The sequence below is a fragment of the Artemia sp. Qi Xiang Cuo genome, chromosome 18 (genome assembly GCF_049724085.1).
Source record: "Artemia sp. Qi Xiang Cuo chromosome 18, ASM4972408v1, whole genome shotgun sequence".
Lineage (NCBI taxonomy): Eukaryota > Metazoa > Arthropoda > Branchiopoda > Anostraca > Artemiidae > Artemia > Artemia sp. Qi Xiang Cuo.
In genome coordinates this window covers 51201416-51262363 of record NC_142811.1, presented here as the reverse complement: position 1 = coordinate 51262363, position 60948 = coordinate 51201416, and the positions used below count along the sequence as shown (strand labels likewise).

Below are 60948 nucleotides of genomic sequence, written 5' to 3'. Positions count from 1 at the left end.
TCCAAGGGGACATGCCCCCCCTCCCGGCACCCATGAAATTATTTTTTCAATAACTCCTTTTTAATAAAAAAAAATCTATTTTTAATTGTTGGCATGTACAACTTTACTGAAAACCAAGATATTACTACACTAAGTCAAACTAATTTAGCCATTATTTTGAAGTCACTTCCTATCTACTTAAATATACCAAAGTAGGTAAAATCTTACGTTTCTGTTGACGGGAAGTTGAGCAAGTTTCAACTCTGTTTCATGCATATTGTTTCACGTTGACGAAAATGGGTCTTGTAAACATTATTGGTAGGATTTCCGGGTTTTAATTTACAGGAAATGAATTATATTTTCGACATATGAAAGTTCAAGTCTATAGGGATTTAAAGTGAACATAAAAAGAAAATTTTCACTTGTGCAGCTGGCTCATTCCCCAAATCCTGAATATGTTCTTGCCTTCCGTATATTGGGATCGTGAATCCTTAGCGATATCCGAGGTTTCAGTCAGTTCTAAATTCTCAAGCTACAGTATATGAGCGGTAAGTGCTTTTACTTCTTTTTTAAGTTAGTTTTATATAAGGTCGATATAAGCTTCCTGGACTTCGCAATCTATAATTATTTATTTTCCTCATTTTGAATTTGTTTACTTTCTCATAAGTCTAAAATTACTTCAAAAAATTAAATAATATATACTACATAGAAATTCAAGAGACTAAAAAAACCATCATTGCTCTTTGACACGAAAAATATGTATTTTTACATAAAAAAAAAGATCGCTACGGGAGAACTGTCAATGAAAGAAAGGAAAACAATGTGTTTTTCTGATAAACATACCAAGTCACTGGATTCTAATAATAATCGACGTTCAAAATAAAGAATTTGAGTTTTTTGATCCACGGCAGTCTAAAGATATATCTTAGACCTATAAATTCAAAGCAAATTTGTATAAAACTATTACCAATATTTTTACGAACAATGATACAGTTATATACAATTTATCAAATCTCGAAAGTAGCAGAAAAAAGCGCTCAGAAGCAGTTGCATTTATTGTGGACAAGGGGGACAACTTCCTTAATAATGTATGTAGGATTCGCTTTTTCGCTGACATTTAGAAAGATACCAAGTAAAATTTGCAACCAAGTAAAATTTATAGTTTCTTTCAGGAAGTTATGATCACGTGATCGGACAGGAAAAAAACGTAAAGAAAAAACGAGGATATTTCCAGTCAGTAAAAGTATGAAAACACGAGAAAATTATTTCTTATTTTGTTTTAGTAGTTGTTTCTTCCGGATTTTTAAAAATTATTCAAGTGTTTTTAGGTCTGTTTTTTTTTCTAATTTTGCACCAAGGACGGTTTAGCCAAAGTATTTGCATGTATTAATTACAAAGTGTCTATAGTATTTACATTTTATTTTAATTTTCACTATTTGGAAATGTCTTCTTTTTTTCCTTTATGAGTGTTTTTTTCTCATCTTGCAAGGCTTGGCAAGTGTGGTCTCAGAAATTATTTATGATCCCGTCTTTTGCTCTTCACTCAAAACATTCTAATTCAAGTAGTACTTTCCTTATATATTTATTTATCATAGCACCCACAAAGAAAGAAAATCACCATACTAACGAAGATTGCTGAAAGGAACTGATGAATGTAGATTGAAAATTTGCTATAAACTGACATCGATCGAGTCTCAGTAATTTTTTTTATAAAGGCACAATACAAAAAATACATATATTAAACGCATTTTTATTTCCGTAAAAGGGAATGACGGGTTCAGGACTTCAAACCCTTCTGGCCACCTAAAAAAAATTCTTCAATTCAGACATTGGTTGCATAAATGAAGTAAAAAGATTGTTTATATTAAAAAATAAAAAATATGTCTCCCACTTGTAAATTTGCCTTTAAATTGCAGATAAGAACACCTTAGTCCCCATGTCTTCAAGAAAGTTCTTTTGTCACCCCTCCCGAATAAGATCCTGTTTTGTTGTCAATAGTTTTGTATATGATTCAGAAATACAAATGTAAATAATTTAGAAATCTAAATGCTATGTATGGAACTTTCGTTTTCATGGCAATTGCTAGCACATCGAAATTGGTAGATACTATCAATATTAATAGAAATCTATTTTACCTGTTAAATATAAAGTATATCAACTCTTCTGAACGAAATCAATGCTAGAAAATTTGAAAAATGTAATTATAAGAGAAGCTTAATATAAGAATTTTAAAGTCTTGGCCCTGCAACGCCAAAAGTCATGGATCCCTTAATCCTTCCGTTAGATAGCGTTGGTTCTGGCCCCTCCGAGTTTCAAAGCACAACTTAGTTATAAATTATTTTACATAATACACACGTAAATCTTCCTTTTGGCTCTTCTTTATATATGCCCAAATAACAAATGCTATGAAACCATTGATTTGCATTTTTATCACAGCCAATCCAGTCAGTTTTTTCCAAAATGTCGACTAAGCAGCAAATCCTACATAAATTATTAAGAGAGTTGTCAATAGATAAGACAAGGCAAAAAGAAAGCCAAGATAGTCTTTGGACGTAGCCAATACTATCGTTTTTTTTTGTCTTCGAGAAAAATAATTGCACTTGTGCTGTTGCCACATTATAAGTTTTCATTTTTGCTTCTAGCTCAAAGAAAGAATGAAAATGTAACTTTATTGATTTTTTGTGCTCGGAATTTTGTAAAGCACCCAAGGAATACGGGAGGAGAAGTTCTTTGTCCTCTTCAGACGAATGATATACGCCTTGGATGTCTCCTTCATATGTCTTAATTGTACTCTTATTCTTTTTTACTTCTTGAACTTTAGCGTCCCTTTTTTCACCTGAAAGTTGCATTTTCACTCTTTTTCCCTTGATATGATGAGGAAGGCCATGTTGAAACACGTTAAGTATTATAAATGATTGATTATTCAGCAGTATGCTTTGAAACTAAACCTATGTTATGAATCTGTCTATTATTTGACAACCCTCAATCTTGCAATTGGCAGTGGCTGTGATTTTCTTTCTCGGGGGTTGTTTACAATAATAAACTGGCACTCACGCTTAACGTTATTCCTCAAAATAGAGGTATATCCCTTTTTTCGAACTACAAAATTACCCTTTGCATCCCTTCTTGACTTCTTGAATTTTTCTGAAGGGATTTCTATTAAAAAATCCTCCAAACCGTTCACTGACTCTAATGCATCAGCCTAAAAAAAGGTTTATAAAATCATACTTCTCTTATGCTCTCCGGTTACCTATAAAAATAAGATACATTTTGTAATATAATACAATGCGTCGTCTTTTGATGTATTTATATTACTGGAGTGTCAAGGGTGACCCTACTCATCTTGAAAAAGTTCTCTAAAGTATGCTATGAATTCTACAATGTTTTCTTCCCTTATTCATAAATCTTCAACTAGTAATGACATGAACCTGCAGGGGTATTTGTGGTTTAAACCTATTTTTGGAATTTACGGAGCATGGAAAATGTCTAATTTGAAAGCAACAATAGCACTATAGATCCAAGACAGACTGTGAATATATATATATAAATATATATATATATATATATATATATATATATATATATATATATATATATATATATATATATATATATATATATATATATATATATATATATATATATATATATATATATATATATATATATATATATATATATATATATATATATATATATATATATATATATATATATATATTTACTAGGAGGCGGGGTATTCCCGAGAAAACTTTTCCCTGGAGGAGGGGATTTCCGGAATGCTTTTTGAAACGATTTTTTCAAATGAAAGTCTTTTCCAAAAGTGCACAAAGAAAAATATTTTACCTGGAACGTCCGCAATAAATATTTCAGGGGAAAATTTTAGCTAGAATGGAATTGTGCGGAAGGAATTTTCCTGGTGAGGGGGCGGGGATTTTTTGTGGGAATAACTTTCCTTGGAGGGATTTTCCGTTGGGAGAAGAAAATTTTCATGGAGAAGGAGCCGGATTTCCCGGCATTATTTAAAAACGATAAGAGATTAAATTTAAAAAAACGAGTTTTTTCAAATGAAAGTAAGAAACAACATCAAAGCTTAAAACGAAGAGATTAATCATATGAGGGGGGCTCTCCCCTTCTCAATACCTCTCTTTTTACGCTGAAGTTTGATTTTTGTCCCGTTTTTTTAAAAACGACTCCTGAAACACAAGTAACCTTTAATTAGAATTAATTGAAAAAGACTTTCCGAAAAATAAGTTTTACAAAGAAAAGTAAACGCCATTTTAAACTTAAGCTCAGCAGATACTGTAAACTTGTGGAAGTGGGTTTTTCTGGGATGAAACCAATAATTAAAATTCTAAGCATATGTCATAAGCTCTATTTCCTTGGTAACTAAATTAATTCTGAATATTTGCTGTAATTCCTGGAAGTTGACAGATTAAAATAGAGCAGTTCTGTCAAATGCCCGGATGCGTATCTGTATATTGTGCTGAATATAAGTTACCAATTTAGATTATTTGAGTCAATTCGAATTCTGTATCTGTCCTCGCCATATGTACATTCACTGTATTATATGTACAAATTAACATTTTATATTCTAAACATAAACTATGTGATGGTTAGAGACTCTAGACATCATCCACCGGTAGAACCCAGATAATAGGCCAACGCTACCATAAGACTCCAGAGAGAAGTCACACTTTACAGAGAAGTAGACAATTCACAGAGAAGTAAACACATAAAGTTTACAATACAAATACCTGTTAAAATTCAAACTCAAAACGACCAGAAATTACTATTAAAGAATAAATGAAACCCAAAACGAACAGAAATTAAATAAACAATCATAGCAAAAAACATACTACTAACAACTCACCGCAGCACCAAGCTGCCTGAGGCCAACACAGCTACGCACGCTCCTCCGCTTCCCCAATCTATTCAAAGCCTCCCTTTTTACACCCGCCCACGAAGTTCCCATTTTCTTTAAATCTTTCTTTGTGACGTCCTCCCACCCCAGACAGGGACGACCTGCTTTCCCTTTAGCCCTAGATGGTTGGCCGAAAAGAATAATCTTTGGCAATCTGTCATCCTTCATCTGCACAACGTGCCCTAACCACCTCAACCTTTCTTTCATTATAGTCCTAGAGAGCGGTATTGAATCACATTTTTCGTATAGCCTATTGTTTGAAACACGGTCAGTCAGCCGGGTACCCAGAAAAATCCTTAAACATTTTCTCTGGAAAACATCTAGCAAATCTTCATCCACTTTTCGGAGCGTCCATGCTTCAGAGCCATATTTGACCGCTGCCATCAGTGTAGCTTCTAATATTCTAATCTTGGTTTGCAGATTTATCTTCCTATTCTTCCAGACTTTTTTTTAACTGTGAAAAAAAAACCCTGAGCCTTGGCTATTCTATTTTTAACATCTCCACTGCTCCCACCATCTTTACTGATAGTACTACCAAGGTAAGTGAAGCTGTCCACCTGATCAATCTTTTCATTACCCAACATCACCTTTTCGTCTTCACTTATTCCTAGCCTTAGTGACTTAGTCTTCCTAACATTAATTTTCAAACCAATTCTAGCACCCTGAACTCGCAAAACCTCTAAAACTTCATTCATTTTGCTGACACTTTCATCTAAGTAATAATATAAATGAATAAATAGATCTTGAAGTGAGTAATGCTTAGATTGAATATGAAAATCAAGCTTAAAACGAAAAAAATATTTTGCCATTAGAATATAAATGAAACTTAAAACGAACAGAAATTAAATAAAGAATTAATGCAAACAAACATACAATAGATATTAATGTAAATGAATAAGCAAATCTTAAAGCGAGTGAAACTTAAATTGAATATGCAAATCAAGCTTGAAACGAACAAAACTCACTACAAACAAGAGTTTGGGTATCGCCTCCTTCTCTCACTGTAAAAGTCTAAAACCTACTGCGTCACTGGCGCTTACAAATATTTTCTTTTGTACTTAATATTGAAAATAAACATTAAAATTATAGTAAAATTTTGAACTGATGAGCTAATATTATTATCCATCAAAAATTCAGTTTAATTTATTAGTTCTTTCTAAAGTTGTTCAAGACGAATATAGTTTCACTACAAACAAGATTTTGCATACTTCCCCCTTTCTTAACTGTAAATAAAAGCCAAAAGCCTACCGCGTCATTGGCGCTTAACTGAAAACGAATTATATTAAAAATATTTTCTTTTCCAGTTCTTACAGCATTAAAGATGAAAATAAAATTACAGTGAAATAAATTCTTTAATGAATAAATTTTTTAACAATGAATATCATTATAAATGAAATTTTCAATTTGATGTTGTTTATACCTACTAAGACTGTTCAAAACGGGTGTAGTTTTCAGTAAAGCGACAATAACACAGTAGGTTTTTGACTTCATGGCTATATAAAATTTTTATTGGATGCATTTGGGGATAAAGGGGCTTTGGGGGGGGGCTAGGTTCCCACCAATCTCTTTTGACTCTTAAAAATTGAACTATAACTTTCAATATCCAATCAAATGAGCCCTATTAACTGTTTACGTTCATTCCTCCCCTAAGAACCACAGATTCACGTAGGGCATAACTTACAAAGCCTGCCCTTGGGCCCAAGGGGGCTATGTCGACCCTCGAGTTGTCGTTGTTTGGTTGTTAAAAAAAATAATCATCTCAAAGTTCGTATTGGATGGGTATAAGGAAAAAAGGGTGTGGAGGGGGGAGCTGGAGGAGGGGGTTACTCGGGGGAATCTTTCTGTGGAGGATGTTTCTTTGGGGTAATGGAAATTTCTATGAAGGGGGTGCCGGATTTCCAAGCATTATTAAAAAACGATCAGAAATTAAATTTACAAAAAATAAGTTTTTTTAACTGAAAGTAAGAAGCAACATTAGAACTTAAAACGAACAGAAATTATTACGTATATGAGGGGGTTTGCCCCCAAGTCAATACCTCGCTCTTTACAGCTACAGTTACGCTACAATTTACGCTACAGTTAACCTAACCTAACCTTGTTTTTAGTGCTTTCAAAAGAGCTATCTGTTCTAATTAAACGGCCTTTGTTATTCGGGGGTTTGTTAATTAAAAAAAATTTAAACTTTTAACGTAAAGAGCGTGGTATTGACTAGGGGAGAACCCCCTCATATACGTAATAACATATACGTAATAAAAAAAACAATAAAAAAAAACAAGCGATACGGCTCAATAGTAATCGAAACTTTTAAAAACAGAACTTAGATGTCAATAAATGTATCAAAAGAATGGGCTTATAATGCTGATTCTAAATATATGAATTTTATTAAGTTTAGTATTACTCATCAAAGGCTATGAACCTGAGAAAATTTACCTGATTTCTTAAATAGGGGGGAAACATCCCCTAAAAGTGAAAGAATTTTAATGAAAATCACACCGTCAGATTCAGCGTATCAGAAAACCCTACAACATAGGTTTCAAGCTCATATCTGCAAAAATCTGCAACTTTGTATTTTTTGCCAGAAGAAAAATATACAAATATGGAAGTTCGTTACGTAAGTTAATTTGTAAATTACGTCAGAACCAAATTTAGCGACAGCCATTTAGCAAAAGAAAAGTAATATTTTTATGCAAATTTTGTTTACTTATTCAATTACGGTGAGCCAAAATAAAAGCAGCATTAACTAAAAAACGATCAGAAATTAAATAAAAAAAAAGGTTTTTAAACTGAAAGTAAGGAGCGACATTAAAACTTAAAACGAACAGAAATTATTACGTATATGAAAGGGGCTGTCCCCTCCTCAACGCCTCGCTCTTTACGCTAAAGTTTGAATCTGTTTCACAACTTTATTTTTTTAAACAATATTAAAGGGAAAGGAACAATGAAAGGGACAGCCCCTTTCATATACGGAATAATTTCTGTTCGTTTTAAGTTTTAATGTCACTCCTTACTTTCAGTTTAAAAAACTTGTTTTTTTTATTTATTTCTTATCTAGAAATCAACTATCTAGAACAAAATGGCTATCTCAAACTTTTGATTGGATGTGTTTGGGAAAAAGTTAGGCGTGGAAGGGGTGTTAGTTACCTTCCAATCACTTTTGACCCTTAAAAAAGGGCACTAGAAGTCTCGATTTCCAATCGAATGCGCCTCCTTTGAAGTTTATACGCCGACCCCTTCCATATGAAGTGCCTCTGGGGAAAAAAATAATAATAATAAAACATTGGAGCCGTATGGCCTTTACTGCAGGCAACGCTATAGCGTTGCCTCTGATAATAAGCTTTCATTAGCTCTAATTAAGCTTTTTGGGTATGATTTTCGTGCCTTAAGTAGAGCGTTAGTTTTCAAACTTTAAGAAATTTTCCCAGTTTATTTGGATTGATTTTTTAGGTAAATCTTAAGCAATATGCAAATGTGCTTCACTTGTAGAAAAAAATAATCTTGTTTTCTTAACAAATTTTACAACAAGAGAAATTTTGTTGTTACAAAGGTCCATAGTCGGCTGATCAGCCAGCAGACAACATACTCAGTTGCAGCACACTTGCGGATGCAGGGTCTTTGCCGTGAAAAGCTATAAAATCTTAGGCATCTTTTTCATTCATTTTGGGTAGTTGTTCCTTCGTCCCCGCAAAGCAAATTCTCATCGTCATTTAACATCGTTGTTATGTCAGCCTGGAAAGTGCTAAAGTTAAACCAATGATCCAAGTGAAAATATATCCGAGGAAAATAAAAAAAAAAACAGAAAGTTATCATTTTCAATATTTGGATTTGCGTTTGCTGTGAAGAACTGCCGGGACATATATTTTGGTTCTTAGTCTTGCGGAAAATCTCAGTTTTTACTCCAGTGGCACTCTTCTGTGCGTTTTGAGCAAAAACTACTAAAAATCTGATTTTGGTTCTTTCGTGAACCTTCTAAGTACTTTGCCATTTAGAACAATACCTATGTTTCCTAACTTATTTGTTAAGCTTTATAAATTTGTATGTTTTTGAATAGTTAAAAAGGATTACTGTTGATTTGACAAAGATATAATAGATATATCTTGAAACAGCATAAAACGGCAACAACAGCTGACTTTCTCAGCTTGTTCTCATAGCAACATTGTGGTTGGTGTTTATTTATTTTTGGGCTTTTCTCATTCAATAGAAATCTTAACACATTGAGTTGTTTGAAGTTGTGTATTATGGAATTATAATTTTTGAACAATCTTTTAAAACTATTTTTTGCAGTGTTATTTCACTAAAATTTTAATGATTTCTAGTGTGAACAGGACAGGTACAAGCATGTACAGTTTAAATATATGGAGTTAAGATCATTTAATAATTTATACGAATAAACCAAAAAACAAGGCAGTTTTACCTTGAAGCTTCTTGAATACGAAAAAGCTTTACTGTTAAACCCGAAATAATTTTGAAGTTTCTCAATGACATTTTGGAAAACTATTTATTCTGCTTTACTAATTTTCTCATCAAAAAAATTTAACTCACCGTTTCTATTTCCTAATTTTGCTCTTACAGCATTATATACGGCTCGTGTTACTTCTTGGTAGAGCATTGACAAACCTAACACATTTTTATTTCTACAGGCTGGGTCCATACAAGGACATTCCTCTTTTTTTATTAAACATTTGTCGAAATACTCGTAAAGCTATTAAAAAAAAAACAAAATGGAAATGAAAAAACAACTCTGACATCCATCTGCAAATTAGCATCCCTTTTATAAAAATTAAATAAAAAACAAGCTTTTTCAGCTCAAAGTAAGGAGCAGCATTAAGACTTAAAACGAACAGAAATTATTGCGTATATCAGGGGATTTCCCCCTCCTCAATACCTCGCTCTTCACGCTAAAGTTTTCGGCCCTTTTAAAAAAGTTAGCTATTGTTCTAATTAAATGACCCTTGTCTTTCAGGAGTCGTTTTTAAAGAATTGGGACAAAATTGAAAATTTATCGTAAAGAGCAATTTGTTAAGGAGAAAAACACCTTCATATACGTAATAATTTTTGTTCTTTTTAAGTTTTAATGTTGCTCCTTACTTTGAGCTGAAAAACTATCGTTTTTTAAATAATGCCAGGAAATCTGGTCCCACGTTAATGGAGAAATCCCCTCCCCACGGAAATATGGAATCCTCCTTCCCAGGGGGAGAAACCCCCCTCTCCACAATGATAAGTAAGACTAAACTTAATGAAATTTATATGTTTGTAATCAGCAGGATAAGCAAATTCTTTTGATATATCTATTGGTATCAAAATTCCGCGTTTTAGAGTTTCGGTTAGTATTGAGCCGGGTCGCTGCTTACTTACACTTCATTACCCAGAAATGTTTGATGGGCTATTACTCCCGCGTGACTAACGACACGGGTAAGCCTGGGCATAATTGCATAGGACACAGGGGAGGGGGGGCAGCTTCCGCTCTCGGACATCGGGTGGCCCCCCCTCGACCCGAGTTTGCCCCCCCCCACAGACCCAAGTTTACCCCCCAGCCGAAATTTTGTTTCTTCCAAAATCTTGTCAAAATTAAGATAAACCTGCATAATTCAAGCATCAACAGAAATAGATAATTTTTTTAGTACATATTTATCTTTATAGTACTATAAAGTACATTTATAGTACTTTCATAGCAATAAAAAGTACCTTCATGGTACTAAATGGCTTATTTTTAGTTTTACGGTCATTTTCACTTTCTTTGATAAATTCGGTCCCACTCTCCCCCCTCCCGGGGTTTGTCGAAATCACGCCACTGCTGGGAAGCTTGGAACATTTGCAACGAAAAGCTCTGGTCTCACAGACTCAAAAAGTGCATTATTATAACCAAGAATTTTTCTTCTTGATAAAGATGAATTCTGTCGGTCATCTTTTCTGGGTCCTCATTAGCACAAAATCGATGATATTTCAAAACAACCTATGCTTGTTGTAAGGTAAATCAAAAATTATTTTCCAAGCTTTCAAAAAAATGAAGCGGCAGTGTGTTATAGTATCAAAAACCATGCGTTTATTTTCATAGGAATTGATTTTACCTAGACTAAGCATATTCAGACTCAAATGTTTTTTTAAATAAATATTCAAGTGAGTTTGCAGAAAAAATTATCGACAGGCAATCAAACGACCCTGTTCTCTTTGAAACGTAGTCGCAGACTTGACATATGCGTTCTTGTCTAATTGAGCCTTCAAAGACTTTATTCTTCGTGTCCGTCTCCTTCCATTTTATTCACGAGTGTAATTAAAAATGCATAATTATGCATGAAAAAGGCCTTTGTCCAATTTCGAAATACGGAAAAAGGCCTTTAAAAAATGATAAAAAATTTCGTATAGGAATCCTCCCAAATCAAAAGTGTAAAATTTTCCCTCGAAAGTTCACCGTCGGAAATTTTCCTCTCCTGCAGAAAATACTTCGCATGAAAACCCACCTCAAGCACAAAATCCCCCACCCAGTAAAATGTCTGCTTACTTCCCAGTAACAAATTCTATACGCATGCAATGGGCGAATTTTACAAGTAACAGCACTTTTCCCATGACCTGTAAGTCGTCATGTTACCCCCAAAGGTGTAGTTATTGGATCTCAAATCTCAATTGTTTTTGGAAAAAAGAAGCAAAAACTTTGGAAAAAAACAGCAAAAAATACAAATAAACACGCATCTGTGATCTTTCTTCTGGCCAAAGAAACCAAATACATAGGCTAAATAAAATTAAAAAATGTAAAATTCCACATTTCTGTAAATAGGAGCTTGAAAGCTCTGCATTAGGGTTCTCTGATACGCTTAATCTGATATGTGTTTCACCCGTCTTCGAAAATCAGACAAATTTTTTCAGGTTGTTAACTTTCAGCGGGTAACACTAAACTTGAGGAATCTTATATGTTTGGAATATTGCATTGAACATATAAATCCTTGTATGCTCACAATGGGCAAGTTTGAAAACAGTCTTGGAGGAAGAATAGCAAAAATCAACTTTTCTCATTCGGTTCTGAAGTTTAATAATGCAATTTGTAAGATGTATGGTTCAATTTGTAATTATCGTTGTATAATCCAAACTTAACTATTGCTATTGTTCAATCTTAATTTAATTTATTGCACAATTCAATTCCTAATTTTGTAAATAGAACTCAATTTCTAAGATGTGCATATTTTTGATTGAATTCTTTAACAATTGGATTTAAAAAATAGCTGAAAGGGAATTAAATAACCATGTTTAGAAACTAGAATAGGTATGTGGACTATAGACAGATAGCAGTATAGTTTAAATATAAAAATGCTGTAGCATACGTACTTGGCAACAAACTGCAAAATATATCAGGACTCACAATCATCTGTTTCTTGTAAAGCATTGAAATGACAACCAAATTACAAAAAAAAAACACTTGTCATTTTGTGTGCAGTTTTTACAGTGAATTTCTTTTTCATGTTCTAACCAATCCATAAATTTTGTTGACTGGAATAAAAGCTGAAAGGCAAAAAAGGCAATAAATTGACAATGAAATAAAAAAAAATTCTCACTGTTTCTGCAAGATCAAAAGACACACACACACGCGCACACACACACACACATATATATATATATATATATATATATATATATATATATATATATATATATATATATATATATATATATATATATATATATATATATATATATATATATATATATATATATATATATATATATATATATATATATATATATATATATATATATATATATATATATATATATATATATATATATATATATATATATATATATATATATATATATATATATATATATATATATATATATATATATATATATATATATATATATATATATAAAAAATATATATATATATATATATATATATATATATATATATATATATATATATATATATATATATATATATATATATATATATAGAAAAATTCGTCCAGAGATTAGCTCCCCGCCAAAACTAAGACCCCTTAAAATTCTTCCCAGAAAATTCAATCCTTCACATCTGAAAAATTTCATTCCTGACAATTTCCCTCAAAGAACTTTTCCCCCTGGAAAATTTTCAACCTGAAAATAAATACTATTTATTGAAAATTGGTTTGATCTGTATTGAGATGTCGTTTTATGGTTATGAGCAATATCCTGATGAAAGTTCAGTTAGAGCTTTTGAGTTAACGGGTCAACATATTTGAAATTTGAACTGGGCTTTTTCAAAACCAAATTTTATAAAACAAATCAAAATTGGTCTATAAGTGTTTTGTTACTTTTTTACGAGATGATCGAAATTTTTGGAGTGGGGGGTAAAACCCATCTCCTGGATATGGCCTTGGCATTATGTCCTTTGCATAAATGATTTGTTTATACATGTCAAAAAAGCTGTGAATTTCTTTTACAATCCAGGGGGATTCATACTTAGAAAAAAAAAACAATTCACCGAAATCAAGTTATTTTTCAAAATACGTGAAAAACAGGTGATTGCATCTCCCTCCTCCATTGAAGCCTCTGTGTTCAACATGCTAAAAAAAATTAATTGAAATGAAAAAAGCCTAAAAAAAGAAAACCAACAATTTCTGATGACAAAAGCTTGTTGACTGTTGATTCGGGTGTATTATAATTTAGTTATTAACTTGTTGGCTAATTTAGTGAATCCAGAATCCAGCGATTTTTCAAGAATTGCGCGATTTTTTTCCAAATGTTTCGGAAAAAAATTAAAAAGCTAAAACTTAAGGTCTTGCGAGAGTTACACAAAGGGAAAACCCAATCTTACTTTTGCTAAGTTCTGTTTGTTTTCCTGAAATTCTCTTTGAAGGTCAATTTTGTTCGTCTTAATTTCGATCTAGATATTTGTTATTAATATGTCGAAAAACGAATAATATTAATTTTCCTTCTCAAACTTTCTGTTTAAAAAAAACAGCATCAAAGTGTAATTTTAATGTTGTTCGTCACTTAAAGACAGCATTATCAAGACATACATGTTAGTAGTAAGTTTAAAATAAGCCCTTAACAAGCTTTCTTAAAACATTAAATCGCCTCGTTAGGCCTGAATTAATTTGAGTATCATCTGGTTAAAAATTGTAACTTTCACTTATAAATTGCCGCAATCCACCATTCTCAGTTTATAAATGGTTACCCCCCAGGCAGAGAAGCTCTAATAAGCTTATTCAACGTTTTTGTTTGCGCTCTGATACGCTTGTGCATGTTTAATATAGCATAATTCCAACTTAAATACTTCTAAAAAGAGGGATGTCAATTTTAAATGACTGACCTGCAATACCGACTTAACATAACAAGTGTTTCTAAGGTTAAGAAATCCAGTAACTTGTCCGTCACAGTTCATTGTGTAATCTAATTTGAACAAGAAATCAAGTTAGTTTTAGCTCAAAGATTTTCTTACTAACTTCAAATTTTTAGGGTCAGTCTATATATTGGGCCACTTACTTTAAAGTTCATAAGGTGGACCAATGAACCTTTTTGTCGGTGGCTAAATACCGACACTCTTTCGGCCTGAAATGTTAATTAAACCAATATTCAAACGAAAAGGACATGATAAGCCGGCATGACTTGCCGAGTAAGACTTGCTAATTAACAAACATCGAATTCAATTTTGAATTGGTAGGGCCCAAGGTAAACTGGAAGAAACTGAATATATCCGGATCATTGAACTAGCCTCTCTAGAGTATCTTGAGAATACCTATGAATGCCTGAAAGTTTCATATCCTTTCCAAAGCTGTTTCAAGATATTATCTCGGGGACCTTAAATATACACATAATGTCTTTCAGCTTAAACCCTTTCCCTCGGTCAAAATCCTAAACTCACTTGGCCCACCTACCCTCCTATACTCCCTCAAAGTTTTAACTTGATTTCTTAAGTGATTCCCAAGATACTATTGATGATTTGAAAAACATGTCACACATTGCGTCCCACGATTTAACCATGTAAAGTTGTGGTTCCCAGAATACTCTTTTGGGAAACTCTAGATGAATAATCCGTAAGACTAAATCGAAATACAACTAATTAGGGGCAACAAGTTTTTGGTTTATTTTAAGGACACCTTCCCCCAATTCCATCTAACTGTTTGATTCTCTTTTTCCAAAGAAAGTCTTCGCAAATTTTCTGCTAATCAAACATCAAAAATCGAACATGCCCCGCTTTTCCATTATAAAAATCTATACGTAAGAAATGGCAATTATACGTATAATCTACAACCCTTGTCCCAGGGAATGTAGGTGTTATTTTAAATACATTCTTAGACCACACTGGCTATACATGACAAATGAAACTCAGAGAGGAAAGAAACTAACAAAATTTAAAATAAAATCAAAAAAGGTGGAAAAACGAGGATTTTGTCAGCCAGTGGCGAACCATGAAGAAGAAGAAATAAGCAAATATTTCGACAAGGACCTCCGCCAAGTCGTCCTCAGTGCGAAACAAAAAAGAAGAAAAAGAAAGAAAAAAAAACGAAAATCTAACCTTTCGAAGTTACCTCACAAGCACAGAACAGACATCTCATTTCATACAACCCTCCTAAGACGGTCTCTTTTTCTTTCTTTTTCTTCTTTTTAGTATCTTTCTTCAGCTTAGTACCTTCAACAATCCCTGAGACATTGCTAATGCACAATTTTGACAACCTGTCTGCACATATTGTCTTTTGACCTATCTTTCTACTTTACTATTCATCAATAATAGGTATAGTAGAAATTTTTAGAGCAAAATCATATATTTTTCTGTATTAGGGATAAAAATTGTTAAGCACTTTCCACAAACCCTACCAAAATGGGCGTACGGAGAAGAGGGCAGAGGAGGACAGATGCCGCCCCCCACCTAGAACTGAAAATTTACACTAGATATGGCCGAAAAAGCAGGTGGTTGAAAAGGCACTGGAAAAAAAGAAGATGGCTAAAAAAGAAATTAATAATAGGTAGAGTGTTGAAAAATCTGTAAATAAACAGCTGGAATGAAAGAATAAAAGTCAAATAAGAAGCAATTATCCATAATATCTTGGAAATAGTTAGCTCTAATCCAAGAAGATTAATGCTGAAGCTTATGGATGATTACTTATTAATAGACATTTCATAGGTTTGATAGAACTTGCTGCCAATGTAAGGTTCCGTGAGTTTCCAATATAACTTCAGCGCCCCCTGCCCTTCATCACAGAATCAGCTGCCCCCTCCCTTTAGACGAGGAGCTACGTACGCCCATACCTACCGCAAAATTTGAATTCCTCTCGCCTCAATTTCCACCCTCATATCTCCAATAATACCTGAATGTTTCATCTCTATCACTAAGCTATCCTTATTACGAGAAATTTCTTTTACGAGACAGGGAGAAATTCTCAAAAACACAGAATAGAAATTGTATGTAAAGTCTTAAAACATATACGTAAATCTTGAGCTTTGACATCACATCCTGCTTTTTTTTACTTCATGCTCTATTGTACTGTTTATGTTCTTTTACATTTAAAGTCAATCAAACTGGTGCTTGGTATTATTAAATAATAAAAAAGTTTTTTCAACTGAAAGTAAGGAGCAACATGAAAACTTAAAACTACCAGAAATTATTACGTATATGAGGGGGTTCGCCCCCCAGTCAGTACCTCGCTCTTTGCGCTGAAGTTCGAATTTTGTCCGAATCACAAACCCCTGAGTCACAAAGGCCGTTTAATTAGAATAGATAGCTCTTTTGAAAGCACTAAAAAAACTTTTGCGTAAAGAAGAAAGTACTGACTAGGGGGCAAACCCCCTCATATACGGAATATTTCTGTTCGTTTTAAGTTTTAATGTTGCTCCTTACTTTCAGTTGAAAAAACTTTTTTTTTATTTAATTTCTGATCGTTTTTTAGATAATGCTGGGAAAAACGGCGCCCCCTTCATAGAAAGTTCCCTTCCCCAAGGAAACATCCTCTATGGAAAGGTCTTCCCACGTAATCACTTTTAGGGGGTGTTTCCCCCCTTTTTTCGAAAATAAGGCAAATATTTTCAGGCTCGTAACTTTGGATGTGTTAGACTAAATTTGATGAAATTTACATATTTGAAATCAGCATAAAAAGCCGATTCTTTTGATGTATGTACTGGTATCAAAATACCATTTTCTAGGGTTTTGGTTAATATTGAGCTGGGTCGCTCCTTACTTTTAGTTCGTTACCACGAACTATTTGATTACCAAGTTTTAACGTCTCCAGGGGATCAACTGAATCAATGGTGACGAAATCAAGGAAAAAAAACACTCAAGAAATATATAATTTGGGCTACATATTTCAACAAAAAGAATGATAGTCGTCCCTAAAAAAAAAATGACTTCACAAATTTATTGTAATAACTATTTTGTCTTTATTGTGCAATAAAATTATTTCATATTTTGTGTCGGCACTAAGGCTTAATAGGGTTTGCTGTCTTACCATCAGTTGAATACCATTATTAACTTATGAGCTATTTTATGACCAAACACCATATGGGATAGAACTAGATTGTTATACCTATAAAACTGCAAAAGTCTGTATCCATTACTGTTTTCTTTTCCTAAACCAAATTTACCTAAGCTAGGCTACCCATTATCCCTATTTCTACAAATTTGGGCATTAAAATTTCCAAATAAAAACATCATAATTCTACCTTGGACCCTCTATTTACCCTTGTAAAATGTACCCCTATGCCATCACAAGGCCAGAACATAATTTGCACTTTACTGAAAAAATATAAATGTTTTTACTTTTTTAACTTTAATAAATCAAATAATATTAACAGTATGATTACTAAATATCAGTATATGTATGTTAAACTGACAATGCACATTCATTTGTATTTTTTTCAGTAAAATGAAAGTTATGTTCTGGCCTTGGGAAGGCATAGAGGTTTTGAGCCCAACTTATGTTAATTTTTGCTTGTTTTGAGTTTGAGTTGGTTATTTATTGTAATTTCAGTTCGTTTTGGGTTTCATTTATTTATTGATGCAGATTTGTGGTAGATTTAGGTAAATCAAATAGTTTTTCACTCTTTTGATTTAGTTTATATGTAAGAAAAAAAAAAGTAACAGCAGTAGCCCTGAAAGTTTCAATGTAATACCATAAGCCAATCCTGAAGCATTGCTGATGATGCCTCTTGAAAAATATTGGTTCATATTATGGAATCCATCAATGAAGAATGGAATAACTGTATTAAGAAGGTTGAAAATGGGTCAAAGGTTTCCGACAAATTTACAGATTTTTGGGCACTTTTATCACAAATTTAGGAAATTTCTGCTGGCAACATTAGACAGTCCTTGGATATGGCAACATTTTCAAAATAAATTAGGCTAAACATTGTATGGTAAAAGGAAGATTGTCTCAACAGAGGCTTGTTTCTTGGGGAGACATAAATAATCAACAATACAGTAAGGTAACTGACATAACCAAAAATAAATCTAAGGGTCCAAGTATCCAGAAGATTATACAAATAACATTGAAGTAGGCTACACAGCATTAAAAGATAGCCTATAAAACTACATAGAAAGGCATTATTTGGGGCTACCCTGTTTATGGGACTATCAAGGGAGTGAGCAAATATAATATTTGGGAAAGCCTAAAATAAAAATCCTTGTTGTACTACTTTTATGTTTATCAACATTTTCCCTTTTGTAGGTAAAAAAATACTGATTATTATGACAAATTTTTATATAGCCTAAAATACAGGTTAGAACTAGGCCTCTAACTGTAGCAAGTTTATGCATGTCATATATCTTAGCTACAAAGATAGGGTAAGACACCCAGTAGTCGGCCACCTGCCTATTCTTGGATAGGCCTATAATCTTTTATACTATTTTAATCACTATTTGCAATGAGCCGTTTGTATGTCCGAGTTTAGGCAGAATTGTCACTTGTTAGTAAATTCAAAAATAGGAGGTGCTCTACAAGTGAAACTATTTGAATTAGTAACCTACTTGTTCAGAAATTCTTCAGAAATTTCTTGATACAAAAATTAAGTTTCTAGGTGGTATAATACAGTAATTAGAGTAGTTTAAATGTCAAAAAGTTTTCAAAGTGATTGAAGTGTCCAACTACTGGGTGTCTTACCCTATTGTATAGCCTACTTCATTTGAAGCCTTTGTATTTTGCTCTTTTCAAATACAATAGTTGTTCAGGAACATATTCCATTGTCTAGTGGGAAAAAATTGCTTTTTATTGCTGATTCATGAAAGCTATTTATTTTTTTATTAGCCTCAGTGCTAAAATGTTATTTCAAAAATAAATTGCAGGAGTTTTTAAAAAAGAGCCTGAAACCTCTTGAAAATGGCATCAAAGCAAAAGACCTTTTCTGGCAACATTGTTCATGAACAATCCATTCTGGCAGGATATTTTTGATTTACAATTGTCTTTTAGCAACCGACAAAGTTTTTTTTTCTTAGATAGATTTATTTATATTCAGCAAAACAACTCAATAACACAAAAAATTAGAGATTCAGTGGAGGCTCAATAGAAATAAACAGGAAAATTTCAAAAATCAATTGAACATTGTCTTACTATTTTCAATTAAGCTCATGTTTGCTTCTATAATATTCACTATTTATAAATGTGTCCACTGTCTGATCAAATTATGAATTTTTCCATAAATCACAGCATATGTCTTCACAGCCCTTTAGAGAGAAAATAGATAGGTACCTCAAAAGAAAGTACCTTCTCATATCTTATTTTAGGCAACAGATCAAGTTAACAATACATAGTCTACAAAACGTTTATGATAAATTAACTGTTTTTCTAAATTGTAAAAAAAAACAATCCCATGAAATCCATCCTTGAAATTTCCTGCTTAGATTTGACCAAAAAATGACAAACCATGATTTCAGTTGTCAATCATTTTCAACAACATTATTGATCAACAAGACCTTTGTTGGTTGCTAGAACATAATTGTTGATCAACAGTGTTGCATCAGAACCATGTACACCCATAGGCTGAATTTCAGGAGGGGGGTGCGCCGGACAGGGTCTAATTAGAAATTCAATTGATGTATAATTGAAATCTCAAGACAAAATATCATAGGCAGCACAATAGTAATACCTAATTACAGAGTGACATGGGCATAATCTATTTTTTTTAGACCAGAGCAATTCTTATAGAAAGAAATGTCATAGGAACTTCAAAAGAGCTCATGTAGGGCAATCAGCTCCCCCTCCTACACATCAATCACTTTCCCAAACACATCTAATAAAAGTTTTGAGATATTCATTTTGTTCAGCATAGTTTAAAGGTCTGGAAATTATGACTTTGAGAATGCCCCCCCCCGCCACAACCCCCTCAGAGCAAGGGTTGTCAGATATTGGCTACCTATCTCTCTGTTTTTTTTTTTTTGTACCTTGCCTATGGTGATGACTTGCTTCTTATAAGCCATACTAAACTTGGTCTATCTAAAATGGTTTCTTGTGTTGCTACTTCTTTTTCAAACATTAGGCCTTTCTCTTAATTTAGATAAATGTAAATTTCTTTCTTTTAACAAAAATTCTTGTACTCCCCTTCTTTTTAGTGCCTTTACTATCCCTCTTGTAGATTTTCTTTGATGGCTCAGTATTTCTACTACTAATAGTCTTCTGAGCTTTTGCCAGTGCACAGTAAATTCAATTAGGATATACTAAGATTGTTGCCAATAGAGGTAAATATAGTAAACTTTCGTTGGCCAAGCTCTACTCAAATTTTGTGATCATTCAAGTCTTTTTGCTTCTGGAATGTTTTCCCCTTCTTAAGAAAAATGAGTTAAAAAGAATCCAGACTAATTATTTTAGATTTTGTAAATTTTTATTGTTTCTTCCACCTTGGACAAAAAACCAGGTAATTATTAAGGAATGTTTTGTTCCTGATATTACTGTAAAACTGGAAGCACTGCACAGAAGGCTTTCAAATACTGCTTTTATCCATTTTTCTCTGCATTATCACCTTATCAGGTTTTTTCAGTCAGAAGTTATTTTTCCTTAATTTGTATGTTTGTTTTTCTCTCTTTGGTCACTCCTCATTTTTTAGTATTGTAAAGAGTGAGTAAAAATCAAATAATGATAACAATAATGACAGTTTGTGTCCATATTTCAATATGTTACTGCTTATTAGATTCTGTAACTAGTGAGTTTTTTTTCTCTTCGTCTTTTCCCCCTCCTTTTATGTTATTTCTCTTTTGTTTTAGTTTCTTTTAAATTTTATATGTTGCTCTGTATATGGTATTATTTGATTACTATATTGATTTGCATTGCATTTTTATGTGTTTTTCTTGGTGATACTCCATGTATTATACCTCTGTAGGGTGTGGGTTAGAAATAAATAATGATAATAATAATAATAGCCATTTTGTAATCAATAGTTCAAAGAGAATATAACAATCACTTCAGTAATCAAATATAAGAAATATTTAGGCAGACAACTAATTCAGAATAAGCTATGAGCATGTGAACTTCCCAAAGGTGACAAAGCAATATCTCAAGAGCAACTTATATTATTAAGTTAGATCTTTAAGAGTAAGTTGTGGGGGATTTTGAACTATCCAGAAGGCACTATGTGTATGTATATTGTTTTATGCTTCTTAAAGATTTAATTCAACCTAAGCCATGTTTTGGTATGTGGATTGGCGAACCCATTAATAAATCTGACCAAGAAACTCTGGGATCAGTTCAGAAGCTAACAACTAAATGCATCAGAGGTCTGTATGACATCCTTTATTCCCCTCAGCTTGAAAAATGAAATTTACCCAAACTGGCTAATTGCCACAAAGGTAGGGGAAATGATTATGGCATTCAAGCTGTTTGATCATTAAAAACGTATCATAAACCTCTCTCAACTGGATGATTCTTCCAAGTACAAGTGGACACAATTAAAAACTTTACAATTAGTATACCAACACAAGGTTGCATAGTAAATTCTTTCTCCATTGGGTGGAGGCTCTATGGAAGTTGTTAGACCAGAATATGGTCTCTTCTGCCAGTGTTGATTCATTTAAAATGTCAGTTGACAAGAAATGGTGCAACAAGCCCTGGTAAACAGTTTAGGACTTACCTGATTAGCTTACACACTATTCATTCACCAGCAACAACAAAATCATCCTTTTGCTTGCAAGTGATAAAGGTAATTAAAGTATCGACTGTGAAAGAATTCAGATTGGTTTGATAAATGTTGACTAAAAATGAGGGGAGAAATAGAACAAAGCACAGGACTTTGGATTTCTAGCCAGGAAATTATGGCCTTTTACAGTAAGTAGGAAAGCACATGAGTTTTTGCACTAGTCTCAATTTAAAACTTTGCATGGTAAGATGTTCATTTATGGATGCCTTGCTTCTACAGAGTCCTGGAAAATAATTTACTTGTCCACGCTTTGACCTTTTCTTCCCTTAGGTTGAACATTTTTGGTTTTTGAAATCAGAAATACCACAAAAGTAGGAGTTTTATGTGTTCAGCCACTTTTGTTCCTATTTTAACTTGATTGTTTTTCTGCTTTGTTCTCACAAACCTTTTTATGCTTTACAGTGACACCTTGACTCCCTGATAAGTGCAGCATATCATCACTACTTGGGATGGTCAGAATCTGTCAACTTTTGTGTTTACTTGTCCATGATTTGACCTTTTGTTCCCTTGGGTTGAACACTTGTGTTTTTGAAATCAGAAATACCACCACAAAAGTAGGATTTTCGTGTGTTCTGCTACTGTATTTCCTATTTTAACTTGATCAATTTTTTGTTTTGTTCTCACAAACCCTTTTATGCTTTTCAGTGACGCCTTGGCTCCCTGATAAGTACTGCATATCATCACTATTTGAGATGGTCAGAATCTGTCAACTTCTGTGTATAGCCTTTTTCTTTATTTTTTAATGCAAATATTGGTCTATTTTAGTTCGTGTTTCCATCCATTCTATCTTTATATTCGATCTGTATTGTCTATCTCACATTTGGTCTATCACTATTTTGTCAGTTCACTCTAGATAAGTTTTTTTTTTTTTTCAAAATAATTGTGACTATTAGCCTATAAAGTTCTTTACAGCACTCTCTAGTTTGGTGTCATGTTTTTATGGTAGCAAGATTTGCAGTGCTCAAGTTTGGCATTGGATGTAGATACAGTAAAGGACTGGTTATAACACAGCAGATGTCAAAATGACTTGCATCTCCAACACTTTTGCTTCCAGTTGGAAAATTATCTTTTTTGACAATTTGTCTTATAGGAAAGAGAGTCTTGAAACTTGAGGTTTGATCAGCAACAGAAGTTTCTTATCTAAGATATAGAATCAAAGATTCTCTTGACTGTGAAACAATGGATACAAATGATCTTTTTGATGAAGCCACAGTTAAACAAGGTAATTAGTATTTCAAGAATTTAGCCAAGTAATCATGAGTACAATCTACATCCTAACCTTCCTTCTATTAGCTGAAAAATATACTAAAACAATTAAATATTAGCTAAAATGACTGTTTTGTGTACAGCTATTCTTGGGGGAAAGTAGGATCATTTGATTATTACTTATGATGGTAAATCCCTTTGTTTTTCCAGCTATGATTAATTAGTGAAATTGCTCTGGATAATTTGTATCTTTTTTTTCAAGTTAACCTATGTAAAGATTCAGTCTTATAGAAATTTTTTTTACTAGAAAGTAAGGAACAACATTAAAAATTTAAATGTGCATAAATTGTTCTGTAAATGGGGGCGGGCTCCTCAATCCCTTGCTCTTCACGCTAAAGTTTTTTACTACTTCTAAAAAACCTCTTATTTCAATTAAGTGGCCGTTGTGTTTCAGGAGTCATTCTTGAAGAGTTGGGACAAAAAGTCGAACTTTAGCATAAAGAGAGAGAGAGTTATTGAGGAGGTTTCAACCCCCCTGATAAATGAAATAATTTATGTTCGTTTTAAGTTTTAGTGTTGCTCCTAACTTTCTGTTGAGAAAACTTGTTTTTGAAATTTTATTTTTTGGATGCTCTTTGAGTAATGCTGGAAAACTTTCCAGCATTACTCCATTGGAAAGGTTTTCCTCCACTGGAAACCTGCTTCCCTAAAAAAATTCTTCTATGAAGAGTTTTGCCCATGTAAATTACCCCCTCTCCCAGAAAATTCTCCAGGACAATCCCATCTTCAGTGAAAATTGCCCAAAAAAAATTTCTTGCAGAAATTCTTCCTGGAAAATTCTCCCTAGCATACTTTCATTTGAAAAAGACTTTAATTCCTGATCGTTTTCAAATCATGGTGGATATCCCCCCTCTGTGGAATATTTTTATATGTTTTAACCCCCTCTCCCAGAGAATTCCCCTGGACAATATCATCCTCATTGAAAATGGCCCTCCAAAAATTTTTTCCACAAAATTTTTTCCTCATAATTTTAAAATTATGCCTGAAATTCTCCCTTGATGGAATAATTTTCTTGAAAATCTCCCTATTTAAAAAAAAAACCCTAGCAGAAAATCTCCTTTTCTAAAAAAAATTAGTATACTTCTCAGTAATGAATGCTATACATAAATAATGGGCAAATTTCATAACTTACGGCCCTCTCCCCAGGGGCTATGAGGGTTCATGTTATCTCCAAGGCACAGTTATTGGACCTTTCAACAATGCTTGCATTTGAAAAAGGGGCGTGGAAGGAAGGCTAGTTGCCCTCCAATCTTAGGTTTTTTTGTTTTTTTTTTAAAGAGGACTAGAACTTTTGATTTTTTGTTTAATGAAGACTCTTGTAATATTCTAGGGCCATAGGTTTGATTTAATCACCCCTGAAAGAAATGAAATAAACATGCTTTCATGACCTATCTTCTTGCAAAAACTACAAATTACACATTTGTGCTGATGGTATGATTTTCATTAAGATACCATGAAGGTTTGGGGATGTTTTCTCTCTTTCTTGAAATTCAGACAAATTTTCAAAGTTTTGTAGCATTTGATGAGCTTTTCGAGCTTTTGATGAGAGTAACACTAAATTAGTCCTAGATGAATCTTATAGATGTGGAATCAGCATAAAAGCCAATTATTTTGATGCATCTATTAATATCAAATTTCCGTTTTTTAGAGTTTTGGTTGCTATTGAGTTGATTCCCTCCTTATATGTAGTTCATTACCACAAACTGTTTGATGCCTGAAATTAAGCAAAGCTCAGTTATGATTGATAATTGGGTCATATTTACTTTTTGTATACAATTTTAATCCATTTTATTGAGAGTCAAAAAATCTGCAAATATGATTTTTTATGGGGGGATATTTTCAAGAGTGGATGGAGGAGCAGGGAGTAGGAGTAGGTTTTTAGGGAGCAGGAGTAGAATTTGCCATTTATTTCCTAGGATAGGTGCAACATTTATGCACCTATCCCATTGTTGTTCTAATTTCTGTATGTCTCCTGCGCAAAATTGTTTATATTGATCTGGAAGCCACTTTTGTGGCTGATTTTTAACTTCTTCATTAGGATCAAAAATATTTCTGTATAAAGCCTCTTTGAGGGGTGCAAACAAATACACGTCTGAAAGGAAAGGTTTGGGCAGTAGGGGTTGGAGTTTGGAGGGATCTATCACCCCGGCTCTTAAGCAGTTTCTTGTTTTACCAGTGCCACATGTGGATGCTCATTGTCTTGAAGAAGAATCAAACCTTTAGTCAAGAGACCACGCCGTTTTGTTCAGATGGCAGGCCTCAGTTCTTGCAGTATTCTGAAATTCATAAAAAGTCAACAACTGTTGACTTTCCTGAAGATCAACGAGACAGTAACAACAAGTACCATAATAATATGCTCACAAAAAAGTAAGCCTTTCCATTCGAACAAAACGTCATGCACTTTTGATTTTGGTTTATGAAAATGTGACCTATATGTGGCACTACTGAATCTCAAAATAGTTCAATACTGGCATGGCAGACCTTTCCTATTCATCCCTTCTTTCTTAACCTTGACTATTAGACTGTCATTTGCTTGGAACCCTTAAAGAGGCTCTATCAAGATAAAAGTTTGTATCCAAGGAGGAAATTAAAGATCAGGTGCAAAAGAATCTATAGTATTTTATTGTCTCTGAACTACAGTGATGTTTCTTGTTACTTATTGAATGGCAAAGAAGATTTATTTGTTTTTGTTTAAGTAAAAAACTATCATAAGAGGCAACACTGTAGAGTTGTCAATTTTAATGCTTCCATGTTTTATTATTTATCTTTTTTTCCAGCGACACTTCATATGCAATGGGTGGTTGTATAAATTTTGGATGGGCTCGTTCTATTGGAAAATGGAAGTTCTAGTGCCCTTTTTATAAGTCAAAAATGGTCAGAGAGCAAAAAGTTCCCCCTCCCCCAGTCTTTTCCCCCAAATGTATCTAATCAAAAGTTTGTGATAGCCATTTTGTTCAGAATAGTCCAAAGATCAGATAACGAAAACTATGGGATCAACACAATTCCTCAGAGCCTAGGGGCAAGTGCTTTAATATACGCCCCTGGAGTGTATAAGGTTTTTATGGTAGGGGTGGTCGTATAAACTTTGGGTCATTTTAGTTTATTTTTAAAGACTCAAAAGTGAATGGAGGGCAAATGGCCCCCTCTCTCCAAACGCCCTCGTTTCCCCAAGTGTATCCAATCAAAATTTTGAGATAGTAATTTTGTTCAGAATAGTCCACAGGTCATATAATAATGCCTCTGTTTTTGGCACCCCCCCCCTCCTCCCGCAGCCTGGGGGGGGGGTAAGTTGTAAGTTATGCTCCGTGTGCATACCTGTATAAGGTTTATATGGAAGGGATGGTCATATAATTTGGAGGAGACTCATTTAGTTGGAAATTGAAAGTTCTAACTCTCTTTTTAAGAGTTAAAAGCGATCTAAGGACAACTATCTCCTCACGGCCTGTTTTTCTCACATGCATTTGATCGAAACTTTGAGATAACCAGTTTGTTAAAAAATAGTCTAAATATCATTTAGCAATGTCTTCAGGGTTGACACAGTTCCTAAAGCCCGGCGGTGAGTGTTTGAAGTTATCCCCCTGGGGCATATAAGGTTTTATGTAAGGTATGACCATATAAACTTTGGAGGAGGCTCTTTTGGTTGGAAATTGGAAGTTCTAGTTCCCTTTTTAAGAGTTAAAAGTGATCAGGGGGCAAGTAGCCCCCCTCCACAATACCCTCTTTTCCACAGATGTATCTCACCAAAATTTTGAGATAGCCATTTTATTCAAAATTTTCCAAAGATCATATAACAGTGCCCCTGGGTTGACACAACCTCAAAGAGGCCTTAGCTACTTGGATTGGTCTTGTCAGTTGTGGTGGTCTAGGTTGTTCATTATGACCTGTACATTTACATTTCTCAGGTCATTTTTTTCATCTTGTCGCATTTGATAATCTAGTTTGTTCATTTTGAGCTTACATTTTTGACCTCTTTTGTTCTTTCTGTCCTCAATTCGTGCTTATGTTAATTTACGCTTGTATCCCCTACATATTAAGAAACTGGTGAAAATGCCTTTTGAAATTTACATCACCGAATATGGGCACATGAATTGACGTTCTTGATTTCCATGTCCTAAATTCTTCTTCTGTAGGCTCTTCAAAAATGGTTTTAAAATCTATTTTCCTTGCATGTTTAGTTTCAATCAACATAGTTACTTAACTGTTTAGCCTATCCTGATTTATTGTTGATATCAGATAAATTTTTTTTATTGGGTTTAGCCTGGAAAGTGATCTATCTCCAGAAGCTAAGCTTACTGAAATTGTTAGGAACATTTTGCAAATTCGAAAATCAATTGTTCAGTTTTATGGCAGCGCGGGACCCTTTTTTAAGAGTCAAGAGTGATCGCAGGGCAACCAGTCCCCCACTAAATAAGATATTTACGGAAGGGGTGGTCCTATAAACTTTGAAGGGGGCTCATTCGATTGGAAATAAAGAGTCGAAAGTGATAGAAGGATAAACAGCGGCTTCTCTCGCGCTTTTTTCCCCAGATGCATCTAAACCAAATTTTGAAATAGCCATTTTGCTCAAAATAATCCAAAAGTCAAATAACTATTACTCAGGGTTTGATAAATCCCCTACAGCCCCCGGGGCAAGGGCTGTAACCTATGCAGGTTGCCCATTGTTAACATACAAGGTTTTTGTGGAAGGGTGGTTGTATTAACTTGGAGGGGGCTGATTCGATTGCGAATTGAATGCTCTAGCACCTTTTTTAAGAGTCAAAAGTGATCAAATGGCAACCAGCCTCTCCCATCCCCTTTTTCAATTTGCATGCAGTCGAAATTTTGAGATAGCCATTTTTTTTTAATTTGTCCGAAGAGCCAATAACTATGCTTCCAGGCTTTAACCCCCCCCCCCCCCCACACACACACACTAGGGACGAGTGCCATGAATTATACAAGTTGCTTGTTGTTGCTCTGATTGTTGTCATACTTTGATTTACTGATTCACTAGGCCATTTTTCTTTACAGGGTGAGGGCTGCAAGTTATGCAAGTTGCTTATTGTTACTTTGCTAATTTTTATAGTTTCGCTACTTTTATATTGTTACTTTGATACTAGTTTTGATTGTTTCATGAAACTTTAATTTGGGGAAAAAATTGAAACAGGGAACGCTGAAAAACTTGAAATTTTGGCGATTAAAAACAAACTAAAAAAAGTTTCCGAAAAATAATTTTTTCAAAAAAAAGTGAAGGCAATATTAATATTAAGATCTGCTTAAATAGATTCCTATAATAATTCAAACTCAAAACGACCAGAAATCACTGTTAAACAATCACAGGAAACAGACATATAACAGGTACTAAAATATATGAATAGATAAATTTGAAACGAGTAAAACTTCAATTAAATACGCAAATCAACCTTAATGCAAACAAAAATTACCACAAAAAAGAGTTTTGCTACCGCCCATTTCTCTTACTGTAAAAGTGTAAAGCCTGTTGTGTCATTGGCCCTTTACTGAATGAAAACTATTGTGTCTTGAACAGTCTTCGAAAGAACTAATAAAATTAAACTGATATATATATATATATATATATATATATATATATATATATATATATATATATATATATATATATATATATATATATATATATATATATATATATATATATATATATATATATATATATATATATATATATATATATATATATATATATATATATATATGAGAGAGAGAGAGAGAGAGAGAGAGAGAGAGAGAGAGAGAGAGAGAGAGAGAGAGAGAGAGAGAGAGAGAGAGAGAGAGAGAGAGAGAGAGAGAGAGAGAGAGAGAGAGAGAGAGAGAGAGAGAGAGAGAGAGAGAGAGAGAGAGAGAGAGAGAGAGAGAGAGAGAGAGAGAGAGAGAGAGAGAGAGAGAGAGAGAGAGAGAGAGAGAGAGAGAGAGAGAGAGAGAGAGAGAGAGAGAGACAGAGAGAGAGAGAGACAAACACAGAGAGAGAGACAGAGAGGGGCACAGAGACAGAGAGAGAGAGAGAGAAAGAGACAGAGATACAGAAAGAAAGAGAGACACAGAGACATATAGAGAGACAGAGAGAGACAGAGACAGAGAGAGAGACAGAGAGAGAGAGAGACAGAGAGAGAGAGAGAGAGAGAGAGACAGAGGGACAGAGACAGAGAAAAGAGAGAGAAAAAGGTTTTATTAAAAAAAAAAATAACACATTAACAACAAAACCCGAAGTTTATTAAACTTGTATGGGCATACATCACCCTTTACAAAACCCTGCATACACAATTACTACCAGCCAGCCTTAGACCCCCCCCCCCCAAAAAAAAAGGACAAAAAAAAATAATAAGAAAATAAATAAATAAAAATAAACGAAATAAATTAATTTCTAATAATTTCACGACCTAATTGGATACCGAAGACACAAAACTAAAATTATTTATTCTATTCTACCTCCTCGTCGCCCTCCAAAAAAAAGTGTCATAATCACTTGAGAGAAAATTTGCCCAGCAAGGATTAAAACTCATATGTAGACAAACACTGTCCTTTTAATTTACTGCGAAATTCATTTAGCTCATCAATTGTTGAAATTGCCTGCGTTAATGGTTCCCTTACCCGAGGGCCAACATGTCTTATGGAAAAAACGGATCGCTTTGTAATAACCTGAGGTCGCCGAACTAGTGTTGATGTTCTATTCGAGTAACTATGAAAATTAACGCCACTTGTAAACATTTCCCTAAAACACTCAGGTAATAACGCGTGTGTATATTTAAACATAAAAAGAGCATTGTAAAAACGGAATAATCCAGCCATCGGTAATATATTTACTTGATTATATCTATGTCTAACAGACATATTATGATTATCTCCAGTTAAAACACGTAGGGCATTATTTTGTAAACTTCTAAAGGGACGAAGGTGAATTAAAAACGTGCTTGACCACACAAGACAACCATATAGAAGGTATGGGTGAACAAAAGAAAATTAAAGCAATCTCATAATGTCTTTCGGAAAAAAGTGCTTCAGTTTCCTCATCATCCCAACATTTCTGGCAACTTTGCCACTAACACATGAAATGTGCTCTTTGAAGTTAAGGCACTCATCAACAATCACCCCTAGATACTTTGTCGAAACTTCCCGAGGCAGAATATTTTCACCTAACTGTATTTTTTCAATCCAAGGGTAGTAATTGCTACTTCTCCCATACATTACAAAATGGGATTTTGCATGGTTTAGCTGAAGTTTGTTAACCCTCATCCATTTCTCAATGTTTAACATGCCAGTCTGAAGATTCTGTATAAGCATTTTCCCAGTTTTTGCAGCAACACAAAATAAGGCAAAATAGATTTTGATGCTCCAGTATCACTACATTTTAAATCAAAAGACAGTCCATTGATAGCATTTCACAGGTCATCAATATATATAAGAAACAGTAGTGGCCCCAAAACAGACCCTTGAGGGACACCAAATTTAACAATTTTAACTAGCGATTTAATTTCACTTGCACTAACAAACTTCTTTCGATCTTGGAGAAAAGATTCCAATAGACGATAAAACATACCTCAAAAACCACAATTCCTCAGCTTCACCAGAAAAATTCCATGGTCCACTGCATCAAAGGCTTTCACAAAATCCAAAAAAAAACGATGCAACTTTCCACCCTTTGTCCGGAGCATCGTTCACAAAAGTCGTGAGAAAAAGAAGAGCTTGATCTGTCGACATTGCTTTACGGAATCCAAACTGAGTTTTACTAAAATACTTTTTATTCTCAAGAAAATCAACCATCCTGCCACTAATCAATTTTTCAAAAACTCTCGATATAACTGGCAGCAATGAAATAGGCCTATAATCATTCGGCAAATTTTTTTCCCCGCCCATAAAAAGCGGAACCACTCTAGCAATTTTCATAAAATCGGGAAAAACACCAACTTTTAGGCTCATATTAAATAGAACACAAACCTGGTCGCATATTTCCGAGAAAACATACTTAAGTACACGCAATGAAAGGAAGTCAGCACCCGAAGCATTATTTCTCATGTTCCACAATGTGGTACGTAATTCACTAGCAGTTACTGGTTTCAGATGTGCAGATACATCACTTTCCTCAGGTAAAAACTGGTGGTATGTTCCATCGTCAGAAAATTTTCTCGTGGAGTTCGCTATCTGTTTACCAACAATAGAAAAATGGTCACACATATTATCTACAATCGAAGCATCAGTGTTGAAATTTTCAGGTAAAATTGAACTTTTGGAAGAGCTGAGAACAGAGTGAATTACTCTCCACGTTCGCCTGGGATTATCTGCACTTTTTTTAAACTCATTTCGATAATAATTAATTCTCGCTTCTCGTAATAGGTTATTGAGTTCACAATTATATTTCTTGTATCTCACTTTTGCCTCAGGAGAAACTACAGAATATTTATATAGCAGTCTTCGATTTGATATGGCCTTCATCAGTCCTCTAGTAACCCAGGGTTTTCTAGGGTTAACCTGAAACGCCGGCTTTTTAATAACTGTACAACTTTCTTTTAGTAATTTAGTTATTTCTGAATACCACAATGAAAACTTTTCATTCACTTGCAGATCGCTACTTTCTATAAAGTCAAATTGAGTGTTCTTTAATTTTCTTCTGAATATGTTAAGAGCCTCAGCATCCATATTCAATGCAGAAATTTGTGGGGGTATATTCATAGCTGTAGGGACACCAAACTCTCTAATAACAACAAGAACACCAAAATGATCAGAAACATCACTCAAAATAACATCAGCAAAATCATACTTCACATTAACAATTATCCAAAAGTGATTCTGAGCGCAAAGTCACTCGACTAAATATATTAACTGTCGGTCTTAAACCGTAACCCAACATAACATTTAAAAAATCACGAACTCTCGGGTTTACATTTACTGAAAAAAGATCAAGATTAAAGTCTCCACAAACAAAGCATGGGCGATTTAAACCTGACAACTTATCCATTTGCCGCTCCAGCAAATCATTAAATTCCTGCACATTTCCAGATGGAGGTCGATAAACAACCACCACAAAGAAAAATTTTCCTGACTTACAAAGTTCAGCCACCATTGATTCAAAAACCATCTCTTTATTCACACGTAGATCATTCCGTATTTTCATTGTAATATTCTTCCTGCAATATAAAGCCAATCCACCATGTAATCGTGATTCCCTATTCTGCGTCACACAGTCATAACTATCAATTTCGAGTAGACTAATTGTATGATTACGAAGCCACGTTTCATTCAATGCAAGCACATCCAACTCAGAAAACTTACATAGTTCGATTAAAAAATTAAATGAACTAGAAAGACCTTGACAATTCAAATGGAAAATGCTGAAACTTTGCTGACCCATAGTAGATTTATTTCCAATATCAACTGGAAATTTATATTTAACCACTGGAAAATCATCCATCGTTCCTTCATCATAATCCGGATTTAAGACCCCATTCCCCAGAACATCCCAACTCAACGAATTTCTCTCAAGTTTTTTCAATCTATTATTGTCATAATCCAACTCATTTTTCAAGACTCAAGCTTTGGAGGCAAACTAGGAAACTCATAGAAAAATTAACTCTACTTACAACAACCACAAGTGATATCCAGTATCCAGGAGCGCCGCAATCAATAACAAAAGAAAAAAAACTGAAAAAAGAAAAAATAGATTAAAAAGAAAATTTATCATAAATAAAATAAAAAATAAAAAGATACGACATAACATAAATAGCGACGAAGACCACACTGTCATTTCATCATAAATAATAAGTATAACAACATGGAACCCTCCATACAAGACAGTAGAACACGTTCCACCGTCTCGTACAAAAGAAACTCCCCGCCGCTGCACCCACTGCCCATACAACATAACAAAAAAAAAACTCATGGAAAGTAAAAGGGAAAAATCTCACTCAAATTAAAAAATACAGGATAATGCAATCGAGGAAAAATATAATTGGTTTTCTTCATCAGGCACTTGTGCTAGTGCCGCTAACCACGAATACAAAATTCATCTTATAATAGCAAAATATGACTCTAAACATCAAAACAAAACAAATGAAAAGCTAGAATCAACAATCAAGTAGCTCTGGTATTGGCTCATTATACATATATTTCACTTTTCCAACACCTTCTCTCTCAAACTGAATGAAGGGAGGAACAGTATTAGATACCCAAGCTGGAATACTCTTTTTACTCAATTTAGATTTATTCTTGTAAAGTCTCTTCCGCGCTTCACGAACACACAATGGAGCATCATCGCTGACGTAAACATTTTTCATAGCTGTATTTGAACCGAAAGTCTTATTCTTAAGTTCTTTCCCATTGCGTAAGATCATAAACTTCGTCTAACGTGATTTAACATTCACTTTGAAAAACTTTTGCTCTTTTTTATTCGTAACAATTGTAAATTCTGGAACCTTTTTTAATTCTAAACCATTGGTACATATTTCTTGAAATAAACTTTCAGCAGTGGCTACATCATCACAAACCGTATTCCACACAATAATGTTATTTTCTGTAGATAAATATTCCACTGACATTAATCTTGCCGACAACGAAGACGTCATTTCACGGTAATATTTTGCTTTAGTGGATACAATATTCATTTGCGTTTTTAGTGAAATTACTTCTTCATTTACTGCATCACAATTTTTACCAACTTGAGCAACATTGGATTGTAAGATAGCTTGAGCATTTTCCACAGAAATTACTCGATTTTCTAGATTAGCCAATCTCGTGTCAATTGATTTTAATGTACTTTGAGACTCCGTTACAATTTCAAGAATTTTCGAGAAATCGTCCGCTAATGACTGGATCGAAGCACGATTTATTGACTTATGCGTTGAAGATGAATGCTCAGATTCATCAAGCGTAACCGATCCAGATTGTTCCTCTGTTTTACGTTTACACTTATTCCTCGTCATCACAAACCAGTAAATAAAAAATTAGAATATTCTTACCGGAAACAGTACTTCTTATTTATCCACGTAAGTACCGTCGTGCAGTTCGCTAAACCGTTAATGCACGGTTAACACATAAATTGTCAACAGGAACTCCTCAAATCTTCGTATTGGAACCCTCAGCTAATAAATTGACTTCTGTTTAAGCGTAATCATTAATTAGCAGACTCCTTACATAAAAAGAACTTGTTCGCATTCACAGAACAAAAATCCGCCCACTTTGCTATTTCAATTCATTTTATCTCACATCAACCTAGGTTAAAAGCACTAGCCAAACGATGTTACTTGGCTGATAGCTGATTCATAACAATATATATATATATATATATATATATATATATATATATATATATATATATATATATATATATATATTTATTTATTAAGCTCATCAGTCCAAGATTTTCGTTCATTGTAATGTTTATTTTTATTCTTTATTTTGTACAAAATAAAATATCTATAATGCAATTCGTTTTAGTAAAGTGTCAAATACACATTAGGCTTTAGATTTTTATAGCTAGGGAAGGGGGCTTTAGCCAAACTCTTGTTTGTAAGGAGTTTGTTCGTTTTAAGCTTGATTTACACATTAAGTTTTACTCGTTTTAAGATCAGTTATTCATGTATATGGTACCTGTTCTATGTTTGTTTGCTATGATTGTTTATTTCATTTCTCTTGGTTTTGGGTTTAATTTATAGCCTACTCCAATTGCAAAATTTTTTGTTTATTTTCAGCTTGATTTACATATTCAATTGAAGTTTTACTTGTTTAAGATTTATTTATCCATTTATATTAGTACCCCTGTTGTATGTTTGTTTTTTCAATGATTGTTTATTTAGTGTCTTTTCACTTTAGGTTTCATTTATTCTTCATAGTTATTTCTGGTCGTGTAATAGTACTCAAATGTGAATTTAGCATTATTTTTACAGTCAGAAAGTAAACAGAAAATAGAAAAAAGTTACTTATTCATTCAAGATGGGGCTGGACATTGATTCTGATAGCCATCCAGACAGTTCAACATAGCATGCAAAATAAGACTAGGATAAAATTTAAATTATAACTTTTAGTGAGGCAAAATTTTCTGCAGGCACATTTCCAAAAAAATTGAAATCAAAATGTTTATCTGCTGGGATGGCACATCCTAGCTGTAATAATTAATATGACAAAGTCCAACACCAAGCTTGAAAATTAGTGAAATTTTGAAGAAAAAAAAATTGTTTTCCCCCCGCCCAGGTTCAGGATTACCAGACGTTTTCTTTCTGAGGATCTTTCCTGCTGTTCAACCTTCCATGAATTCCCGCATTTTGCTGCTTGAAAAATATATCTCTTGCCTAACTAGAATAGACAAAGCTGACGCTTTGGGTGCACAATCTCAAAAGAAGGGAAATTCAATGATAATTACCCCTCAAAAAATTATCTAGAAGATAATTGCCCCTAGAGAAAACTGCCTCTGTGGAAGTTTTTCCGCAGGAAATCCTGCCCCACTTATTAGTAACAGTTGTTTTTTGGGACCCCCCCCCCTCCCATAGACAACTCTACCCCTTCCCTACGCAAAAATCCTCTGTGGAATCTACCTCCAATTAAAACCCCCTCCCCCAAACACAGAAATTTCCTCTGAAAATTGTTCTTATAAGTTGTTCCGAATAAGTCGTCCTTAATTATATGTTTGTGTAGGCTGAATTACCTAATGAACTTGTTTTTCTTACATATGCCAAGAGTCGGAAAAGGATATGCAAATACATTTCATTTTAATATGGAAAAATTCATCCTGCAGTAGATTTTTTTTTTGGGGGGGGTGTACCTAAGACATTTAAAAAAATGCGGTCAAAAACTCCCTAAAGTTTCTTGTTGATTGGATGAACAGAGTAGTGATGCATACACATACGCCAACACACATCTAATTTTATACATGGAAAATGTGGAAATGAGAATCTATTGATGGAAAGAACCCTAGACGTATGGAAAATGAGAAGCTACTGAGAATTTAAAAATCTTTTATTTCTAGTGTTTCATGAAATTATTTTTCAGTAAGGTGGAAATTGCAAGTTTTGCTCTCATTTTTAAAATATGTCTTTGAAAGATATTGTATTCATGTCCTAAGTGCCGTATAGGGACTTTTTCGTAATTTTGACACTTCACCCCATATAGAAAATTTAAATATTTTAAATAAATTTTAAATCTTAAAATTTGTTGTTGCAGAGGAGCAGCAAGATTGTTATATATTATATATATAGCAGCAAGCTATGTTGGTTATGAGCTTAAATTTATTTGCAATTTTATTTCAGAAACGGATAACTTATTCCAATTGAAGATGATCAGGTTTTCGGGATTACAAATTTAGCTGTATCACCGAAGCTGTTAAATTTTGTTAAAATTTGTTGTTTCAGAGAAGTGACAGGCTTGTTTTACTATGCTGGTTCTGATTGTAAATTTATTTGCGGTTTTATTTCAGAAATTAAAGACTTTTTTCCGAACGAAGATGATAAAGTTATAGGGATTACAAATTGTGATGCATCACCTAAGCAGGAGGATAATACTTGGATCATTCCACCCAGTACAGCTGCAAAATTCGACGATTTTGACCCTCCTAAATTGGATGTAACTACTTGCAAGAACGAAGGTATGCTTTCAAACATCAAAGAGCCTACATATACTTTTGTTAACAAAATCAGATGTGAATATGCACGTAATTTTTTAAAGTTACATTTGCACCAAACAGTAAGACAGTAGTCAAAGTAGAAACTTAGAAATATATGAAGAATAATTTTGAAACATTGAAAATGGACAAAGGCTATAACACTCCAAAAAACCTAAAACAAAAATGACACAAAAAAGGGGAAAAGGCCAGCATTGAAGTGCCATGATGAGAATGGTTTGCACTGTTAACCACTTAAGAAACAGCAAAGATCCTGTTTTTTAGAAGACATTGGGGGTGTTAGCCGTTTTACTTTTTATGGTAATTTCTGTTGGTTCTAAGGTTGACTTGATCATTTATTCTAGTCTCCGTTCATTTTGGGCTTCATTTATTGATTGATATTGATTTATGTTTGTTTACGCTTGAACTATTATTTGGTCTTATATCTGCTATTGCCGGGTTTAATAATTAGTATATTACCGGTAATTAATAAGTGATCATATTCATTCTTCAGTGCTTTGGCCCGAAGATGACCAAAAATTAACAACCAAACACTCTTTAAGTGTTTACGAGGATTAACGAGGAATTAACGAGAAATATTGGAAATGTATGTACGTATATAGCTACCCGTTCTCAGAAATCATACGTGCACGAAAGATACATTCTGTCTCTGAACAAAAGGACAGTTCATAGAAATGAACCTTTACCAAAGACTTTATGTCGATGTTCGACCAGAGGTCTGTTTAAACGATAAGGAGCCCATGCAGTTGCCAACATCGGATTCATAAACAGGTGCCAATTAGTTGTGCTATTCATTTAATTGAAACACTGAAATTCATTAGCTAAAGAAAATTGGCAAATTTCATTGGTTGCTAGTGTTTGCTTTACAAATTTTTAAGAGATATTTGAATTGTGTCGTTTTTTGGTGTTGTGGAAAATTTGTCGTTGAAAGTTTTTAGTTTATGTTTAAAGTGCCGTGTCAAATTTAAAAAAAATCATGGTTACGTTTAATGGTAGATTTGAAAGTCCTGGACTACCCTTGTTCCTAATAAACAAGGAAATCCTACGAAAATAAGCCAAGGAAAGGGGAGGGGTTGTCCTAAAAAGAATTTTGCTTGGAGGACGAAATTAAAAAAAAAGAATGTTGTATGGGAACTCTGAATCATCCCCTTGTTTGAATTTTCCCTTGGAAAGTTTACCCCCAGAAACATCCCACCTCACGGAAAATTCTTTCTGTGGAAACCAACACCCAGAAGCCCCCCTCCCCCTCAAGTAACAAATACTATGCGTAAGCAATAGGCAAATTTAATATTTTACAACCCTTTTCCTAGGGGCTTTGAGGGGTAACGGTACCCCCAAAGACTCACTTAATGCACATTTCAGCTATGCTGAACAAAATGGTTATCTCAGAATTTTGATTGGACTTTAGGGAAAAAGGAGGCGTGAAAGGGAGATAGTTGTGCTTCAATCTTTCTGGTCACTCAATAAGTGCACTGGAACTTTTAATTTCCATTCGAATGTGCTCTGTCCCTTTATTGTAATGTTATTGGTTCGATACGATCCCCCCTGAGGAAAATAAACACGCATCCGTGATCTTTTTTCTGGGAAAAACAAAAATCCCATAATTTTTGCTGATGGGTGCTTGAAACCTCTGCAATAGGTTTTTCTAATACACTGAATCTGATTGAGCAATTTTCTGCGTTCCTCGCCTTTTTGGGTATGTATCTCCTCTTGAAAATCAGACAATTTTTCTCAGGATCGTAGTTTTTGATGATTAACACCAAACTTATAAATCTTACATTTGGAATCACCATACAGTGCTAATTTTTTTGATGAATCTACTAATTCAGTTTTTAAGAGTTTCGGTTACGAGTGAGCTGAGTCGCTCCTTACTTAGAGTTCTTTACCACGAACTATTTGAAAGAGTTGTGAAACCGTCTTAACATCTCAAGAGACTCGAAAAAAATACGTGCATTTTCTTGAAAGAAACGGTTCAAAATTTACATGTTTTAGGTAAGCGAAACTAAAGCAGAAAGCACTAGGTTATTGTCGCCCTGAATTAGTCTAATGACAGCCAGAAAATATTATTTACCGGACTGAAAAAAAGTCTAAAGATTATGTTAAGAGTTTCGGTTACGATTGAGCTGAGTCGCTCCTTACTTAGAGTTCTTTACCAAGAACTATTTGAAAGAGTTATGAAAACGTCTTAATATCTCAAGAAACTGAAAAAAGTATCTGCATTTTCTTGAAACGGTTCAAAATTTAAATGTTTTAGGTAAGCGAAAATAAAGCACAAAGCTCTAGGTTATTGTCGCCCTGAATTAGTCTATTGACAGCCAGAAGATATTATTTACCGGACTGAAAAAAAGTCTACAGATTATATTAAGAGTTTCGGTTACGATTGAGCTGAGTCGCTCCTTAATTAGAGTTATTTACAAAGAACTATTTGGAAGATTTATGAAAACGTCTTAACATCTCAAGAATCTGAAAAAAGTATCTGCATTTTCTTGAAACGGTTCAAAATTTACATGTTTTAGGTAAGCGAAAATAAAGCACAAAGCACTAGGTTATTGTCGCCCTGAATTAGTCTATTGACAGCCAGAAAATATTATTTACCGGACTGAAAAAAGTCTACAGATTATGTTAAGAGTTTCGGTTACGATTGAGCTGAGTCGCTCCTTACTTAGAGTTCTTTACCAAGAACTATTTGAAAGATTTATTAAAACGTCTTAAAATCTCAAGAATCTGAAAAAAGTATCTGCATTTTCTTGAAAAGGTTCAAAATTTACATGTTTTAGGTAAGCGAAAATAAAGCACAAAGCACTAGGTTATTGTCGCCCTGAATTAGTCTATTGACAGCCAGAAGATATTATTTACCGACTTGAAAAAAAGTCTACTGATGATGTTAAGAGTTTCAGTTACGATTTAGCTGAATCGCTCCTTACTCAGAGTTCTTTACCAAGAACTATTTGAAAGAGTTGTGAAAACGTCTTACCATCTCAAGAAACTTACTCAGAGTTCTTTACCAAGAACTGTTTGAAAGAGTTGTGAAAACATCTTACCATCTCAAGAAACTGAAAAAAGTATATGCATTTTCTTGAAATGGTTCAAAATTTTCATGTTTTAGGTAAGCGAAAATAAAGCAGAAAGCACTAGGTTATTGTCGCCCTGAATTAGTCTATTGATAGCCAGAATATATTATTTACCGTCTTGAAAAAAAGTCTACTGATAATGTTAAGAGTTTCGGTTACGATTGAGCTGAATCGCTCCTTACTTAGAGTTCTTTACCAAGAACAAATTTGAAAGAGTTGTGAAAACGTCTTACCATCTCAAGAAAATGAAAAAAGTATATGCATTTTCTGGAAATGGTTCAAAATTTTCATGTTTTAGGTAAGCGAAAATAAAGCAGAAAGCACTAGGTTATTGTCGCCCTGAATTAGTCTATTTAAAGCAATAATATATTATTGACCGGCTTGAAAAAAAGTCTACTGATAATGTTAAGAGTTTCGGTTACGATTGAGCTGAATCGCTCCTTACTTAGAGTTCTTTACCAAGAACAAATTTGAAAGAGTTGTGAAAACGTCTTACCATCTCAAGAAACTGAAAAAAGTATCTGCAGTTTCTTGAAACGGTTCAAAATTTACATGTTTTAGGTAAGCGAAAATAAAGCACAAAGCACTAGGTTATTGTCGCCCTGAATTAGTCTATTGACAGCCAGAAAATATTATTTACCGGACTGAAAAAAAGTCTACAGATTATGTTAAGAGTTTCGGTTACGATTGAGCTGAGTCGCTCCTTACTTAGAGTTCTTTACCAAGAACTATTTGGAAGAGTTATTAAAACGTCTTAAAATCTCAAGAATCTGAAAAAAGTATATGCATTTTCTTGAAACGGTTCAAAATTTAAATGTTTTAGGTAAGCGAAAATAAAGCACAAATCACTAGGTTATTGTCGCCCTGAATTAGTCTATTGACAGCCAGAAGATATTATTTACCGACTTGAAAAAAAGTCTACTGATGATGTTAAGAGTTTCGGTTACGATTGAGCTGAATTGCTCCTTACTCAGAGTTCTTTACCAAGAACTATTTGAAGAGTTGTGAAAACGTCTTACTATCTCAAGAAACTGAAAAAAGTATATGCATTTTCTTGAAATGGTTCAAAATTTTCATGTTTTAGGTAAGCGAAAATAAAGCAGAAAGCACTAGGTTATTGTCGCCCTGAATTAGTCTATTGACAGCCAGAAGATATTATTTACCGGCTTGAAAAAAAGTCTACAGATTATATTAAGAGTTTCGGTTACGATTGAGCTGAGTCGCTCCTTACTTAGAGTTCTTTACCAAGAACTATTTGAAAGAGTTATGAAAACGTCTTAACATCTCAAGAAACTGAAAAAAGTATCTGCATTTTCTTGAAACGGTTCAAAATTTACATGTTTTAGGTAAGCGAAAATAAAGCACAAAGCACTAGGTTATTGTCGCCCTGAATTAGTCTATTGACAGCCAGAAGATATTATTTACCGGCTTGAAAAAAAGTCTACTGATAATTTTAAGAGTTTCGGTTACGATTGAGCTGAATCGCTACTTACTCAGAGTTCTTTACCAAGAACTGTTTGAAAGAGTTGTGAAAACGTCTTACCATCTCAAGAAACTGAAAAAAGTATATGCATTTTCTGGAAATGGTTCAAAATTTTCATGTTTTAGTTAAGCGAAAATAAAGCAGAAAGCACTAGGTTATTGTCGCCCTGAATTAGTCTATTGACAGCCAGAATATATTATTTACCGGCTTGAAAAAAAGTCTACTGAAAATTTTAAGATTTTAGGTTACGATTGAGCTGAATCGCTCCTTACTTAGAGTTCTTTACCAAGAACAAATTTGAAAGAGTTGTGAAAACGTCTTACCATCTCAAGAAAATGAAAAAAGTATATGCATTTTCTGGAAATGGTTCATAATTTTCATGTTTTAGGTAAGAGAAAATAGACCAGAAAGCACTAGGTTATTGTCGCCCTGAATTGGTCTATTGAAATCCAGAATATATTATTTACATGCTTGAAAAAAAGTCTACTGAAAATGTTAAGAGTTTCGGTTACGATTGAGCTGAATCGCTCCTTACTTAGAGTTCTTTACCAAGAACAAATTTGAAAGAGTTGTGAAAACGTCTTACCATCTCAAGAAACTGAAAAAAGTATCTGCATTTTCTTGAAACGGTTCAAAATTTTCATGTTTTAGGTAAGCGAAAATAGACCAGAAAGCACTAGGTTATTGTCGCCCTGAATTAGTCTATTGACAGCCAGAATATATTATTTACCGGCTTGAAAAAAAGTCTACTAATAATGTTAAGATTTTCGGTTACGATTGAGCTGAATCGCTCCTTACTTAGAGTTCTTTACCAAGAACAAATTTGAAAGAGTTGTGAAAACGTCTTACCATCTCAAGAAACTGAAAAAAGTATATGCATTTTCTTGAAATGGTTCAAAATTTTCATGTTTTAGGTAAGCGAAAATAAAGCAGAAAGCACTAGGTTATTGTCGCCCTGAATTGGTCTATTGACAGCCAGAATATATTATTTACCGGCTTGAAAAAAAGTCTACTGATAATGTTAAGATTTTCGGTTACGATTGATCTGAATAGCTCCTTACTTAGAGTTCTTTACCAAGAACAAATTTGAAAGAGTTGTGAAAACGTCTTACCATCTCAAGAAACTGAAAAAAGTATATGCATTTTCTTGAAATGGTTCAAAATTTTCATGTTTTAGGTAAGCGAAAATAGACCAGAAAGCACTAGGTTATTGTCGCCCTGAATTAGTCTATTGACAGCCAGAATATATTATTTACCGGCTTGAAAAAAAGTCTACTGATAATGTTAAGATTTTCGGTTACGATTGAGCTGAATCGCTCCTTACTTAGAGTTCTTTACCAAGAACAAATTTGAAAGAGTTGTGAAAACGTCTTACCATCTCAAGAAACTGAAAAAAGTATCTGCAGTTTCTTGAAACGGTTCAAAATTTACATGTTTTAGGTAAGCGAAAATAAAGCAGAAAGCACTAGGTTATTGTCGCCCTGAATTAGTCTATTGACAGCCAGAAGATATTATTTACCGGCTTGAAAAAAAGTCTACTGATAATGTTAAGAGTTTCGGTTACGATTGAGCTGAATCGCTCCTTACTTAGAGTTCTTTACAAAGAACAAATTTGAAAGAGTTGTGAAAACGTCTTACCATCTCAAGAAACTGAAAAAAGTATCTGCAGTTTCTTGAAACGGTTCAAAATTTACATGTTTTAGGTAAGCGAAAATAAAGCAGAAAGCACTAGGTTATTGTCGCCCTGAATTAGTCTATTGACAGCCAGAATATATTATTTACCGGCTTGAAAAAAAGTCTACTGATAATGTTAAGAGTTTCGGTTACGATTGAGCTGAATCGCTCCTTACTTAGAGTTCTTTACCAAGAACAAATTTGAAAGAGTTGTGAAAACGTCTTACCATCTCAAGAAACTGAAAAAAGTATCTGCATTTTCTTGAAACGGTTCAAAATTTACATGTTTTAGGTAATCGAAAATAAAGCAGAAAGCACTAGGTTATTGTCGCCCTGAATTAGTCTATTGACAGCCAGAAGATATTATTTACCGGCTTGAAAAAAAGTCTACTGATAATGTTAAGAGTTTCGGTTACGATTGAGCTGAATCGCTCCTTACTTAGAGTTCTTTACCAAGAACAAATTTGAAAGAGTTGTGAAAACGTCTTACTATCTCAAGAAACTGAAAAAAGTATCTGCATTTTCGTGAAACGGTTCAAAATTTTCATGTTTTAGGTAAGCGAAAATAGACCAGAAAGCACTAGGTTATTGTCGCCCTGAATTGGTCTATTTATAGCCAGAATATATTATTTACCGGCTTGAAAAAAAGTCTACTAATAATGTTAAGATTTTCGGTTACGATTGAGCTGAATCGCTCCTTACTTAGAGTTCTTTACCAAGAACAAATTTGAAAGAGTTGTGAAAACGTCTTACCATCTCAAGAAAATGAAAAAAGTATCTGAATTTTCTTGAAACGGTTCAAAATTTACATGTTTTAGGTAAGCGAAAATAAAGCAGAAAGCACTAGGTTATTGTCGCCCTGAATTAGTCTATTGACAGCCAGAAGATATTATTTACCGGCCTGAAAAATAGTCTACAGATGATGTTTATTGAATACAATTAAACAGACAACAGTATGCTCCTTGCCTGAGTGCAAATTGTACTAGAATAATTTCTGTTAGGAGAAAACCTACCAAGAAGAAAAACCCTTATAAACTTGAAATTTCCAGAAATTGTGTTTGGGATAAGAGAGAATAAAGCTTGTGTACAGAGGAGGTTGTTAGTGGTCTGAACATGGATTTAATAACCAATTTTTTTCATCAGTTTTAAACTTAATATCATAGGATTTTGGGCCAAGGGGACCCTCAAAAATATTTTGGTCCAGATTGAGCAAAGAGATAGGACCAGCAAAAGTTTTTATCTGAAGGCAATTTCGCTAATCCTCAGATGTATATTTTATGAGAAAAAAATAGAGCAGACACTTGGGACGGATTATTTAATCTGATTCATATACGATTTAGCAAGTACGAATTTGAAACTAACTGAGATCACCATTATAAGAGTAGATATAAAGCCATCCTAAGCGCCCTACAGGCAGGCCTCATTTTTGCCTGATTACAACTTCGAAAAATTGAAGGTAAATTTTGAATTGTCAATATTTATTGTCAATCAGGGTCAATTGTTTTTTTTTAATTACCAGTAATTAATATCATTTTATTTTGATAATAAACGCACCTCCAATAATTTTTTTCCTACAATCTCAATTATTATCGTAATTCACTCTTTTGTTATTGTTGATTTTCTTCTGTACTTTAACCGCGCTGTTCAAAAGATACCATTTTCAGTCAATATGCAAATCACATCCAGGCCATTTATAGGGGTATTGCCCCAAAATTCATTTTCATAATCGTTATTTGTAAACATTGTTTAGCCTTGTGCTATTATTCTCTTGCTGCATTATATCTGTTGCTCTGAAAAAAAAATAACAACTTATAATATGGTTAGAGCCTTATTTATTGGACATTTGATATCGTTGGACAAAATGACTATCAGAGACTTTTGATCTGATATTGTGAGGATCGTATACCTCTGTATACGATATGCAAAGATTCTAAAAAGAGGAATTGGGCGAGAACTCCAACCACTTTCAATCCTTTGGACGGTTGCTATAACCTTTAATTTCATATTTACTGAACCCAATCCTAAGCTTTTAGTACTGACCCTTTCGTACGAAGTCGCTGGGAAAATTAGTGCATGGGAGGCACTTAGCTTTGGGCAGCATAACGGCATTACCTCTAATTTTCTAGTCTATTTGGTACAGTTAAAATTAAATATAATTTTTTTTTGGAACCTTACAAGCTGGAAAAAATTGATAACGAGCTGTATTTCTAAAATTCCAATATGGTTTGTACTGCTTTTATATGCTTTCCATTTTAGGAATCTATGCCTCCCCGTCGTTGTCATGTAATGAGCCTTCTAATATAATTGCTAAATTGGACACAGGGTCAGTTTCCCGACCTTATGAATGTATTACATGTAAGAAAAAGTTTTTAAAGAGTTCTGATTTGAGTCGACATACAAGAATCCATTCTGCAGTGAAACGATATGAATGCGTAATATGCAAGAAAAAGTTTTCTAGCAATTCATATTTGAGTATGCATACAAGAAGACATTCTGGAGAGAAACCCTATGAATGTGTTATATGTAATAAAAAATTTTTCGACAAGTCTAATTTGAATGCACATAGAAGAATCCATAGTGGAGGGAAACTGTATGAATGTGCTATATGTAATAAAAGGTTTTCTAACAATTCATATTTGAGTACACATAGAAAAATCCATACTGGAGAGGAACCATATGAATGTACTACATGTAAGAAAAAGTTTTTAAAGAGTTCTGATTTGAGTCGACATACAAGAATCCATTCTGGAGAGAAACCGTATGAATGTGCTATATGTAAGAAAAAGTTTTCGGACAATTCTCATTTGATTAGACATACAAGAAGCCATTCCAGAGAGAAACCGTATGAATGTGCTATATGTAAGAAAAAGTTTTCGGACAAATCTTATTTGAGTAGACATATAAGATGCCATTCCAGAAAGAACCCGTATGAATTTCCTATATGTAAGAAACAATTTTCTGACAATTCTAACTTGATTAATCATAGAAGAATCCATTCTGGAAAGCAACCGTATAAATGTACCATGTACACGAAAAAGTTTTCGAACAATTCTCATTTGATTAGACATACAAGAATACATACCGAAGAGAAACCACATGAATGTACTACATGTACGAAAAAGTTTTCAAACAGTTCTGGTTTGATTAGACATACAAGAATCCATACTGAAGTTAAATTGTATGAATGTACTACATGTAAGAAAAAGTTTTTAAGCAGGTCTGGTTTGAATAAACATACAAGAATGCATACCGGAGAGAAACCACATGAATGTACTACATGTAAGGAAAGTTTTTTAAGAAGTTCTGATTTGATTGTACATGCAAGAACCCATACTGGAGTGAAACCGTATGAATGTACTACATGTATGAAACAGTTTTCAAGAAGTTTTGATTTGAGTAGACATACAAGAATCCATTCTGGAAAGAAACCGTATGAATGTGCTATATGCGAAAAAAAATTTTCAGACAAATATTATTTGAGTAGACATAGAAAAATCCATACTGGAGAGGAACTGTATGAATGTACTACATGTAAGAAAAAGTTTTTAAGCCGTTCAGGTTTGGTTGTACATGCAAGACTCCATACTGGTGAGAAACAGTATGAATGTACTACATGTAAGAAACAGTTTTCAAGAAGTTTTCATTTGAGTAGACATGGAAAAGTCCATACTGGAGTAAAACCTTATGATCGTTCTCTAATATGAAAAGCTTGTTTGATAGATTGCATTTGAATACATATAGATGTTAGAAGCAGTTTTCAAGAAGTTTTCATTTGAGTAGACATACAACAATCCATACTGAGGAGGAACCGTATGAATTAACTATATGTAAGAAATGATTTTCAAAAGTTCTGATTTGAATAGACATACAAGAATTAATAGAGGGTTATGAATATGTCTTACATAAGAAACGATTTTCTGACTTTGAGCAAACATAAAAAAAATCCATGCTTAGAGAAACTGTAGAAGTGGGGTTTATGTAAAAAAAAAAGTTTTGGGCACTTCTCGTTTTAGCAAGTATAAGACAGTGCATATAGAAGATAAGCCATAGAAACATGTTTTATGCGAGAACTACTTTTCTATGAAACCCCTACAAAACTCATATTGTAGAAGTTTTCGTGACAGTTTTCTCTTGAGTTTTGTACCCATAGTATACAAATTCAGAACAGTGCCAAAATGCAAAACAGCAGAAAATGAGCGATTTTAGATCAATTAGACATATTTGTATTTATTGTCTATACTTTGCTCCTATTTATTTTGTGGCAATATCCGTGCCAATTTGTGTAATTTACTTTCTGTCATTCGATTTATGACATACCATTTATACTTTGCTTGAGATCAATTAAACAGTTTTAATTTTAAACTTACTTTTACCCACTTATCCCTATGCATTCGAAAGGAATAAACTTAGGAGAAAATATTCAGATTTGATTAGATTTGGAGCATATTAGAAAAGAATGCCCTTTAAATTTAAATTTGTCTCAAATTGGATGTTTTAAACCAAGTTAATGGCTGTAAACTGTTACTGGTATTAAATGAAATCCTTTGAAATTGTAGAATGTGTAGCTTTTGCTGTTAAAAAAAGCTATTATTATAACTAATATGTTTTTATTGTTATAATCAATTTTATCATAGGCTTTACAATAGTGCTGCCTAAGTAAAGAGCGAAGTGGGTTCACTTAGCATATCATTAATTTTTTATTTTTTCACCTAGGCATTTTGGAAATTCAGATGGGGCTTGTTCGGTTGAAAATACAAAGATCTAGGGCCTTTTTAAGGGTCAAAATGTTTGGAATGCAACTAACCCTCTCTGTTGCCCCTTTTGCTAACCTCCCCCTTAAGTTTGTAGTCAAAATTTTCAAATGGTCACTTTCGTTAGTATAGTAGAAAGGAGGGCCAATAATGATGCCTCCGGAGATGACATGACCCTTTACAACCCTTGGGATAACGAGCTGTAAGTTGTGCGATTCACTAGTTATCTACGTTGGTTATAAGAAAAGACGGGATATTTTTCATCCTGTGTCTCCAAAAGACTAAGGGTACGAAGTTGGAACTTTCAGGGCATGTTGACTGTGATTTTGAACTAATCAAAAGGTACTATGTGCATACTATTGCTACTGCTGCTGTTACTAGTACTACGAAAGCTACTATTTCCTCTGCAGCCAAGGCTATGAAGATGAAACTCTTAGGAAATATAGAGTATGAATTTAGTATCTGAACTAAAAAGAACTAACTTATGAACCTAATCGGATTATCTTTTTTACTGTACTGTGTTAGATTGCGCAATTAACTTGGATATTTAATTGTGAGGGATTGCTCACTTCATACAAAGTGAGTTATTATTTATCATAGTGAATAATTTAGTTCCAAAACTAAATATTAATTGGTTATTGCCATCAGCAAACCCCCTTGGATATTGTGTGCCAGTGATCAACCTATTTAACGCATAATTTATTATTAACTTTTTCTCTTTTTTTACGAAGGCACTTTGTATGCAATGAGCTGTGTATATAGGTTATCAAAAGGGTGGATCCCACAAATAGTTTAGGATATTAAGTAGGAACTTTCAGGGAATGATGAGGGGGATGGTCAGTTGATGAAACGGCAGTATGAGGAAGCTATTACTAGTACAATTACTACTTCATTGTGACTACTACTAAGGCTAAGGTGGTTAAATTGAAAATTTCCGAAAATGTTGAACATTAAGGGATATGGGTATTAAGGTGAAAGTTTCAGGAAATGTTTAGGGGGATTCGGAACTAAACAAAAAGCACTATGTTTATTCCGATTGCCAAAACGATTAATAAACGATTGCCAAAAATTTATCTGGAATGGCTTAGAATACTGGTTGAAACTTTCAGGGCTAGTTGAGAGGGATGTTGATCTAATCAAAATGAATTCTGTGTATGCTCCCACCATTGCTGCTGCCACTTCTACTAATACTGATGCTACAAATAGGTACTACTATGACTAAGGGTATTAGGATTAATATTTTCTGAAAATGCTTAGGGAATTTCGAATTAAGTAAAGACACACTCTATACATACAGCTTGCCCAAAAGGTGTATGAACAATGCCCCAGGAATGATCTAGGGTACCAAGTTGAAACTTTCAGGGTATAGTTAGAGGGATTTTGAACCAAGCAAAAGGTACCATGTGAATACTGCTACTGATAATACTACTAGTAGGGGTATGGGTATTAAGGATAAATTTTCAAGACACGTTTAGGGGGATTTTGACTTGAATTGAAACACGCTATGTGTATGCAGGTTATTGAAAGGGCGTATAAGTAATACCTCAAGAACAGCTTAGAGCATTAGGTTGAACCTTTCAGGGTAAGCTGAGGGGTATGTTCAACTAATAGAAATGCACTATGAGTATGCTACTACAACAAGTATCAGTAGTAGTGCCTCTACCTCCACCGCTATTACGGAGGCTAATGGTATTTATATGACACTTTCAGAGACTGTTGATAGGGAAGTTGGGCTTAGTCAAAACACACTATTTGCATGCAGGTTATCTAAAGAGCGTATTAGCAATAGCCCAGAAACAGATTAAAGTATTAAATTGAAACTATCTGCATAACGAGGGGAGGTTGAGCTACGCCAAAAAGGTAGAATACGAATAATATTACCGCTGTTACTACTAGTACTACTGCTGCTATGAAAGGAAGAATGAATTTTATTTATAGCCCACCATACGCCAGAAGAAATGGGTGGTTTAAAAACAAGAAAAAATAAGCTCTTCAAAAGATCTCAAACTAGTGCTAAAACGTGCTCCTCTGATATCCCGGAGGATGAATGGGTGAAGCATTACTCTGCAGTGTTCAGTTCCAAAGACCCCAGCCTGGAGCAGGATTGTGACAAATGTTTAGATGAAAAACTCAAAACCCTATTAAAAAAGTGAAATACCTTTGTCATATCGAAATCGGCTGTAGTGAAAATAGCGAGTAAGTTAAAACGCGGAAAAGCACCTGGTCTTGACGGGATATGTCCGGATAACCTACGGCACGGTACAGACCTATTATTTGAACACGTCTCTCTCCTGCTCCAGATGTGTGTCGATACTGGGATGGTCCCCGATTCATTTTGCGCCGGAGTACTCTCAAATATCCCCAAAAAGGGAAAAAGATCCAGACCTGTGCACAGGATACAGACCAATTACCGTGTCTAGTGTTACAAGTCAAGTCCTGGAACTACTTCTGCTTCCAGAAATTTCGGCAAAGTGTAGACTAGATTACCGACAGTTCGGGTTCCGCCGAAACCTGAGTTGCGCGTTTGCGCATAGATTGTTAAAGAAAGCTATCGATAAAGCCCATAGACTGGAGTCTTCCCTCCTCATGTGCAGTGTAGATATTTCGGCTGCCTTTGACTCGGTTGTGCAGTCTCAGGTACTTCTAAAGTTACTTGAATGTGGGGTTAGTGCACATTTTGTAGTACTTCTGTCGTATTGGTATTCGAAGAGTTTTGTGAAAGTTAAACTGGCCGGGGGTCTTCTGAGTAGACCAATCAGACTCTTCCGTGGTCTTCGACAAGGATCTGTTTTAAGCCCTATCCTGTTTAATACCCTGACATCTGGAATAACAAAAAATATTGCCGGGGGGTTTAGCATCAATCTCTGCGACCTTAGCCTGCTTTCGTACGCGGATGACCTGCTAATGCTAAGTTGCAATATTGTTTCTCTGCAAGAGAATATTGACCGCCTGATTGCTGGATATGAAAGTATTGGTTTACGAGTTAGCGCACTTAAGGCTGAGTTTCTGGAATTTACTTCTTCGGCAAAAAAAGCAACTATGCAGTGAAAACACATATGTAAAGGTGGGACGAACGGAAATTTTTTCGGGAAACTCTATGAAGTATCTGGGAATAACGTACGGTCAAGGTATAAGTAGATCACGTTTATTGATAATAGATAAAATATCCAAAAGTATTCGATCAAGTTACGGAGAACTTGTCTCTTTGAAGTTTAGCCTAAAAAGGAAAATTCTTGCAAAGTTTTATGCAGTAGTTGCTCTCCCTCACCTGCTCTATGTATCGCCATTGTGGGATTGATTCACCCAAACTGATAGACTAAAACTCCGGTCAATCTATTGCAAGTATCTAAAGTTTTTACTTAGATATCCGCTCCGTAAAAGAAACACATTCATCCTGCGTTCCCAAAATATGGTTGACCCGACTGACATTATGCCATCCTCCGAAAGAAACGCCGAAAAAAAGGCAATGGATACTTTGTGCGAATTTCTGCCTCTACACCTTATCTACGAGTGCGAATGAAGAAGTTGTTATTTGAGTTTATTCTTTGGTGTTGAAGTGTTTTTGTTTTTCTTTTCTCCTTTTCCTTACTCCGCTTTCGTTTTTTTTGTATGAGCGGGCTCAAATAAATTATTATTATTATTATAAACTAACAAGAAAACGTTATATTAACATATAAATATACAAAACACGAAAAATTAAACATTCAGCAATGGAACTGTATATAAAATACCTGCACACACAATCAGAAAGACTACACAGAGCTTTTATGGGATTATGATGTTCTAGCTCGAGCAGCTAAATTAAAAATATTGCATAATCTGTATTCAGCCTCCAAGTATATATTTCTAGTGTAAAGAGGGAGTCGGAGACGAAATTTCTGGTACTTGAAAAAGTTTATCTAATCTTTAGTTTCTGTGTATTAGATAGGCGAAACCTAGTAATAACTGGTAATGTAACTGCTAAATAAAGAAATGGGAAAACTTTTCTATCTATACTGAAATTCAGTGAAGGCACTTTAACATCTCTTATACTCAAACCCGTTATAATGCTGTCAACTATCGTTGATCAACTGTTTTTATAATTATTAATCAAAAAGTATTTTTGCGAACAACAGTTTTTTCAAAAAAAAAGTAAAGAGATCAGTTAGACCGAAAATGAACTAAAATAGTATAAAATAGTCTAAAATGTATTCAACTATGGCTCATCAATCTCACAAAGTAAAGAAAACCCAAGGCAAACGGATACTAAAATAAGTCAAACTCGAACCGAGCAGAAATTCACATGAGTAGGGTTCTAAAACTCTATGATTTCTAAGAGCCAGAATATAATTTGTACTTTACTGAAAGTATTCAACCGGCATACCATCTTCTAACATTACTTGCCAGAGTCGAAAGCAGCCACAACATCAAGGAACATGTTAATACAGAGTCGAAAGCAGAGTCGAAAGCAGCCACAGAGTCGAAAGCAGCCACAACATCAAGGAACATGTTAATTATGGGGAGTTTGTAGCGTTCGCACTGTTGGAGAATAAGGCGAAGAGTGATACATGTATAATATATATATATATATATATATATATATATATATATATATATATATATATATATATATATATATATATATATATATATATATATATATATATATATATATATATATATATATATATATATATATATATATATATATATATATATATATATATATATATATATATATATATATATATATAACTATGTAGCTACATTAGCCTACCTTAAATTTATACTTACTTAAATTTCTCTAATTAAAAGCTCTTTCTCATGCATAGACATTTTCTGAACTGACAAAATTCACCGTGCATCAAGATTATCAAGAATCCACACTCTATATATGGGAAGTGCCCAAAGCCAATAAAAGTCGCAAGAATGCGACATGATTCTATTAGCAACCAAAACATGGAAAATAAAGAAAAACGGGTTTAAGAATAACAGAAACGACAAAAATGATAAGAAAAAAAACGGTAATAAACAAACGGCTAAATGTTTTCTTTTTTGTTCCGTTTTATAAAGAAAACAGAAGAGAAAACGGTGGAAGAAAAACAGAAACTGTGCCGACCCCTACTGCCTAAGCAAAGAACAATGTTGGCACTATGTATTATTATTATTTTTTTTCTTTCTTTAGACCAGGATACTTCGTATCGAAGGAGTTGCCGTAGAAACTTAGAAAAGAGCTCATTCGATTGGAAATTGGAGTGGCTAGTGCCCTTTTTGATTGTCGAAAGTTATTAGAAGGCAACTAACACCCCTGCTACGCCCACCATTTATCCAAACACATCCAATCAAAATTTTATATAGCCTTTTTGTTCAACATAGTTAAAAGTTCTGAAAATTAGGTCTTTGAGGATGACAACCCCCCCCCCCCCCCAAAATCCCCCAGGGCAAGGGTTATAAATTATGCCCTGGGGGCATATAAAGTTTTCATAGAAAGCGTTGTCGTAGAAACTTCAAAACGGGCTCAATCGATTGGAAATTGAAATGGCTAGTGCCCTTTTTAATAGTCAAAAGTGATTGGAAGGCAACTAATCACTTAGTTACCTAATTAACTAAAGAACCAGTTTTTTTTAACTGAAAGTAAGGAGCGACATTAAAACGAACAGAAATTATTCCGTATATTAAAGGGGCTGTCCCCTCCAATAGAGTTGTGCTAAGAGTCAAACTTTAGCGTAAAGATCGAGGCGTTGAGGAGGGGACAGCCCCTTTCATTTACAGAATAATTTCTGTTCGTTTTAAGTTTTAATGTCGCTCCTTACTTTCAGTTTAAAAAACATGTTTTTTTATTTAATTTCCGAACGTTCTTGCGTTAATGAAGGTTTTGATTTTGGATCACCGTACATGAATAATTAAAACGAAATTTGTATATTTTTTTTGGGGGGGGGGCTAAATGGCTCTCTCGAAATTTAGGTCTGACGATTTTGACAAAAAGGGGCGGAGGAGGGGCCTAGTTGCCCTTTGGTTACTTAAAAAGGGGACTAGAACTTATATTCTATCTACGAATGTTTTTACTAGTAATAAATATACGTAACTTACGTAACAAACTTCTATAATCGTATATTTTTACTACGTTTATTAGGGGCTTCGCCCCCTAGTCATTAACTCGCTCTTCACGCTAAAGTTCGAATTTTGCTCCAATTCTTTAAGAATGACCCCCCAATCGCAAAGGCGATTAATTGAAATAAATAGCTCCTATGAAAGTACTTAAAAACTTCAGCGTAAAGAGCGTGGTTTCGACTAATGGGTGAACCCAATCATATACGTAATAATTTCTTTTCGTTTTGAGATTTGATGTTGCTCCTTACTTTCAGTTGAAAAACTTGTTTTTTTATTTGATTGCTGATCGTTTGTTTAAATAATACTGGGGAATCTGGCACCCCCTTCATAGTAATATCCCTTCCCCCTTACAAACTTCCTCCATGGAAAGATCCTTCCCACGTAACCCCCGACCCCCCCCCCCCCCACCCCACTACAAGGCTTTGGATGAACTCTTCAAATAAAAATGCTAACAATATAAGCACTGCCCGCGCAGCAGCAAATATTACTAGGGCATATGAAGAGAGAGTTCCATTGTTCTTGAGTGAGAGAAGTAGATCAGGAAAAAATCATTCTGATCGGCTAGAATTTTGTACTGACTATTTCTACACTTACCCAGAGTTAAGTGAAATTGCTTGTATGCATCTCGCTGTGCCTGCAACTGCAGTGCCAAGTGAGGGTACATTTAAGTGTGCCAAGATTGAAAAACCATCTGTGCTGCCATCTATAAATGAATCAGAATAGATGTCAGAACAGTCAGTTATGCAGCCATCTATAACTATAATAGAATAGATGACAGCAGTTGTCTAATAAAAATAAATGACGTATTTGCTGTCAAGAACAAAGAGAATATGACATTGAAAGATTAGAACATTTTTATTTTGTCTTCAATTTCATTTTCTAATGCTATATTGTTTTTACACAGGTAACAGTTTCGACGTGTAGATAAAATATAACCTACGGAACGATTCAGAATAGAAGTTGAGATTTTTTCTCTTCTGTGGAAAAATTTAGAATTGGAGAGAGAACTCATTTTTTTCTACTATGGAAAAATTTAGAATTTAAGAACATTTTGTTTTACTTCTACGAAACCGAAAAATTGAAAAATTGAGAACAGAATTAAGAAAATTATGGAAGAATGGACAAATTTTATTTTGCATTTACATTTGTTTTCACATAGGTAACAGTTTCGACGTGTAGATAAAATATAACATACAGTAAGATTCAAAATAGAAATTGAGATTTTTCCAATTCCGTGGAAAAATTAATAGAAAGAACCCTTTTTTTTCTCTACTATGGCAAAATTTAGAATTGAAGAAAATTTTGTTTTACTTCTATGAAACAAAAAAAATGGGAAATTCAGAACAGAAGTAAGAAAATTATGGAAGAAGAGACAAATTTTCATTTTATATTTACAAAAAAAAATCTTTTTTTCCCTGTTAATCTTTTTTTTAGATCATTTCTTAGATTTTAAGTGTCATGTGTCTTCGTGATTCATTGAATATGAACTAGTATTGATCTGGAAATGTCACTGTCCAAAGAATACCGCAACCTGATAACTGACATATGGTATAAAGCTAGAGAGCGAAAAAATCATATATTAATGTTGCTAACGAAGAAAAAACAATGTTCCATTAACATGAAAAAAAGCTCTAAAAATTACAGAATCTGAATATCATAAAGTATAGAAATATTTTTAATGTAATGACGTAACATAAAACATTATATGTTGCTAATATCATTGAACATGGAAAAAAAATTAATCAAATGTATTTACATCGCTAATATTCCATCCATCAACTAGAATCTGAACTAGCTATATTAATTCTGGAGTTCCTAATGGATACCTTTCCATTAATATCTATTTCGTTATTCATCATCCATTGCGAAAAAAATCTGACTTCGTTCACAGGATTTTGTATTTTTTATGATACTTAGGACATTCGAAGTCTTCCAAATTTATAAGACAGATATCCTCCTTACACTTCTTATACAGTTACTTATCAGTGGTAACATCTCCCTTCACAAATACAACTTTACTATCAATAAAATCACACACTGTAACAATTTCGCTCTGGACAAAATTTAGACTAACTCCAGTGCTAGAATATGGTGTTATTGGTCGTTCATACCAACCTTGCTTGTTAATGAATTTCACTGTTGCATACCATCGGTTAGTTGAGTACTTATGTAAATTATAGTTTACATTTCAATGGTGAATATCTACTTCTTTAAATTTTTCATTCATCACTAAGAGAGCACATTCAAATATTAATCTGCAATCAACTTTGGATATATTGACATATTCACTGTCAATGATTCCGAACATCATTCACTGATATTTTTCTGTGAACTAAAAAAAAATAAATCAATATTCTTTTTACTTCAAGTATCGGCTTAAAGTGTTGGTTTTATCATTGAATTCATGTATATATATATACTATATATATATATATATATATATATATATATATATATATATATATATATATATATATATATATATATATATATATATATGCATATGTAACTAGCAGTCAAGGTTGGAGAAATTGTTTGCTCAAGTGCCTTAAAGAATCATCATTGCCAAGTCTGTTTAGAGTTCATTAAGTCTCAAGAGTGTCCTAGGGCTAAATTATTGTGCAATTAAGGTTCAAGACTAGACTAATCGTTTACATAAGAGTTCGTTGCTACTTCAAGTGCCTTAGAGATTGATCTTGGTTAGTGAAAGGGGGTATTCACTCTGTGAAAAGGTGTTTTTTTCGATTCATTAATTTTAAACTAACTATTGTGCTGCTGATTACAAAGAAACTAACACGGAAAAAATTCTTGGCATGTTTAACTTCAACAACACAAAAAATCACGGTTTGCATCCTCATATCATTTTCATTTCTTAATCCAAAAATATCAAAAATAGTTTAAAAAAATTCAAATTGAGAGGATGTTCTAGAGAGTATTTGTTACAGGGAAAGTATAAACATATTGATTGAAAAAGATATATTGTAAGTCCTTTGAATTGAATTTTTTTCATAAATAACGAAGAGATTTAAAATACTCAATAAATAAAAACCAAAATTAATTGATCGCGTTAAAACAAGTCGCGATAACAAAAATCCATTTCATGAAAGAATTCTTTTTTCTCTGTCTTTCAAATGAATAATCATATTTTCTAAAGCGTTCATCAAACTGCTTTTCTCTCTGACTTCTTGTTCAAGACGTTCTGAACCTGTTTCTATTGTCCTGGTTTTTATTTGGAGATATGCCACAAAAGACTTGAGGCATGAAATTTCTTCTTCGTCTTTTACAGCAGATTCTTCTTTCTCTTTTAAAATTTGATTATATTCCATATTCAACTTAGCAATTTTCTCTTTTAAAGACTTTTTTGAGTTTAAAAGGCAAGATATATATAATAAGGCTTGTGCTAGGTGAGGTTTCCAATAAATTTTTCTTGAGTCAAGTCTTTCATTTTCATTTACAAATGTACTGTTTTCAATATTTAACTTAGTAATCTCTTTTTTCAATAGAGAATTTTCAGATAGAGCAGTTGCAAGTTGGGTTTCAAATCTGATTGAAGAAATTTGGGTTTCTTCCGGAGTTTTTCTTTTGGTGATTTCTAGAATTTGTTGAAAGTGATCAAGTTCCTCTTTTAATTTAATTACTTAACGACATTTGAGTTGAACGTTCGTTTTAGAATTTTCTCTGGTTGACTTGGGTTCTTCCAGTAGGTTATCGTTGTCTTGTAGATTTATTTTCTTTGAAGAAATTTGACTCTGAAAAAGTAGGAGCGAGTTAGAAATAATGAAAAGAAACTTCAGATCGGTTATAGACACAACCCATTTTTTTTCCAACTGACTAAAAACATGGGTGGAACCGTATTTCATGGATCTTGTTCAGATTGTTATCTGTTAGAACCGCCCACGCTTGCAGTGCCAAAATAGGCCAAAATCACTATATCAGTAGGGATCTGAATGTAATATTTTATAGAACAAGGAAAAACATCTAATTGCTACAAGCTATTGAACACATTTAATATGCTCTAAGAATGCTAAAGGTTTGATTCTATTTAAATGGATAAAATTGAAAAAGTAAAATTCTTTTTTTTTATAATAAAAAAATTTGAATAGTGTAATTTTTATTTTCATTTCAATACCTGGAAAAGAATAACTGAAAAAGAGAATATTTGTAATATAGTTCGCCAATGACGTGGTAGGCCTTACATTTTTAGAATTACGGAAGGAGACATTACCTAAATTCTTGTTTATAGTAAAACTAAATTTGTCGTGAATGGTTTTTGGAAGAAAATAAGATTAAACTAAATATTTGGTATATAATGATATCAGCTGCTGAAAAAGCACATCATTTCAAAATTTAATTTTACTGTAATTTCATTTTTTATTTTCAATGTTCTAATATGTACGTAAGAAAAATATTTGTAATGTAATTAATTTTCAGTAAAGTGCCATTTATGCAGTAGATTTTAGACATTTACAGATAGGGAGGAGAGAGTACTCATACTCTTGTATGTAGTAATATTTTTTCATTTCAATCTTGATTTATATATTTAACTAAACCTTTATTCGTTTTAAGATATGTTGATTCATTTATGTATGCTTCTCCTCCGTCCCAATCTATTCAAAGCCTCACTCTTTACCACTCTGCCAGAAAGTTCCCATTTCTATTAAATATGTTCCTTATGACTTCCTCCCATACCAATCGGGGACGATTTGTTTTTCGTTTGACCCTAGAAGGTTGGATGACAAGGACAATCTTTGTCAACCTGACATTCTTCGCCTGCAGAACGTACTCTAGCCTTCTCAACCTTTCACTCATTATGCTCCAAGAAAGTGGAATTGAATCCTATTTTTTGTAAAACCTTCTATTTGGATATTTAAATAAATAAGATTGACAAATTAAAATTCTTTTTTATAATAAATAAAATTTAAATAGTGTAATTTTTATTTCAATGTCGTAATAAATGGAAAAGAGAATATTTGTAATATAATTTGCTTTCAGTGACACACAAACTTTCAAAATTTTATTTTACTGTAATTTCATTTTTATTTTCAGTGTTGTAATAAGTATGTAAGAAAAATATTTATAATATAATTCATTTTCAGTAAAGCACCAATAGCGCACTAGGTTTTGGATTTTTACAGAGAGGGGAGGAGACAGTACCCTTACTTTTATATGTGTAGTATTTTTTTCAATCATGATTCACATATTTAATTAAAGCTTTGTTCGTTTTAAGATTCATTCATGTACGCTTCTTCTCCATCCCAATCTATTTAAAGCCTCACCCTTTACCCCCTCCCAGAAAGTTCCCCTTTCTCTTAAATATTTCCTTATGAATCCTCCCATTCCATCTGGGGACAACCTGTTTTTCGTTTGACCGTTTTATCCCGTTATTTCTCAACTATTTGTTTTGTAGAATTGCTCAAAATACATTTTGGATATCTGGTGATACGTTATTTATTCATAAAATAAGGTATATCCAGTTATTTAAAAAAAAACCTTCAGTGCCGTAGACGGTACTTCCGTATTATCCAGTACACACTCGAGAATTTTGCTAAATTTAAGATCTAAGAAAGCTGGTTTCATATTCACAAAGGCAAATGACGGGTGACAGAATGCGTTGGACTCCTATAATTTGTACTATATAGTTGTAGATTAGGTGAGTGGGTAAAGTTGATTTACCTTACCTTTACTCCCCTATTGTGCAAATATATACCCAAAATAGGTACTTGTTCATTATTCAGAAAACAACTTAATTGACTCAATTTATAGATATGGAGCTGAAACAATTGAGACGCTTTTGGTGTACTTTACCATTACATAACAAACAGCTGTACTACAGTATTGCAAAAGACCAAGGAATGCGTAATAAAGTCTTTAGGGGCTAGTAGCTCCAATATTATGCCCCCTCCCCCTATGGGTCTCGTGGAATCCAGTGGGCCCCTACTACGTTTCTTTATTTATTTTTTCATTTTTTGAGGGCTTGAGGCTGAGTTATTATAGCAGAGTAAGACACAAAGCTAAAGAAAATATTTTTCTTGCCTGTTTGAAATAAGAAGTCTATTTTAGTCCATTTTAAATCTGCTTGGCTCCGTGTTATTTAAATGGAATTAAAAAAAAAGAAACCCTGAAGATATTTCCGACCGGAAAATCTTCTGAATTCCCCTTCCCTCCCCTAGTACAAAATTCACTCACTTTTTCTTCTCTGTTAATAATATATGATTAATTTTCTATGTTTTATTGACCTCGGTGGCTCTTAATGAATTTACAGTGAAAAAAGGCTATTTCTTTTTCCCTCCCCTCGTCTTAAAAAAAATATATCATTTCCTATTTCTTTTCCGTAGTGTAAAATAAGACATCTTATATTCTCTTCGCAATTTCAATTTTACTCTCTAGTGTAACCCATTGTAATCTTTGAATGCGATAGGGTTCAAACGTATTACAATCGTTTTGATGCTAAACCGCTAATATTCCTCAATATAGGGCGTTTAGTATTATGCAGAGAATTACTATGTTATAATGGAATTTTATTGAAGAAATGTTGCTTAAAAGTGAAACATGAAATGGGATTTAATGTTCATTCTAGTATATTCTTGGAATAATTTATTACGAAAATGGTATGAAATACATATATATTTGTTTCTAAATTATATAGCCCACTAGATATTTACTTGATAATTCAATAGCTACGAAATTTACAAATATATATCTTAATAAAACTATTTCTCTTCCACCTATATTCACTAAGCATACTAAAAAAAAACTTAGCTTTTCCATAGAATCACTATAATCCAAATTTCTTTTCTCAGACATAATTTATTCCCTTAACTATTCTGCGCCAGTCAAGTATCGTTAAACTAATGATAATATGATTATTGATTTCTCACCTTATATGTACATTTCAGAAGGTCATGGGTTTCCCCCATAGTCCCGGCTTTATATCAAGAAAAAATTAATCAATCACAATAGCTATTACCCAGTAGAGATTTTCCCAAAAACCTTGCAAAACTGACAAATCA

The 60948-nt window shown here is 33.5% G+C and overlaps 1 protein-coding gene and 1 long non-coding RNA gene across 4 annotated transcripts; one reads left to right on the top strand and one right to left on the bottom strand.

Moving 5' to 3' along the window:
- The first annotated feature begins 390 nt into the window (after positions 1-390).
- Positions 391-47438, top strand: LOC148941620 (uncharacterized). Of its 3 annotated transcripts, none has more exons than XM_089103873.1 (4): positions 391-527; positions 23079-23210; positions 36666-36833; positions 45354-47438. In XM_089103873.1, exons 2-4 carry the CDS (start codon positions 23168-23170, stop codon positions 46799-46801), a joined length of 1659 nt encoding a protein of 552 aa, XP_088959999.1. In that variant the 5' UTR covers positions 391-527; positions 23079-23167; the 3' UTR covers positions 46802-47438. The 3 variants fall into 3 exon arrangements, with proteins under 3 accessions (XP_088959999.1, XP_088959998.1, XP_088960000.1); XM_089103872.1 differs by lacking the exon at positions 391-527 and adding an exon at positions 18200-18292; XM_089103874.1 differs by lacking the exon at positions 391-527 and adding an exon at positions 18233-18287.
- A 4718-nt stretch (positions 47439-52156) lies between these two features.
- On the bottom strand, positions 52157-56221 carry LOC148941619 (uncharacterized). The gene is made up of 3 exons (XR_016143302.1): positions 56054-56221; positions 54533-54641; positions 52157-52366 (listed from the first exon to the last, which is right to left on the bottom strand). It is a non-coding gene; the product is annotated as an uncharacterized LOC148941619 (long non-coding RNA).
- Positions 56222-60948: the final 4727 nt, after the last annotated feature.

Excerpts from the sequence above, each read along its gene's own strand:
- LOC148941620 (XM_089103873.1), top strand. The coding sequence starts at position 23,168 with ATGGATACAAATGATCTTTTTGATGAAGCCACAGTTAAACAAG. Across the intron at positions 23,211-36,665 it reads TGAAGCCACAGTTAAACAAG|AAATTAAAGACTTTTTTCCG; the intron begins GTAATTAGTATT and ends GTTTTATTTCAG. Across the intron at positions 36,834-45,353 it reads AACTACTTGCAAGAACGAAG|GAATCTATGCCTCCCCGTCG; the intron begins GTATGCTTTCAA and ends TTTCCATTTTAG.